Source organism: Scleropages formosus, chromosome 22 (assembly GCF_900964775.1).
Source record: "Scleropages formosus chromosome 22, fSclFor1.1, whole genome shotgun sequence".
Lineage (NCBI taxonomy): Eukaryota > Metazoa > Chordata > Actinopteri > Osteoglossiformes > Osteoglossidae > Scleropages > Scleropages formosus.
In genome coordinates, this window is record NC_041827.1 from 13,309,323 (window position 1) to 13,381,411 (window position 72,089).

General features: G+C 44.5%; 1 protein-coding gene across 3 annotated transcripts; it reads right to left on the bottom strand.

Annotated features, from left to right (window-relative positions):
* Nucleotides 1–4,490: 4,490 nt before the first annotated feature.
* On the bottom strand, nucleotides 4,491–41,122 carry asic1b (acid-sensing (proton-gated) ion channel 1b). 3 transcript variants are annotated; one of them, XM_018746701.2, is made up of 10 exons: nucleotides 40,354–41,122; nucleotides 15,715–15,865; nucleotides 13,857–13,984; nucleotides 12,530–12,680; nucleotides 11,759–11,815; nucleotides 10,813–10,966; nucleotides 9,019–9,110; nucleotides 8,791–8,870; nucleotides 6,867–6,968; nucleotides 4,491–5,321 (listed from the first exon to the last, which is right to left on the bottom strand). In XM_018746701.2, the coding sequence occupies exons 1-10, from the start codon at nucleotides 41,029–41,031 to the stop codon at nucleotides 5,226–5,228; spliced, it is 1,689 nt and encodes a 562-aa protein (XP_018602217.1). In that variant the 5' UTR covers nucleotides 41,032–41,122; the 3' UTR covers nucleotides 4,491–5,225. The 3 variants fall into 3 exon arrangements, with proteins under 3 accessions (XP_018602217.1, XP_029103438.1, XP_029103439.1); XM_029247605.1 differs by lacking the exon at nucleotides 40,354–41,122 and adding an exon at nucleotides 22,371–23,282; XM_029247606.1 differs by lacking the exon at nucleotides 40,354–41,122 and adding an exon at nucleotides 22,371–23,282 and having other exon boundaries at nucleotides 5,247–5,321; nucleotides 6,863–6,968.
* Nucleotides 41,123–72,089: the final 30,967 nt, after the last annotated feature.

Below are 72,089 nucleotides of genomic sequence, written 5' to 3' on the forward strand. Positions count from 1 at the left end.
TCCCCTACCCCTCCGGCCTTACGCCCTGTGTTACCGGGTGTTTGATATAAGCGATTTAAAATGTGCTGTGATTGTTGGTGACAGATGTGATGACTCCACCATCTAAAAAATGCCATAGTCCAGGGATTTTTGTGTATTGTCGTGTCTAGAGCGTACAGAGAATGGTGCAGTAAACACCCAATCAGTGGTACTTCTGTGGTTTAAAACACCTTGTTAATGACAGAGGTCGGAGGAGAATGGCCAGATTTATTAAAGCCGAAATGAGGGCCACGAGTGCAAAAATAACAACTCAAAACAATGGTGTGCAGAAAGGCATCTCTGAAAGCACAATTCATCAGTTCTTCAAGGTGACGGGCTGCAGCAGGAGAAGACCATGCCAGGTTCATCTTCTGGGAGCTCAAAACAAGATGAGAGGTTCTAGAGGACATGCAGTCACCAAAGCTGGATGACTGAACAATGGAAAAATGTTGCCTAGTCTATCAAATCCCAGTTGCTGTTGCAACATGCAGATGGCAAGATTAGAAATTCTCATAAAAATAATTAATTCATAAACCCATCCCAGGGGGTGCGGTGGTGCAGTGGGTTGGACCGGGTCCTGCTCCCCGGTGGGTCTGGGGTTCGAGTCCCGCTTGGGGTGCCTTGCGACGGACTGGCGTCCCGTCCTGGGTGTGTCCCCTCCTCCTCTGGCCTTACGCCCTGTGTTGCTGCGTTAGGCTCCGGCTCCCCGTGACCGCGTATGGGACAAGCAATTAAGACAACGTGAACCCATCCTGCCTAGTGTCAAAGGTACAGACTAGCCTCTCTCAGATGGATAGTTCCAGAGAAGTGATGTGCCATGTCATGTAGCACAGGTCATCTTAGGATGTTTCCACAAACATGAGGCTGTCTTTATTGTCCTCACCACCCAAACCGGAGGTAAAACGTGATGTTAGCAGAAAGTGTATGCCTTCGCAATTTCTGTAGAAACTGTCTGAAGCTCTCAAGTCAGCATGGACCAGGAACCCTATGGAATGTGTCCAGCACATTGCTGGCAAATTCATGCTGTTCTGGAAGCAAACAAGGGTCTCACCAAGTACTCTCTAGGTTTACCTAATAAAGTGGCCAGTGAGTGTATATCAACAGCACAAATCTGGAACTTTTGGATTTTAAATAAAATAATTTAAATATTACATATTTATATATGATCGTCAATTAGTACAGGTCATTGATTTTTTTCCCCCCTTCCTCTTTTTTCAATGCTAATGAAGTTTTAATTCTAAATGTCATTACTAAAATTAGCTGTCCAGTTCACATTGATGAAGAATGTTGACAAAGGTCCTAATCGAATTATTGAGATGAATAGACTCATATTTCCACGTCTCTTGCTGCCAAAATTAAAACTGATAGGAAAAGCTGTAACAGGAAAATAGCTAGGGTTCTGAAGAGTTGCAGGAAACTTGTTAAGAGCATATTAATACATCAAAAAATGAAATACAAGCTATTGCTTTTAGCAATAACTGAAAAATTGGAAAAAAAAATGCGAGACAAGAGAGCTAAGATGTTTTTCCTTTATTTTATCATACCTCATTAGATATGTAGAACAGCCTTGTATCTAAAAAGGCGGAGACTGGACTATCTGGCAATATGCATGTTTTTGTGGTAGAAAAGTATTTAATATGTTTATAGAGATTAATATAATAGTGATAACAACAATGATAAGAGCAATCAGAATGGTAAGTATAGACTTTGTAAATACCACCTTTAAATGCTGGTGGTATAGAAATTGTGCTTTTGTATGAGATAATCACATAATTCTTTTTCCTAAAAAGATTCAAATCAATTAACAGATTCTCAAAGGGTTAGGGCTATTAATTACTGATTAGATTAGACAGTACTCCCTTAAACATTTCTCCCTCCCGAAAATGAATAGGTATAATTTAAAAAATGCATTCAAATCAACTAGAGACAATGATGTGCGCACTCACAAGTGCACTTGCGCACGCACACACACACAATGACAGCAGTTTGAATAGTTTTGTTCTCATTTTTGGCTTAGTTACCACCCTCTGAAAAGGAAATTGCTGAATTTTAGTACTTATTTGCTACCTCTTTTTGAGCATCTTGACAAACCAATAAGAAAGTTTAAACTGCCACTTCCAAGTCTTTATGGGAAGAAAAAAAAAACAATGCAATGCCCTACTATGTGGAAACAACTCTGAGAAATTCACAGATGTGTATATGAAAACCCAAAATTTCATTATAAATCAACTTTCTGGAGGCGTTCACCTACCTGACTAAAAATGGAGTAAACTGTTTTTTTTCCAAAGCCACCTGCCATACAATCACATGCAGATGCTCAAAATGTACTGGGCCAAAGCAGGACTCTGATGTGGGGGAGTAAACTGAAGGACTAAAAACAAACAGGGCAGGACAAACTGAAGCAGCATATAAGGAAGACAAAATTGAACTAACTTCGGAAAGATGCACTGTACAATATACATGCTCATACAGCGAATACTTCTGATCGGCTTATTCACCTTAACAATATGAATTGGAAATTTTAATACAAACTGCAGAAAAAAAGATTTTTTTGTTTAAGTGTTTAATTGTAACAATTTGAATTGTTTAATTTTTATTTTTGGTTAAACTGGTAAAGAAAAAACTGATAAGGAAATGCTCCCAATTTTCAGTTTTTCACATAACAAGATATTATTGTCTAAGTCATATTACAAATGCAGAAGAAAAATGGCACAACAGAAAAAAACCAACACACCTAAACTTAATGAGAGCTTCAGCCAATGGAAAAGTGTAAACACTGGCTATCAACATTAGTGCATGTGAGATATCTGAAAACACTCAAATAGAGGAATTAGTAGTAAAATAAATTCAACAGAAACAACTGAGCAGGTCTGGGTGGGATATATCCAAAAGTTAACTCACGTTTGGAACAGACTGCATGTCACTAAAAAAAATCTCATCTTAGGTACCAAACACAAGCAACATAAGGCAGTGTTATGACTGTTTTGCTATTTGGGATCAGATGGCCTATCATATTACAAGCCATTATGTTTATCTTGCATTTCCTAAAAGGTACTTTGAAACAACAAAGAAATGCCATTTATCACTTAAGAATAAAAGGCAATAGGGGCAATAATCAAAAGATATTTCCCAAAGTAGGATCCTGCTTAATAAAACTTTGACATTTTTGAACATTTCAGAAGTTATAACTCAATTAGACAACATAACATTATATAACCAGGTTTGCAGGAAGCCTCTGATAAAATACTACGTAAGCAGCTCATCATAAAAATAAATTCTTGCTGGGATTACAGAGGGAATCTTCCAATTTAGTCATAACTGGCTTCAGTGTAAGACACAGGGTAACAATAACTACAATCACATCAGACAGGAGGCTCCAGAACAATCCAAACCGATTCAGATCCCTCTCTTGTTTCTTATATAAGCAATTTGGAAAATGACACTTTAGGCAAAAGAGTGTGTTACCTACCACAGCAAACCAAGTGCAGCTGAAAATGGAATCTGGAAAATACTGAAAATATATGGTATTTTTGGAATAAGGTCCAGCTGAATGACAAGTGACAGATGAACAGTTAACCCAAATATACTTGTGATTCTGGCCACGAAAATGTAAAGCAGAGACATTTTATTTGTGGCACAGAGCCCAATGTGAAAAGCTTTCGTCATGGTAGCACAATCTTTTCGGGCAGGACACTTTCCAGACATTAGGCTGGAACATGTGAGTAAAAGACGGAATACCTGCTCGGTGGCGCTACAGTGAAAGGGTCAGCTCACGTCCGTTTTGCTCAACCGACCGCAAAAAGGATACCGAAGCTACAGAAAACAGCAACTAGAGTAGTCCTGTCTCAAGAAATTGTACGGAGAGAGACTTGAAGGCACTTAATCTTATTAGTCTCAGTAAAAGCTGACTGCGAGGGGATCTGATTGAAGTATTTAAAGTCTTTAAAGGAGTTAATGAAGAAAATCTGAGGGTGTTTCACATCACGGGTTCTGAGAATCGAGCCAAGGGACACAGGTGAAAAGTTACTCGATGCAAAGTTTCAGACTGACGTTATAAAACGGCGAAAGAAAAAACACCCAGGCCGACACCGGGAGAGATGCAATCTCGTCTAAGAGGCAAGCGATGAGCCAAGTTGGTCTGAGTAGCACGTTCTTCTCATGATGTGCATTGCACATCATGAGAAGAACGTGCTACTCAGACCAACTTGACTTGCACATGTATATATGTATGTATGTAAATATAAATATATACACACACACACACACACACACACACAATGATGTACGTGCACACAAGATATGTATGTATGTATGTGTATACAGTATATATATATATGTATGTATATATACAGACACACACAGACACCCTGACCGACACAAACGCACAGACACATTCAGAACAAGCTCGAAGCAACATCTCCCTTCCAAAACGTTTTGAGGCAAAAATGGCAGTTAAAAAAAAAAAAGGGGGTAAAGTACACATGCACTAGAGGATGAGAACCAGCATGCACATATGGGAATGAGACCTGAAGAAGTACATCTGTTTAAAGCAAACTTCCGGAAATGGCAGAAGTGGCTCTACTCCCCCCGCCCCCGGCCCACCCTAACCCAGCTGCTCTTTTCCCGCCAAGCCGAACATTTCCTCCTATTTACATCTGCTAATTCATTACACGGATACATTCTCAACTGAAATACACGGAGTCCTGCTGCAGCTGTCCGAGTGACTGCAGTTGTAATAAATGCTGCTACATTTACAGTGGAGTAAACACTATGATCCGCTAACAACCTAATGAGCCAGTTTTCTCTGTACAGTTCAGTGCCGCGGTCAGAAGCATTTAGGCCTCGGTAGGAGTCGCTCGCTATATTGCTTGCTTCAGATCGTACGTTTCCGATTCCCGTGAGTCACTTATATCCGTATTTATATCCATATTTAACAGACCTTAATAACAAATTTGCTGAAGGGTGTTCTCAATCTCTCAAAATGATTTTTTAATGGTTATATTTTATCACTGGTATTTTAAAATATCTCCATTCTCTATAACTCTCTTCTTCCATTTTGGTTAATATAGATTCTTACAAATAATGGTAAATACATTTTTAATATATCGCAATATCCAAGGTAACCTTGTTCCTCTGGTACATGGTGTTAACTTTGGTGGCACTCTGCAAGACTCCGCCTCCTCCCTCCATACTCTTCTGTGATTGGCTCAGCAGGTGAAGTCCTCAAAGTTGCCCTGCACAGGATGATGAGGTAGTATGTTGGCGGGATACGTGGAAGGTGTACGCAGGGCTTCACAGGGAGCCTGTGGAGAGAGCGATAGAGAGATGCCTTTATTTACCTGTAATGTAACAATCAACATCATCATTTTCATTACATTTCTTCGTTTAACAGATGCTTTTCTCCAAACTAACTTACAACGTTAAGCTACTTACAGTTACTCCCCCATTTATAGAGCTGGGTAGTTTTACTGGAGCAATTTAGGGTAAGTACCTTGCTCAAGGGTACAACAGCCAGAGATGGGAATTGAACCTGCAACCTTTGGGTCCAAAAGCAGCAGCTCTATCTATTATACTACCAGCTGTCCTTTCTCCATGAAGTAGGAGGACAGTTGTGAATAAGGTCATAAAACTAGAGGGTTCAACTGAACTCATGCATAATTGAAATAAATGCCCAAAAACAGTAAGAACGGAAAATGTAGAATAATTTAAGATTCGGAATGTCACAGTGAGAGAGGGAGCTAACAGGGGAAAAAAAGAGAATAAAACAGAAGCTCAATACGCTGAAAAAATCTGAATACCACACTTCATTTAGACCTGCCAAGGACTGAACCCACCTCAGGCTGAGAAATTCATTCTAAAAACTGTAACGCAACCATATGTGACCAGACACAAGTCAGCCTACCAAATAAGCACATTTTCAAATAAGGGTGTCCTAGGAAGAACAAAAAATGTCTGACCGTCAAGTAAGAGAAGTTTCTAAAGTTTGCACTCAGAAGGGTGTATAACATGACCAGCTCACAAATCTGTGTTCTTGTAGGGACAGCAGGAGTGGTTTTGTATAAATCAGCATCTTTCACACCCCCTGATGAGAGAATTAAAGCCAATTGCATAATTCCCCTAAGAGTGTGAAATGCACTTAAACAGGATGTTGAAGTATCAGACTGAAAAGTATCTGAAATGCCACATGGGCATTAACAAAAACATAGGCAAATAAGTGCCCGAATGGCTTTCCTTTTGACATTAATCCATGTAAAAATTAATATTTTTAACGGCAGTGAGTATTTCATGCAGAGTGATCACCAGCGTATTTGTGACTCCGCTGAAGAGCATTAGTATATCTGGAATGAGATTATAAAGTAATTATTTTGCCTGCTCCTTCCTTTATCTTTGACACAGTTTGTGTCTAAAAGGGAAATTCTCTGACAAGCAACAAAGACAGATGCAATAAAACGTTATCAAAATAGCCTAAAGTTTTGCAATAAAAAGTTGCTTTTAGACAAATGCCAGCTGTTTTTAATTACTATATGAGCATTTAAATTTTGATGGAATGCTTTCTGGCAGCCCAACTATACTTTATGTGCAAAAGTGTATAATAAATGTTTCCCCAAAAATGCGCTAATAGCTTCTTGATGTCCTAACTAGTGATGAAGGTATTTTCACTGTGCATTTTTACCCACAGAGGCTGTGTGTACATGGCTGTACATGTTCTCCTGGGAAGCTGTCTGGATGTTCTACTCAGCTGATTTCCAAGAGCCCCTCACACCCCCACCCCCACCCCTGCTGATCACGGTCCCGACAGGGCTCATGTTGCTTCCTGACAGCACAGATACTCGGTGATAGTTACTGACGTGACGTTTCACATCGTCCAGGCTGAGCACGGCTCCCCGGTCGTTGTTGGTGTTGCGCTTGCGTTTCTTTGCTGAACACCGACAGAGCTTGTACTTGATAACCTACAAATAAACCAGCATTTCTGAGTGGCGCTTTAATGATTTTAGTGAAACGCTGCAATGGATTCAGCTCCAAGAGACACTGCAATTAGGCATGATTTTAGCAAAACAGATTTCATTGTAATTTTGACATACCATTTTACATGCAATACTACGGCAGACATTCTGGGAGCATTTTGCCATGCTTTTTTGACCTCTTGGTCAAATTTCAATGACTAATTTGAAAATGATTTTAATTTTAAGAAAATAAAAATAAGAAATAATAAAATATTAGTGGAATAATTTTGCTCCAGAAAACAGAGGAAATATGAGCACTATTTAATTAACAAAATGTTAATAAACATGAGACTTAAAACAAAGCATGCATATAGTTAGGATTGCTGAGATATTGAGTTTTAACTAACACAAAGCCAACCCAGCATAGAAATAACTATTTATCAATCAATGCGTTCTTCATACAGTGCTCTTCTCACCAATGTGGCACGGCACATACAGTTAATCGAAACAACTGATCAGAGACTAACACAAATATATTAAAAATATTTCGAACATTTTTTGCTGGGCAGAATCTGAGATGCCCATACAGAATTCTTTCTGGTACGTCTTCATTGTCCTGAAAAACTGTAGCAGTATTTACTCTAGTGCTGAAAGTGGATGAAAAAATGTTGCCTTTGACATTAGTAGATAAGAATGGATCCAAAGGAATACATCTATAAATCAGTAAATGCTGGCATATTTATGGTTCTTGCAATGACAAGCAAGGACCACATTTCACTCAGACATGTTCAGGATAGTAAATCCAAAAGAAAATGCACCTCCCTCCAATATGCAGCGCTTCTCAATTTTGAGAAAAGGACTCTGCTAAATGCAATGGTAAGATAGAGTACGGCAGCAGGCGGGTGTCTTGACAGTTGAGCCAGAGAGAGAGGAGCCTGAAGCCATGCCCAGATTTTCAAATATGCCACTTTCAGTCATACTGACTCAGATGTCCTTCACTTCACATTAACTAATGGGATTAAAAACTGGCTTTTGGCATAGAGTATGAAATGAAATTCTGCTAAAATGAATAATGTAAATAAATAAATCCTTGTCTTTTAAAGTTTATACGTGATGTTCTTCCATATAGTTTGCAGGTATATTGCTTACTTAATATTTTAGTATGATACACGGTCAACCTGTAGACAATGTAACATATGTAGTCAATCTTTAATTAAAATGCTTAATAAAAAATATAAATGTCATATCCATCTGTTTTCAGTGACTGTTTGTTCAATGTATAGTAACAGCGGTTCAGAATCTATCCTGAAAGCATAGGGTGCGAGGCAGGGTACACCCTGGAAAGATGCCAGTCCATCACAAGACAATAACACACAGCTAATCTAATCATTTGCTATGCCGAAGTGCATACGTAATTACAATGAATACAATGAACTCAGCAAAATTCAGTCAAACTGTCCAATTTCCATCCGCTGCCAAATGGCATAATATGCCCATATGCACCAATTTTCTCAATGATGATAAATGGCAACCGACTTCTTAAAAAATAGCTTATGAATACAGTGCTAACCTTTACATGGAATTGTAAAGCCATCCATTTTCCCTTTTGTAACTCTAGCCTGAAAAAGTGAATTATGAAATGCTGACATTTTTGTAAACAGAAGCACAGAAACTACTTTATCATATACCAAGCTGGAGGATATAATGTGTGAACAAAATATGACTTTGACGGAGTAAATACCTGAGTTATCTGAAATCACGGAATGGAAGGCTTTCACAAAACCACATGAATATTCTGTGTTACATGTGGAATAGAAAGGAATCCTACCTCATACAGATAGTCAAACAGTTCCAGAATAGTCAAGATACTGGCTCCAATGAACAGTCCCATCTGGCCACCAATATCGCCTAAAAGAGAAGTATATCGGGAACTCGGCACATGATTTGTGAGTTTCAGCGATACAGTGTCTGTGTGAGAGCGCACATAATTTGAAATGACTCAGTCAGTAAATGGGCCTTCAGAATAATGACAGAAAGAGAATGATCATCGGCTTACCCAACAGCCCCGCCAGCTCGTAGGCTTTCTTCTGCTCTATGGTCTCGTAGTTCAGTGCCTCGAAGAATATATCCAGCACCAGGATGTTTTCCCTGTTAATAGGCGAGGAAAAGATTTTAAATTGTTATAGTACTCTGTGTCGACACACTCGGTGCACATCTCATGACCCCTTGAAGCAGAAACTGGCAGGCTTCCCACTGGCTCCGGTTCTTTCCTCAATCAGCAGATGAAAAAGCAGGCCTTTTACATCGAGGAAATAGCCTGTCTCTTCTAAGCTGAGTGTATCAGCAAGTCAAGCAAATTAGGGCGCATCCTTACTGTTTCACTTCGATCTCACATTTTATTCACTTCCCAAATATGTGGCTGTCAAGCATTATTTTTAATTCACTTTCTTTTTAATTACAGCGGTAAAAAGATTACAGGCAGCAATGAAGTCGTTTCGTATTCACTACCAAAAGTGGTTCGTCTCGAGCAATACCAGCTCCAGAGCTGTGGATTGGCTCGATGACTTCCCATTCTACTACTATACACAAGCATAAAAAAGTGATGTCGTTTTTCCATCAGCGTTCTCTAACCCAGGCTGTTTTTCCATGTTTGTAGTGACCTCTATGAATGGGTATTTATAGAATTCTCACCAACAAAACAACAACAGCAAAAAGAAAGCCTTAATCACCATCTTACTCTGAAAGGATGTTATCGCTTTATGATATGCATTGACATTCTTGGGCATCTTCTTTTATTTGTGCAGCCAGCGCTCGGTCAAGTGTCATACTGTACTGAGCACAACATCTCCAGACAGTGTCCGTCTGTCTCATTACGTTTTCAGTTAAACACTGTGATTCAACCATTTCTTCACATAACAGCTGCCACGCGAGATACCAGACAAGGCCCTTATTGGAACCCGGTGTGCTGCTGCTTCCTTTCACAGTCACACGTTGATGCACACACCAGCATTGCATCCAGAGAGACAGATCGTTATGCAACAAAAAAAAAGAAAAAAAGACATCTAAAACCAAGTACAGCAAATCAGCTGCTGGGTGTACATGCTTATCCAAAGTGAATTACACAGCTTACAGATTTACATTTCAAACATGAAAAAAAAAAAAGATATTTGCTGGAGCACTTGAACTTGCTGGAGTAAAGCTGAATCAGCCCCCAACCCTCCAGGTACTTAAGCCTTAAAGACTCTGACAAATCAATCACTGTTCCCAGTGAACACTACCGGCTTCGCTGATGTTTTCCCTCTTTTCACATCTCACTCGTTTCATTACTTTTCACGTTGCTTCCATGCTATTATTAATGGTTGTTAATATATTCCACAACACGTGTCAGCTAACCCATGTATCCCGAAGAATGAAATAAGACAGTCAATTTGTTCTTCTGCTCCAAGTAGAACCCCTTTAATCAATTACACTTTTAAAGAGATGAGAGTTTCAGACACACAATTATCATCTTTCATTACAGTTCAATTACATGATAATATCTATTATTCATCATCATGTCAATGATATGTTCTGCTGCCATTTAGGGTTTGCATTTGTAGAATACAATAACAGACTATTGAAGGCTTGTTTATATATTATAGTATATAGTTGATTAGCTAACACTTTTATCTAGTGAATATAAGTGACTCTGAACATCTTATACATTTTTAGAGATGGATATTTACTTTGGAACAATTCAGAGTTAGTACTTCGCAACAGTAGTAGCAGGGATTGGACCTTGAATCGAAAACTCTCAGGAAACAAGCTCATGTCCTAAACTGATATGCCACCTGTTCCCAACAGGACTTACGAGATGTATTGCTCAGACTTGTTGAACTTCTTGGCTAGGTACTTAGCAGAGGCCTTGCTGGGAATCTTCACAAAGGACAGCTCCTTTCCATAACGGGTCATGCTGCATGGTGTCTCACACACGCAGTAGTCATTATCTCGCTCTACCAGGAAGTCTGAGGGAAAGAGAAACAAGGAGGCCTTTCCATAAATCACAGCAACTGGGCAGGAGCTAGTAGAAGGAATGGGATGGTCAATGAGTGAAAATGAATTAATGAAAAAGGAGGAGATATGAAATTTAACGTTGAGGAAATGTGAAAGAAAGCAAATAAGTAGTAAGGAGCACTCTGTAAGTCTGAATTCAAAGCTTCTGTAAGTGGCTGATGAAGCCTGAACACAGGTGTGGCTACCACACCTACAGTACCTACCTCCAGCACATACATTGTCCTCAGCAGATGCAGTACCAGTCAAAAGTTACACTTCCAGAAAGCCTAGTTTTTAATATTTTACAATATTTTATACTGAGGCAATTAGTTTGAGTTGTCCTTCACTTTCCCTCTTTGCCTCTTTGTGATTTGGATGATTGTCTTGCTGAAGAATGAAGGACTGTCCAACTAGCTGTAACTCTAATGGAATGGCATTCCTCTGAAGTGTGCTACATCAGCCATGCTGGATGAGATTGTCATGGTTTTGGTATAGCTCACCAACTCTGTGACCAGCAAAGCATCCCCCTGACCATGACACTGCCACCTCCATGCTGGACAGTAGGAACCACATGGACAGAATTCATACGTTCACCCTCTCTAAGGCTTAAAAGTATTTCTAACTAAATATTTCAGTTTTACTCATCTCTCCATAAGAACATTTTCCACACCTTTATTTTCAGTTCTGTGCTTTTTGGCCACACTGAAATTTGGTTTCATACAGGTATACTGAAACTTTTGATAGCACTGTACTAGGGTTCTTACCTAGTGCTGGATCAGCACAGTCCTTGTACTGCTCTGGAGTGCAGTATGGAGCATCACCTGCAGGAACAGAGAGCAAATTGGATGAGAATAAAGGTCGGATAGTCCTCAGCATAAAGAAGTCCAAACTATCCCTGTCAGTAACTGTCCTTCCAGTTTTACTATGTGGTCCAACACTTTGGAAGAAAAAAAAATCCTGGTAAGTAGAATTGCTTGTAGGGCACAGAGAAGGTGATTTTATTCCAAGAGGTACACCTTTAATCAGTTATGGTTTAATGTGATGGAAAAGCTGGACACAGAATATTTTTTTGTTCATTATTATGTCATTACATTCAGCTTTACTAAATATGTTCTTCAGAAATTAATAGCGCGTATAATATTCTAACTGTTCTGTTCAAGTACAGTTATCCCAGAAACGGAGTGATCTTTGCTGTTCATACTGCTCACACCTGGTCCTGGCCACATAAGCCATATGGAAAGAACGACACAGATCACCAAATCAAAATCAACATTTACACACACACTAACCTAAGCACTAAGCTTTCTTAAGGTAAACTGTAATAGTAAAAAGCAATAGGTCTGAAGTTTAGAGAAAAATTTACAATAGAATTTTTTAAGTCACTTCATCTGTGGAAATACCCTCAAAATTGGGTGTGAGAATTCAGTGACCCTCCTCCGCGTCACTTTCGCCCACCTCCGATTTAAGTGGTAACAGTAAAAAGTGTACCTGGGAAGGGGGGTTTGTCGTGGAGGAGCAGAAGTAAGAACTCTTACCTGGCATGTGCACCATACGGCAGTTGCAGTTCTCCACCAGGTAGCGTGTTTCACAGTCTATGCGACATGCTGTGATGCTGTAGGTGCTAAAAAAGTCAGAGTCCATGGGCGTAGCTTTGCAGTCCCCCCAAGGAGGGGGCAGGTATGTCAGCTGGAGGAAATGGAGGCATTACACATAAGTTAACGCATATTGGCCTCACAAAGCAGGGATCTGTCATCTCACTGTATATCTGAATAGTTGAAACATCAGGAGGGAAGTTTCTGGCACTCCTTGTATGTTACCCACCTGTCTTAGGGCTTTACTAGAAACTGAAGACTTCACTTAGCGACTCCCTCTGCATTCAGCCCTTCACCATTCTATGTAATTGTTTGCTCAACCACCTACGCTGCTCTTTCCTCTCACAATCAAGGGCCGGAGCGTACTTCATTGTACGAGGAGCTTGCGTCTGCGTTCTTATGTGTGTCTGTGTCTTTGTACGCAGATGCAGGTGCTAAAAACGCTTAGAAAAGGCGGAAAATCTGTGCTCTTTAAATGAAGATGTGCGGTTTTCAACCGCTGACGCGCTCAAAGTGAAAGGGAGTGAAATGGAAAGAGACCGCTGCATTTACTTGCAGTCTCAGCTTAAACACCCCCCACCCACCGGCCCTTTATTTCCAAAGGTAATGACAACTGCAGGCTCGTGCAACAGCCTTAAGGTGGATAATGTGGCACGTGGCGGCATCTTGGTGCGCCGCTATTTTGCGCCCTGTCTCTCGGCTTGGCTTCAGCGCTTACTCGTTGTACGGGAGAGCGTCGCAAACCAAAGCCTCGATTTGCCCGAGATGGATCGATTCAACGAGGGGCGGGCTGCAGCTGCGAGAGCCAGACTTTGGGAAGGCACCCAAACTCCCGTGACTGTGGCTCAGTGAACACGCAGGAAAAAAAAAGAAAAAAAACAAAAAACATGCACGCGCTTCAGTATGTCTCATTAAACACGTGCGCACATGCTGCACTCATTCGTTTACGCTATTTTTTATGTATAGGAGCTGACTGAATGTCACATGGGGGGATGAATCCATACACAATAACTGAAAATAATACACAGTATTATATAACTGCAGGATACAACGGCGCACCTGCACTGCCTTGCTCATTTCCCGCAGCGATCGGCTCAGCAAGAGCCAGTGATTATGTGTATGACAACTGCTAACTCGTGGTGAGCTGCCAGTTAGACACACGCCGACTAGTACATCAGCAGGGCCGCCTGCCGCAGGCCTGCAACTACATGGATTCGCCGCGTGCGGCACGTTCTGTCGCGTGAGTCTGCATCCCCTCCCACTCACATACCCGCTGCTCCTGGCAGGACACAAAGGTCTGGAACCCAGGCGCTACGCCGAAGCCCAGCTGGTCGATGAACGGAGGCTCATCCTGGTTGTGGATCTGAACTTTGATCCCTGCTTCGAATGACGTTTCATCTGTTGAAGGCCAATCGCAGAAAAAAAAAAGAAAAAAAAAAAAAAAACACACTCACTTACTTCTTTTTGTTTTGTTTCTTTAAACACGTATGGGAAGAATTAAAAAAGAAAAAAGAAAACGGGTCAGCTGTAGTAACTGGCACCAGTTTTTGGATCGGGTTGAATTATTTTAACAGACAACGTGTCATAAAAAGAGACGAAGAACTACAGCGTATTGAAAATCTGTCTATTAATGAATCACTGTGCTGCCTCATTATTTTAAGCAATTTGGCAAAAGAAAGTAACATACTGACGTGCGCTGACGTTATATTTTTTATATGCTCACTCAAAGGCAGCCTTTATTACCTGTTATGAGTGAAAAACAAAGTAAATATGTGTATAGATTAAAATGATGGAGGAGATTAAAAAGTATCAAAAAATTTATTTGAGCAATTTAAGTATACTGCTTGTAGATTAATCATTATCAGAATTGTGACTGAATGGTTTAGTGCAACTGTGAGAAACTTTTTTTTGACTTCGGGCATCCGTGATCATAAGGTTAAGGCTTCAAAACTTATCACTGCAATTACTGAGATGCGTTTCAGCTTTGCCGTGGAAGGAAGAAAGCTGTTAAAGTTTTGTGATCCTGTCTGGTTTTTGGTCTCATGATGTCCCCTTATGCGATGGTCCTCTGAGCCCCGATATTCGACTGTGAGGTCAGCGACGAGGACTACATTTCCTGCGTGCGGCAGTGATGAAGAGCAGGCGAAGACAGCACGAGCACAGCTCTGGGCTGAGGTTTGCCACTTTTGCCTTCCGCTCATCTCACTGCGAGCTCACGGACAGGCAGGTTCGACCGCGGCTCGAGCGTCTGACAGGTCTGCCTTATCCACCAACCCAGACGCACCCCTGTCAGTTTCGCTGATCTCCCCTGGCAAAGACAGCCAGGGAGGGCAGGAGGCATGTCTGGACTGAAACATAAATAAATGTTATCACCCTGAGTACTGTATGCTCCTTTCCATACGCTCGATCTTAACATTCCAGCCTAGAATGTGCTTTCAGAGCTAAAGATGTTGGTCAAATGCTGAACTGGTCCACTCAAACATCTGACAAGATGTACTGTTAATTAAAAGTGCGGCTAGACGGTTAATGACTGTGGAAGCCGCTCCTCAGAAACACAAATGAAAATAATAAAAACACTGAGAAAAGGAGAGATCAGCCATGGGTTCAATATGCGATTACTACACATTACTTATATTTCCTATTTTCTCACTCTAATTGGCTCCGAGACAAAGGGGGATTATACAACTTGTATTTCACCAAGCAGATTCAACAGTTTTTGATTTCGACCTTTTCCAGCATGGTGCGCAGACAGCAGTTTATTCTCCTGCATAAACACACTGTTTTGGTCTCATAAACACATTGTGCTGTAAATACACCAGCCATAAAATTGCAAGTAGAGTTTTGTGGAAATAGCCTTTTTTTTTTTTTTTGCAAACGCTAAGATAGGTATGGACACCCATATTAAGTGTACTCTTTGCCTGGCAGCAGCATCAAAGCAGGAAAATAAAGGATTATAGCACACTGGAAAAAAATGCCTCTCGTGTTGTCTTATTTTGCCAGGAAAATCGCAAAACAGACTGAAGTCAACAATTAGCTTTGATGCGTCTGGTTGGTGATTTGCATGACACAGGAACAACACCGAGAACACACTCTTTGAAATCAACTTGAGCGTGCGCCGCTCTTCTCACCCGTCTCTCCCCAGACGGGCAGGTATTCATCCTGTTGTATGTCCAGCATGATCTCCAGACCGTTTCCCGTCCCGCCCTTCGTGGTGATCAACAGAGGACGTCCATCTTGTCCCGAGTTGAAGGTGTAGCACTTGCCGTAACGTGTGAAGATCTAATAAAGGAGAAATATTTAACAAGTAAATGAACACTGACACGGTGCAGCAACACATTTGTTCATCCATCAGGACAGGAGGCAGGGTACATCCTCGACTGGACGCAAGTCCATCGTAAGGCAATCGCACACAGGCCCTCACTCACACATACACACGCTGCTGGCAACTTAGAGCTACCAGTTAACCTGGAACATGTCTTTGGACCGTGGGAGGAAACCAGAGCATCCACTGGTACCGTATGCGAACACGAGGAGGACATGCAAAGTCCACACAGATTGAGCCAGATTCAAACCCATATCACAACCAACAGACCAAGGGCTATTAGGCACCAGTGCTACCTGCTGTGCCAATGTACCTTCCTGCAGCAAAACAGAAAGTATAAATTCTGTACAATCTCTAGCTTGATCTAGGACTATATTGTTTTTATTAGGCTGCAAATAGACACTAACACAATTTCTCCAGGTATATAGTGTACATTTGTCCAATTCACACTGATTCACATCAAACAGAAACCACAGTAGTCACTTGTTGCTGGAACTCGATTTCAGCATTATATTATTATGATAATGCATGCAAAATTCAGTTTTACAAAGGTATCGTGATTCTGCCCAGCATCTGGTATTGTTTGTCAACGACGTCGGAAATTTAAGGTGGGCTGCACGGGTTTGACTGCCCACTCGAGTGCAGCCTGCAAGCGAATGGATCAATTAGGAGAGACCTTACAAGGCCTACCAACAAGGGAGATTCCTAATGAGCAAGAAAGAACAGATTGTACAGAAGAGGAACGGGACCCAGATGGATGAAAATGTAACTGTTTCTATTCAAAAAGAGCCATCTCACTAATTTAACAAAATTTTGCATTTAATAGCTCATTAAAATGCTTTGTTGTCACTACAGGGGGTTAATAATCAGTCAGTAGGATGAGTTGAAATCTGACCTTTTCAAAGCATTACTGGTGGAAACAGAAATGACAATCTGCCACAACAGCTCACCGACAATGACTTCAGACTAGAAAAAAACATTGTATGGGAAAAAGCCAAGTCCTCAGATTCACGTCTCGGAGTACCGGGTTGTTATCTGAATCATGCTTTTCATTGTTTAGCAAAAAAAAAAACACTTGCATCCATTTTGAAACAATACAAAACACTTTGGTTTACAAAGAACAGGAAGAAAAGAGATGTTAGAAAAGGTCGCCATTCTCATTCTTCAGCCACACACGTGTAGCACACGTTGATTACAAAAGGTCGTCACGCTTACAGGTAGGGACCCTGAGGGCAGACCAGGTTGTACCCTAGCACTCCCATGGGCTGTATTTGGGTTACTTTGCAGTTGTCATATTGGATGACCAGCAACTGGATGGATGGATTCAGCTGCAATGAGGATGGACCCACCCCTCTTAAGCCTTAAGACACAAGTCAGGGCACAACATTCTGAACGTGGCCAACAGTTGATATCAACTCAACAACAACATACAGCACATGTTGAATCTTTTGATTGCTCGCAGTATGAACTGTTAGTCCAATCATCATTCGGGGCGTGGACCTACACACACATTTAAATTTGTTCATTTAGTAGATGCTTTCGTGCAATAAGAAGCAAAATGGTTATTAACAAATATTTCTTTGACACCTTCATCCAACAAAACCTACATTGCTAAATACACAACATTAAACTCTACTCACTTCCCCACACACGCACATACACGCTAAGGACACTTCACAGTCTCCAGTTCACCGGAAAAAAAAGGTCTTTGGACTGTGTGAGAAAACCAGATCACCCACCTCAACATCAGTAGAACTTGGCAGCTGTACAGTAATCAAACCTACGTTCAATCACACAGGAAATCGATGTGAGGTACTACCTCCCTGGCCACCATGCCACCACACAAATGAGACGGACAAAAAACAGTTGGCCACATCAGGGATATCGATTATCGACGTTGGCTATGAATCATTCCTCCTACTTCCATAAAGAAGGGAGTAAAGCAAAGTGAAGTTGTGATTATTTTGAAGACATCTACATTTTGGAAATTCAAATATGTTTTGCTATGTATACTCACATTATTGACTAGGAACCTCTATACATGCTCTCCATCACCTCTAAAGCAATCTCAGTAATTTAAGACACTCTTAAGTCATACTTTGATGCAAAACAGTGAAATTCATTAAATTAAAATATTAAATCAGTCAAAACATTTGTTCATAATTTGTCAATGGATGTGCTTAATGTGAAAGAAAAATTGGCAAAACAGTAATGATTTGAAAATGTCAGGACAAGATGGAGATACAGTAAGAGAAAAACGGGTTAGTGAGAGGTGGGTGATGCTAGAGAGAGTTGCTGTGGTAACGGGGGGGTGTTAGTGGCCTTGGAACAAGGGACTATGAATGTGCTGCAGCAACTGGTACACTCTCACAGTGCGCTTCTTCATCCTCGTACCTCCTCACATCCCAGCTTTGAGAATGGTGCACAGGAGTCCTTCGGCCAGACTTCTTCTGCATTCAAGGCATGGTCTATGACCGTGAAATTCTGAAAAAGTGGTTCTGCATTTTTTGAGACAAGCTGCTGATTGTACTGGGGTAACTTCAGGATGTGTGTACAGCAATCGCATTCAGAAGGTGCCTTTCACATTTATTTCTTATCACAGCGCCAGACAACGTATATGTTGAGTCAAGTTACAAACAAGGCAGAGATGATGCCGCACTGCTGTTAACTGAGGTGTCAGACTTAGATCACGACTAATTCAATTAAATCGGAATCAAACCTCTGCATCATCCTTCTGATAATGTATACTGGCACATATACAACAAGCACTTTATGTTCAAAATCACACTGCTGCACAAAGAAAGGCAAAATTTGTTCTTTACACATCTTCGCTGTAGTGTGAGTTGGACTTGATATTTCAGATTTTCTTGAATCACGTAAAGATGAGCCTCAGAATCAAAATGCATATATTATGTAGAACTGCTGTGATTACAATTTTTAAACCTCACTGTATGCCCCAAATACCTACACCAGCTGTATAATTTTTACACAATAAGAAAAAGTGTTCTTCCCAGGTCCTGGTTTGGAAATTCCATTTAAGGCTCACATCTGGAACGACACATAAAGGCGATAGCAATTTTTTGGGCAATTTCAAAAGTTGACAGGACCTTGCGAAATATCAATTTGAACTTTTAAATCTAAGTTTTCAGAAAAACCTACATACCCATTTTATCTATCAAGTGTGGCCATACCACAGTAGCTGAATCATTTAGAAGGAAGGCAGAATGTCTTCTGTGAGCTTGCCTGAGGCTGGCCTGGGCAACCAAGTGAGCTCCAAGGAAGGCCAAGCTGTTCACCAGAGCTGCCAAAGTTCTACTGCAAAATCTGGGTCCCATTTGCCTTTGTGAACGTACACAAGTTCAGCGAAAAGCAATCAAAAAGGTGGCAAAAGAATTTTGACAAAATAATTAAAAAGTGCTTTCAGAACAAAGTGTATGTCTGTTACTTTCTCGATTAGTCTCACAATCCTGTCAATGTAAATAGCTCTGACCACATTTCTGTTTAGCACTGGAGGTCTTCTGGCCTGAGTCTTTTCCGTTCAGCCGTGCGAAGATGGGGAAGTAGAGTAGAGCGGATCAATACAGGCTACAATGATGCCCGGGAGGGTTGTTTTGCTCAAAGATGGCCTGCTCACAGAAATCTATGAGGGGAGGCTTTGGAAAATGGAAAGGGCTGGCGATTTAGGGATGTCCATTGAATCCAGGACAGTGGGGCACACGTGAGATGATCATATTTCATTTGAGAGCGCTTGCTGGCAGAGGTAAGCTGCTGTTCATCAATCAATTCCCCTGACCCTAGGTTCTAATCACTGCTTTATCCACCTTCCTCAAACCGTGCCTCTCAGAACAGTGCTCCTGCAAACAAGATGTACAAGATCTCCCTAGGGCACTGAAAAGCCTCATCGATTCTTAATGTTGCCACACTTTCCACACACCAGGCTCTTCAAAATACTTTATACAGGGCTGTCAAACATGATAAAGCCGTCTTTAGCGAAAGTTTAAAGACATCTTACCAAAGCTTCACTGACAAGTATTAACCCGCGTAGTTAAACGGTTTCCCCAAAAGACGCTGAAACGTACATTCTGTAATCCGTCTAAACAACCCCCCAGTTATACAAGATTTACGCAGGGAAGGCCGCGCAAAATTTGTGGTTAAAGAATGGGACGACACATACTGTGTTAATAAGTGTGTAATCAAAAACATGACAACACTGCTTATGGCAATAAATAAATGAGATTCAGATTTGACTCCTTATGATGAACGACTTCATAAATCCCATCCCCATCACGAGGGAACTCAGTTCTGTATCTCGGAAATCTGCCTCATGGATAAACAACCCTAAAGCTAATATGGTAAGACATCTCCAAGGGCCCCATTTCTTTAACGACATGTCAGAAACACGCTATCCAGCCGTGCCAGATTCATATGCATAAGTCCTCTACTAAGACCACATCAGAAGTCTTGAGCTGCCAGTAGCTAAAAACTCAGCAAGCCTCACTTTCAGCCAAATTGAAGTAAACCCCAAGGGCTCCATATTATGTTACTGCGAAATGTATTTCTCTGCAAAATGTGTGTCTAAGAGGAACTGATACATAAAAAAGAACATATATATGTGCATAATGTGCATCAGCATTGTATATGAGATATTGTTAGTTCTGTGATTTGCTCCAGATAACAGCTTCAGTGGAAGCAGTGTATGCAAATACACATTTACAAATTATACAAATAATATTGTTATGTAGTTCTTCCACAGTATGTAGCCCTCTGTGACTCAAGGATAAATACACTGCTTTCCAGACCATAATCACAATTCTTGAGGAGACTGAAACTGTTTAAATGTTTGATACTGTGGAGCACTGTGCACTGCACCTTCATGAATCATGTATGACCAAATTCAGAATGACAACCTTCCCCAAAAACCAAGACTAAAACTGAAACCAAGACTAAACCATTTCTGAGTTTCTGGAAAGCACGGCTTTCTCTTTTATGGAACAGGAATATGACACCAAATTGCATTAATAACTCAGTTTTAAATACAATCATTTTAATTAAAACAATATTTCAAAATATCAGCTTTGCTTCTGTAATGGACAAAAGGGCATGTGAAGCTCATAAACAGATTAAGTTTCCTAAATAATTCAAGTCAAGAGCTGAAAATGACATGCCAAGGTCACCTAAAAATTGCCAGAATACAATAATGCTGCATCCCTTTTCCCTGAAAGGTTATATTTAGGATGATTAAGTACTTGTAATGGAGTATGAAAGGTTCAGCAAAATCAGCCAATATGTATATCCCTGATAAATAAGCTTTGTAGGTTGACAAGGCCTCTAAATTAACTGGAGCAATCCTCTATCCTTCCAGTCTACTAAATGACATCAGTGCACTCCACATCGTGGTGCAAAAGCCAGAAAGCAAGTAACAATTCCTGGAACTAGCCCAGGAACAATTAGATGATCCAATTTGCAATTTAAATTATCTCTGTCAGATGCTAACGGTCAGCAAAGTTTAGAAGCCGAAAACACTGCAAAAGCAAATGTGGAAAAGATGTAATGACAAATAAATGCATAGAACGTGGTCCAATGTGCTACAAGCAATTAAGTACTATTTAATAGGGGACAATAAAATTATTCCATTATAGCAGCGACGTTGAAGGACACGATGCGAACAGGCTGATTCAAAGATTTCAAAGCAGACTTCTTTATGAACCTTTTACTTGGATGACACCCGAGTCCAGCGCAGACTGCAGAGAACAGACGGACAGTCGGGTTCACTGACCGGTGTCAGAGGAACATCTGCAGAAGTCCAGGAAGGGCGCTCACTAAGACCGGAAGACCACCTTATGAAAGCTTCCGGAGGAAAAAGGAGAAGGACTCCTCAGTCGGTGTGACCGGCAGTCTTGGAGAAACCCAGACTGAAAGAAATGGCCCATCCAGGGATTTACCCCACACCCATGTCTAGTGCAGACGGCAGTGTCGGACAAACAAGTGCGCAATGATTCACCTGTTTGTACAGCAAAGTATTAATTAAAATGAATTAGGGGCACTAGGCACCTTGTAGTTGTTAGAGCTTCCCCCTTGGACTTGGGGGCTGCAGGTTCAAATCCCATCTCCTGCTACAGTGCCCTTGAATAAAAAGCCACTAGCAAAAGTTCCTGGTGAAATGACCCAGCTGTATACACAGGTCAATCTCACTCACTGTCAGAGCTGCTTTGGAGAAAAGCCTCAGCCAAAGGAACGAATGGGACTATTATATTGCAGCAGGAGCGGGATGAGAAGCATCGACCTTCAGATCACAAGGTGAGAACCCAAGCGGTACCCAACCTCCTAGCAGCTCCACCCTTCCGCGACACGGTGGGCAAACATCCCGCCCCACAGCGGTTTGCGTGGCAACTTGTTGCAGCAGTAGCAGGGGACCCATGATTCTGGCCCGGCATTGCATTGGGTCCGGACCCCGGTACTCACGGTGCTGAAGTTGCGCGGCCCGCACTGCTCCCCCTGGAAACGGCAGAAGAGCAGCATCTCCTCGAGCTGGTGGCCCAGCCGGTCCAGCAGCTGCTTCATGGTGGGCTGCGACTCGCGGGGGGGCGGCAGAAAGTGGTTAAAGTCCAAGATGCGCGACAGGGGAGACCAGGGCGGCTCGCTGCCGACTCCGCCGCGGCCGTCGTCGCTGTGGGACGCGAGCGCCTCTTTGGCCCCCGGGGCCACCTGCCAGTTCTTGCCCAGGAGCCCGAGCCACCTCCCCGCGCTGAAGATGTCGGGCTTCTTCATGCGCCGGGGCAGCAGCAGGTTCTGGTTGCAGATGGTGACGGCGGGGAAGACGAGGCGCTTCGCGTACACCATGTGCGCCTTGGTGTGCACGGGCGACGAGAGCAGGTAGCGCACGCGGTTCGAGGACCAGGTGAAGAGGAGCGCGAGCGCCGCCAGGAACGCCAGCAGCCACGCGAGCCGGCGCGGGTACGAGCCCGACAGGAAGACGTGCCTGAGCCCGTGGAACGTGGTGTGCCTCAGGAAGAGCTTGCCGGCTTCTGCGAGGGAGCCCGCCGTTCTTCCCCTCGGATCACACTGGCACATCTTTGTTTGTCAGCGGAGGGTGTGCGCGGTGTGTGTGTGTGTGTGTGTGCGTGCGCGTGTGTGGGGACGGGGACAGTCAGCGCGCGACTGAGCGCCCGAGAGCCGCGCGGGGAGCGCGCAGGACGCCGCTCCACATGTCAGCGCGTCCGCGTCCGTCGGCGAGCAGCGCGCAGCGAGCATCCAGGTCCAGGAGGAGGACGGCGCGCTTCACACACCGACACACTCCAGCGGGACCATCTCTCCGACTTTTTTTTCCTTTCTTTCTTTTTAAAAACCCTAATAATTAAGTGTTAATTAATGCCGCACAGCCCACTTACTTCTTCTTGTGTTACCGTACAGATTAGACTGAGTGACCGCGAGCTCCGCTAAATACCCGCCGCTTCTCGGACTCCACGAACACGCAGGGCAGCTGCTCCTTCTACACACGCCCCGTGTGGCATACATTAAAAAAGAGGAGGTATACATCAGGAGAAAAAAATCATACTCATATTCATATTTAATATCATGCAGTCATCAACAGATTAACTTTATTATGTAGTTTACAAAATTTCCCTTTGTATCGATTTAAAATACTATACCTCACAATGGGATAGTTCTTAGGTATTAATAAAGTAAAACACTTATTTGCAATCGAAACGGAGAAGTAGAAATGCTTGTTAAATAATAATAATAATAATAATAATAATAATGGTTATGAGATATAGTACGTCTTCAATCGTAAAAAGTTCTCACCAACCACACAGACACTGGAGTCGATCCCGCTTCAAATGGTTAAAACATCGATCATCTAAATATTTCCCCCCCAGGAAGCTGAAATAAAAATGCTAATTGTGTTAGCAGAAGAACCATCGGGAAGGTTCTCGGAAGAGACTTTAACAACGATGTGCATCTAATGTCTCCTGTTAGAAATTCATTAATATTTCCTGTCACTTCCACGCTACAGACAGTCACTCCCACACTACAGACAATCACTTCCACACTACAGTTACTCCCACACTACAGACAGTCACTCCCACACTACTGACTCTCTGTTTCACACTATGAATAGCCACTCCTCCACTACAGACTGTCTCTTCTGCACTACGGACAGTCACTCTCACACCACAGACAATCTTTCCCACATTACCGACAGTCACTTCCCCAATAGCCACTCATACAATACAGACTGTCTGTTCTGCACTACAGACAGTCACTGCCAGTCTATGGAAAGTCACTTCCACACTGCAGACTTTCTGTTCCACTTCCACAAGGACTTTGTGTTTTGTACCCGTCAAAGAAAGCCCATTAATACATCTGCCGTCTCGTTCACCCTCATTTCTGCATTCCTCTTGTTGTTTGAAAAATGTCTGTGAGCTCTGGCTGGTTCTCCCTCAGAGCCAGTCTCGCCCTCCTCCTTCTCCTCCTCCTCCTCCTCTCACCATACCCTGTGGACACACTCTTCACTGCCACCCTGCCTCTCCTCCCCGTCTTCCCTTTCTTCTCATGCTGCTCATGTCCCGGTAGTGTCCTCTTTAGACCTGCTGCTTTGGAATGTGAAGGAACTTTGTTCAAATTCCAGTCCTGTTGTAGTACTCTTGATCAAGGTACTTACCTTCAATTGCTACAGCAAGAATACCTTGCTGTATAAAGGGGTAAATCATTGTGTAGTTGATTATATAACATTGCAAGTCACCTTGGCCAAAGAAATCAGCTAAATGAAGGATGATAATGTTACCGTCCTACAAATGTTGTTTTCCCTGAAAGCTTTGCTCTTTGCTGTTCCTTCGCCTCTCACTCCGCTTGGCCTCCAGCTTTCCTTCACAGTATTAGTTTTTTTGTTAGTCTTTTTTCTCCCATCCAACTCTCAGCCCCATTTTTCCGCATAACCTTTAACTGCTGTGCATGTTTGATTCTGTAGTGTCTGCTGGGCCTCCATCCCAGAAGCAGACCCTTTAACATGCACCTCTGACTCTCAAGCATTGTAAATTATACCATAGATACTTGCAATCTGCAGAATTTAAGGTCACATCTTAGGTTGCAATGATAAACAAAAGGACATAACAGACAAAAGATATTGTGTTTTTTTTTTTTTTTCCCCTGCAGAAATGATTGCTATATAGAAAATGACAAAAAAATTAATAAAAAACACTATGGGTAATCTAATAATAACACTTTTTTGCATTACTATACTGAAAGCAGACAAACTTTTTTTTTTTTTAATGCAGTCCAGTTTATTTTGCCACTGGGAGAAAATGAGCTTAAAAGCACATTAGAATGAACGCATCCCAAATGGGTTTCTGCCAGGCCATCAAGAGAGCAGAATGGTGCTCAACCAGCACGGAAAAACCAAATACAGTCCAGCATCTTACCTTGGGAAAGCTCACTGAAGGAAGACTGAAATGGACATGAAGAGCTCAGCCTGCATTTAAATGCACGCTCACTGGAGACGTGCAGAACACTGATGTCTAGGTTCCTTGCACCTTCCTACGAGTGTTCCTATGGAATACACACTTTAACTGTTAGATTTAATAAGCCGTAAAGTTCAAAGTATGACTGCTGTAATTAATTATACACACACACACACACACATTTTCAGAACCGCTTGTCCCATACGGGGTTGCGGGGAACCGGAGCCTACCCGGCAACACAGGGCATAAGGCCGGAGGGGGAGGGGACACACCCAGGACGGGACGCCAGTCCGTTGCAAGGCACCCCAAGCGGGACTCGAACCCCAGACCCACTGGAGAGCAGGACCCAGTCCAACCCACTGCGCCCCCCCCCCCCTTATAATTAATTATATTTATAAGAAATATAAATATTTCTTAATTTAGAAAAATTTAGCTGACTAAATATGTAATTAGCTGGCTCAGCACCAACATTTGTCTTGATTTATAGACAACAGCATGTGAAACAATTTCACCATCCCTTGAAAGGGTTAAGTAGGTGTAACTTAAAGCTCCACTGGTTTTAGGTCACATATAGGGATTCCTCACACAGCTCATGTGTTTCTCAGGCTTTACGGCCTAGAAGAGGCTAATAATGACTGAAACAAATGAACTATACCGTTTGGCTCCCACCCATTTACAGCCCGGACCAGTACATTATGATGTATAGTAATGCCAGTTCGGTGTAAAGTACCATCATGGTCCCTATCTTCCAGACAGTTCAACGAATGCTGTTCGACTGAGGTCCGGTGACCAAGAGTCCCGTGAAGAATGGGTAATTTATCTCCGAAAACAAAAGGCCGCTTCACTTGATACAGATGACAGCTCAGGAAGACATTTTAACAGAGCACGCCAACTCCATCTCAGCACTGAATGGGGAGAACAAGCAACCACAGAGAAAGCTGGGAGAAATCACAGCGCAGTGCTGCAAAATCAGCAGATTGTACTTTTCAGCTTATGGGATTTGCTTCCTGGGAAAAGCAGCATTTCTTGGGCCCTTGCCCTATCCCCAAACCTAATTTTGTTTTTAATGTCATGATGACAGATGACCTGTGAAGTCTTAACATAGTGCTCGCTTGATACACTTCATTTTCTTGAGGGCAAGGTGCGGTAGGTGAGCCAATTTTTTAAAAAAAAAAATCACTGTTAGTCACAACCTGCAATAAACGATCTCACAATGAAGTCACTTAATTTGGTTTTTAGGACATCACTTTCACAACTAGGATTATGGAAAATAAGCCACACACTTTGTACCGGCACCGATATTTTGCAGATTTACTTAATATTTCAATTTATTACATAACAAGGCGCAAATATTAAACAATGTTTTTTTTTTTTTTTTTTTTTTACATCTAGGCTCTTTTACCGATTGTTTGATTCAGGACGAAAACAGTATTTCAGGCTAAATGCAGAATGCAAAGTGCATAGCATCTTGTTTCCAAAAGCAAACAAATATGTGACAAAGTACAAAAAAATGAGATGTTACAAAAATATGTTGCTAACAAGTTTTAGAAAAATTTGAACATCCAACCTTGAAACCTTCGCAGTCATTATGGTTTGCAGGCCAGACATATTTGAGTTGAAATTAACCTTGTGTAACAATAACTAAAGCATTATGCACAATAATTCCTGTTCACTATAAGGGAATAAAAAAGGTAATTTCAAAAAGGTCGTTACCTCAATATGTGCATTTAAACGCACATGCTGCTGTTTCCCTTTTCTCAGCTCTGGGCTCTCTATCAAATTATAAAGTTTACAAACAGCTTCCACCAGGACTCCAGTCTATGTAATCTACTGTATTCTCGACTTTACTGCGTTTATCCTACCGGGGAGAAAATGACCCACGTTACAGGGAAGCATGATCTCAGGGTGCAGCTGAATTAACATTCCCTGGCGTTTCTATTACAGCCATCATTATGATTAATTATTAGGAGAGAGAAAGCTGCGCTGCCCCTCAATGTGACTGTATGAAAGACAAGAGGAAGCAATGACCAACACTGTCAGTGTCCTCTAAGGACAGTGAGGAGTTGGACTATTTTATCATGTCTAACCAGCATCCACTATGCATAGAATTTAGTCTCTACAAAAGAAATCATGATGTATTTAAATAAAAAAAAATCTTAAAGTACTCCTAGGCTTTAAATGTTATTGAAATATTGTATTTACTGGACATCCAGACCTCTATATGTGATCCTAGGTCATAAAATAATGAAATAACATAAAAAAAAATCTTTTCATCACATTGGAAGAACCACTTTGTATTAACTGCAAAGTAATGTGAGACAGCAGGCTGTCAAGACAATTTTAATATAAGTAGCTGTTTGCACCTTCCATGTAGAATCATAGAATGTTCTGCCACAGACAATTTTACCTCCTGGAGTCCATGCAGGGAACTAAATGTTTGTTTGCGTATTAGGCCAGTTAAAGTGTATTAATAATAAACGGCTTCGTAATTCCACAGAAGACACAGAAAAAAATGAATAAAACAACTGTTTAAATTCCAAAATTAAACAAGCTGAAGCACATTCACTTCTTACTGTAGTAAACACTATATTTGTTCTAATAGAAGAGCCCTGCTTAACATGCCACCAACCTTAAGTTCACCGGAATGTGGGTTCTGACGTTCGGATTGATTCATTCGAATTTTTAAGAACAAGGGAAATGTACTGAACAATGTACTGCATTAACAGGTTAAAAAACAACTTGCAATTATTTGTGTCATTAGGTAAAAACACAGTATGCGACAGTGATTAAGAAACCGGCTGAAGTCCTGGTGTGCTTGAGAGTTCTGCAGACAACTGCTGAATGACCATGTGTTTCCAGTGAATTGATCACTCTAAAATTGCCCATTGTGTATGTATGTGTCAGGGGGGCATGGTAGTGCAGTCGGGTCCTGCTCTGTGGTGGGTCTGGGGTTCGAGTCCCACTTGGAGTGCCTTGCGACAGACTGGTGTCCTGGGTGTGTCCCGTCCCCCTCCAGCCCCTTGCCCTGTGTTGCCGGGTTAGGCTCTGGCTCCCTGCAACCCCATATGGGACAAGCGGTTTCAGATGATGTGATGTTATAGTGCGTGTACTTTTTTTTTTTGAGGCAGAGTGTAAAAGAGCGTGTTACAATGCACTGGTATGACTGACTGACTGTAGGAAGTGTACCACAGTGTACACTGCAAGTCACTTTGGATGAAAACGTCTTAAGGAAATAGTGCACTGTACTCAGCGAAAGTTGGTTTGGAGAATAAGAATTGCTGAATGAACAAATATATGAATATAAATGTAAACTGAATACAAATGAGGGGGTGCGGTGGTGCAGTGGGTTGGACTGCAGTCCTACTCTCCGGTGGGTCTGGGGTTCGAGTCCCGCTTGGGGTGCCTTGTGACGGACTGGCGTCCCGTCCTGGGTGCGTCCCCTTCCCCCTCCGGCCTTACGCCCTGTGTTGCCGGGTAGGCTCTGGTTCCCCGTGACCCCGTAAGGGATGAGCGGTTCTGAAAATGTGTGTGTGTGTGAATACAAATGAATATAAATATAAATAACTACTGGGTCACATATTTACTTAATACACTTGTTGTCATTGTTACTGGCATGAATTATGAGAGTCAGTAATAACAGCTCAACGAGAGCACAGGACAATCACTTCTTCCACTGCCATCTCACACAAGTCGGTGGGAAAACCTTGTCTCAGACTTAGAGAAAACTGCTCCCACTTCCCCGCAGACACACAGCAGGCTCACGGAAGAGACGCGCGGCTTTGGCTGCGGAGAAGTGTGGAGCTCAGAGGATTTCCAGCTCTGCTATAAGAGGTGTGCAGCCGCCTGATTAGCGCACCCGGCCAGCGCCGGGAAACAGGCTCAAACAAGGGCGGCAGAGTCGAGCTGTCACTCGTGCCCGTGCGCACGGCGCACACGCGCTGCTCCGGAGCAGTCAGCCAACAGAGCGCATCATCTCACCCTGCCCTGCGAACCCTGGGAACCCTGGCCTGGCCCGCCTCTTCAGGTGAGGAGGATCTCTGAAGTTCGTTCCCGTTTTTGGGATTTATTCCCCATGCCGGGCATGCCACGGCCACGCGCGAAGGGGCTCGTGGTGAGTTTGCCCCGATTTGCCACTCGCGACACAGAAAAAGTCGCTGTGTCGCAGCACGAGGCGAGGGCAGCCTGCCCACTGCGGGAGCGGCGCAGCGGGGAGAAGGCGCGCCGCCGCCAGCGCTACCGTACCGGTGCTGTTGCTGCTCGCGCGCGTCCTCGCCACGCCGGCCCCTCCCTCCTTCCCTCCCTGGAGCGCCTCGTACCTGAGTCCGATGGAGGGAAGCGGGCGCCGCTCGCGCCTCGCGCTCATTAATCCTGACAGATAGAGAGTCGGACAGCGGAGAGTTCTGATTAATCCCTTTCAAAGGGCCGCGCCAGTAAACAGGCTTTTTCTCTCGCGCTCCCCCCTCCCCCTCCCCCTCCGCCTACTCCAGACCAAACAAGACAAAATGCCTTCTGGATGACAATAAACTTTATAAAGAAAAGAAAAAGAGAATATCACTCTCTGTGATGTTTACACATGATTTAATGCCTCCTCGCTCCGCCGCGCGCACACATGGCGCACCGCATGTACAGATCCTTGTTTGTACACACGCGGCTGTATCTTCCGTGTGTGTGTCAACAGGACAGCGCTGTGGATCTAGTGAAAAGAAGGCAGGAAGCGCTGAGAAAGTATTCCCTTGGGTGTGAACCGCTGCGGAAAGGGCCAGAACTCATTTATTATAACGTGGGCCAGCAGGTGGCGTAGCGGTTAGAGCTGCCGCCTGTGTCGATGAAGGGCCTGGGTTCAAATCTCATCCCCTGCTGCGGTACCCTTGAGCAAGGTACTTACCCTATTGATGCAGTAAAAAATTGCCCCGCTGTAAAAACGAGCCAGTCACTCTAAGTTGCTGCGGAGAAAAGTGTCAGTTAAATGAATATATGTGAAAGTGCAGGCAAAGAAAGGTCATACATCAATAGTTCAGGCTCCTTTGAGTGCGGTACTTATGAAAGCTGTGGCCCAGGGTGATGCACAGTCCTGCAGTTTACTCTGCTTTAACCCTGCTGCTCGAAGGCGCTTCGCAGCCATTCCAAATGTTGACTGCGGTGCTCCGAAGGTGCCGTTTCGTACCGCGGATAATCATCCGGAGTGACATTTCCGAAGGCCTTCAGCAGCTATGACTCTGATGAGCAATGGCAAAAAAAGACATGAATCACGTATCAATTAATGTGACACATCCCAGTGTAATTCCACTTCACCGCACACTGGAGAGTTATGGAGGAACTTCGGATCTCCGACTTTTTCCCTTTCATTTCTCCCCTTTCACTGCGTCTCCCTGCACCTGCCTCCCCAGCTGAGTGATCCTATTAAACTGTTGGCGAGTAGAGATGGAAGAGAGCTAAAGGCCGCCCAGGATGGGTGGGGGGGGGGATCCTCCACATGTCGAGAGGCTGTCAGACATGAATAAGGAGCGGGGCTAATGAGGCAGACTCAGTCTACCGGGACCCAGAAGCAGAAGCATGCCTTCACCCAGTAAAAGGGAGAGCAGCCGGAGATCAACACACACACACACACGCACACGCACACGCACACACACACACACACGCACAAATACACCCTCCCAGGCCTTGCTGAATTACTGCAGATTACACCCCAGCATTTCATTTCAATTTCACTTCATTGCAGAGCTTAATGGCTTTTGAAGATACATTAGCAGACGGCAAGAATACCCCCACCCCCTGCAGCAGACACCCTGCCCCGCACCGCGGTACACCGACTATGAACAATGAGGAAAGTGACACTTCGGGGGGGATTAAGTGCACTGGAGTTCCCCACAGTTGTGCTTCCTGCGCTGTGAGTATGAATAATGTTATCGCTTCTTTTAATCACCCAAGCTGTGTGACACGGGTCTGAGCGCAAGAAGCCTGTGAACCAGCAGACTACAGCAAAAAATTACACACACACACGTACTGCATCCATCCATCCCTTTTCATTAACCCCTTGTCCTGGTCAGGGTTGCTGGGGGCTGGAGCCTATCCCGGGGTCACTGGGTGCGAGGCTGGCATGACTATACGTATGTAAACCCACTGTATCACAGGATCAAACACAAACCACTTGTACATAGCACACTGGGGCGGCAAAGAAAGCCTCTGAGCAGCAGAATCCCTTCATTCATTGAACTTGAACCATACAAATTAAACACACCAATCCACCCGTCACTCCAACTAGAGCTGCGTGCAGAGGAACATTCTCAGTTCACACCATGATTTACTTTTCTGCTACTGGAGCCGATAGAGTCAGTAATAAAAAGGGTAAAACAGTGAAATATAAACGCAATTTTTTCCTGCAGTTTACCCGATGTCAGTACGAAGCGGTCCGACAGGCCGAGAGCACAGCGATGCAACACTGCCCCCTAGCGGTGAGAACGGGACTCCGCGCGTGTGTTCCGTGGAGAGCGACACGAGGTACTGCTGTCATACATAGTACTGTGACACATGGTACTGCGCTAAATGATGCTATGGTGCCTGATACAGTGACACAGCACCGTGATCAGTGGTGTTATGGTACGTGGTATTGTACCATACGACACTGCATTAAATAGTATCATGAGACAAGTTACTGGGACACCTGCCTGCTAGTGTGGTGGTTCCAGCTGCTGCCTTTGGATCCAAAGATGACAGATTCGATCCCCACCTCCAGCTGTAGTACCCATGAGCAAGGTACTTACTCTAAAAATGGCTCCAGTAAAAATGACCCAGCTGTATAAATAGGTAGATAACTGTAAGCTTGTAATAACTGTAACCTTAACATTGTAAGTTGCTTTGGAGAAAAGCATCAGCTAATGGATTAATGTAAATGTACTGTAGTACATGTCACAAATATAGATGATACTGTGACGCATGGAATATGATACAAGGTATTGTGATAAATGGTACTATGATACCTTGTACTGTACTACACGTTATTACTAGACATGGTACTGTGACACATGGCATAGAATAAATGGTACTGTACTGAAAGATACTGTGATATATGATACTATGCTACATCAAATGGTATTATGATACAAGTTACTGCACTTTGAGGTAGAGAGACAAATGGTACTGTGATAAATGGTACTAAGACACATGGTACTGAATTATAAGGTATAGCGACAGATGGTGCTGTGACAGTGGACTATGAAACATGGTACTGTGATCAACTGTGCTATGAAACATGGTGACACATGATGCTGTGATACATGCTACAGAGACACACAATCAAGCTGCTTCCAAAAGGCTGCTGACAAGGCACCCGAAAGAGCCGGCGCAGTCGATGAGACGTCTTTCCGTGTTCCGTGTTAATTTCTCAGCCATGTCGACAGGCATTAATGTCACTACCTTTGAACTGAGCTTTAAAGCGACTGTCTAAAAGCCATCAGTCATTGTTACACGCTGTGATTATTCAGGAACAACCTGTCGCTGCGCACAGAAACGAAGGTGTGACAAATTAATTGTTCTATTTATGGAAAAAGCTTTTCGGAAACGTTGAAGTTAACCATTCAAAATGTCTCTGAAACATCAGAGTTAAGGCCCCTCAAAGGACAGTCCTGGCTGCCTTGCTGTTTACCCTGTTCACCACAGACCTGAGGTACAATACCAAGTCGTGTCAACGGCACAAGTCCCCAGACGGCACAGCGATTGTTGTGGTGGAGTGGTGTCCCGCCCAGGCTGTATCTGCCCTGTGCTTCCAGGAAAGGCTGAAGACCTACGCTGGACAAGTGCTTGATCAATCAATCAATCAATAAGGGATCAATCAACGGACAGGGCTATTTCAGATTTAAAAAAAAAAGCAAATTATTAGAGTTTTATCTGAGCTGATGACAATAACCCTCTGATCCAATGAACCTAATAAGGAAAGGGACATCAGCATTATGCAGCTTTACTGGTTAACACTCAGTAGTAAAGTATCTTAGTACATTTACCTGATGCTTTTCTCCAAAGCAACTTAATGCTTACAATCATTTACACAGGTGGGTATTTTTTTTTTTCTTTTTAAATTTATTTTTGTTTTTTTCACACTGGAGCAATTTCAGGGTGAGTACCTTGCTCAAGGGTACTACAGTCAGAGGTGGGGACTCAAACCCACAACCTTTGGGTCTAAATGCAGTAGCACTAACCACTACACTACCAGCTACTCACAGCTTACTGGGCCAGCAGGTGGCATAGTGGTTAGGACTGTTAAGACCATCTTACCGCCAGAATGTTCTGGTTCGGATGCCACTCTTGCAGTAATTACGTGGTGAACTGGTGGGGTATGAATACTCTGCTGGATGAATGAACAGGCTGTATTTCACTTTTCCACTGTCACGCAACCTGCGGTGCTGTCTGTCTGTCCACATACCTGTCTGTTACTGGAACAACCAAATGTTAAGAGACCACAGAAACAAAGGGTCTGATCCACAGGCTTCATGCGGCACAGTGACATCAGAGGGCCGACAGTTTCATAGAGACTCTGGATGGGTTCCTCAATGAGCAGACGGGAAATTTCGGGAAACCTCTTCTGCAGGCCCAGACTGTGTGTAATCATCTTGACAGAATGACCTCTTTGCCAACATCTCGGGATCACAGCTGGAGTCGATGGGGAACCGAGGGAAGGTGGATCAATACCAGGGCAATTAACACCATCGATAACAGAAATCAGTGCTTTGGATTCGATGTCCAGCGAAAGTGTCAGTCCCCGTTAGTATTAATCCTAAAATCTTATCCAGTGTCAAGTCACTTTTCCTCCAAGACCACCTGTGAAATGTTTCGAAGAACATGAAACGTTCACCATTCCTGTAATTTGATTGTAGCCGACATAGAGCAGAGTGACGTCAGTCGCATCTCCTCAGTAACACAGCGGCTGCAGCCCTTGTTTCTCTTATCTGCGACGCATTGTGTTCTAGAATTCGTCTTCCCTCCCATCCATCATCAACAGCACCTTGCGGTAATGCAGCGTTGCAGTGCTCCGCACGCTACTTACATTTACATTTATTCCTTTACCAGATGCTTTTCTCCAAAGCAATCTGTAGTGAATATTAACTAGAATAAACACATTTATCAAAGGTGACTTACAGTGTTAGACGCACTGCGCTGAACTCCCTACAGCCATTCACCCATCTATAGAGCAGAGCAACATAACGCAAGCACGCACGCACGCACGCACACACACACACACATGCAATTTAGAGTCACAATTTCACCGGAACCGCATGTCTCTGGGCTGTGCGAGGAAACCACAACACCTTGGGAAACCCACATGGACACGGGGGGAACACGCAAGCTCCGCACACATCGAACTGGATTCCATCCCATGTCTAACCCTACAGCCGTACTCCCGTGACGCACTTCCAGCATTGTGAAAAAACTACTACTAATTAGCATCAAGATCAGTATATTATCATGGGAATACGGTGTCATTTGATATTACAAGTATTACGAGTATTATATTGAAGGTAGAAAGTGGTGTCGCCCATCTGACTGAAAACCCGGCGAACTCGCTGGGGGGGGAAACGTGGCGGCCGTATGTCAGAGTTAGAGGAGAGCGGAGCCGTGGACGGGGTGGGCGATGGGGTGAAGCGGGCCGAAGGACCAATAACCACTTTGCAGGCTTGTTAATGTTTAATGGCGTGCTGATGTCAGCTCCCGGTGCAGCAATGCGGAGCGGCATCAGCTTACAGCACAAGGGCAGAGCCCACGGTGCGCCTCCAAAACCCACCTCCTCGAGCACCCCCCTCACTGCCGGAGGGTCGCGAACACACTCGGAAGAAGAGCAAGCAATACACACCACAGGCTCCATCCAATCCGTTAAGGATGACTGTTGGAAGCGCATCGCGGGCACATGGACGCAAACGTTTGCCGTATGGGTAACAAGGCTACTGTAGGTGGTGATATCATGTCCTACATTCAATCACAAAGAGCTGGGAGTCAAGTTTCAAACGCTTATTTTTCTTAACTTAAAAAGAAATGCCTGATAAGTTGCTTTGAAGTTTCACATCCTTCTTTCAGACTTGTCCGTGCAGTACTTAGTACTTAAGACTGATACCGCCTCGATGCTCCGAGCAAATATTCCAGACAAGGCTGTTAGATGGAGGAGAGAGAGCAAAGCGCTGTCGATGGGGCCGTGGCAGGGGGAGACAGCGAATACATTAGCAGAATATTTCTACTGCAAACGCACTAACGGGCCCAGGAGCCGTCTATGCATCGCAACGTCGAAAGGTTTTCCGAAATTGCATTTACATAATTGTCTTGCGAAACAGACTTTTTCGCCCCTTTCGCATCGATCCGAGCTTTTGGCGTTTTTAAAACAAAACAAAATAAAGAGGGCATGGGTCATTGCTGTCACCCTCTGATCCAATGGATATAATAGGCTCCGGAACCATTTACCATGTTCTTGACCACAATTTTCCCAAGACTACCCTTAGTTAACAATGTCAGCCTGTGAACGGCGTTCACAGCAATTATAGCCCAGAGTCACCCGATGTTTCTATATTTTCACTGAGCTGTTGATCAGTTTAAATTAAGTTGCAATGCATAATTGTTTACATTTTGTATACAATTTTCCCTCATTAACTGTTAAATGAGTAATAAATTATGATTTAAAAAATGTGAGAAAATACTTTAGCTGAAGCACAAGTAGGAATGGCACAGTGCTTAAGAAACTTGGTCTATTATAGGTTTATACAATACTCTAGATTCAAGTAAATTAATTCTAAAATTTTGCCAAATAATGCAAATATATAATATAGTTTTAAAAACACACATTTCATATTTGCAGGTCAAAAAAATATATAGTTTAATATCTAACTAATTTAATGAACAACATACCAACGGGTGATAATCTTTGAAGGTAACTGAAAATAACTGTCCGTCATTAATTTTTGATGCCGTAATAAATTTCAAATTTAATTTCAAATAAAATTAAATAAGTTAATTTGAGTTAATTTAAATTCAAATTAAATTTAAAATTTTGTTTCAGCTGCTACTACGGAAATCCAAATATGGCTGTTAACTTTGCCATTTCAGGAAAAAAAAACACAAATGCTTGAATAAAAGTAACTACCCAGTCCCAAATGACTGCAACCGACAAGATTATTATCATAACAGCACTTTTAAGGAATTTTTATACCTGCAAATAATGTGAGCTTTTAGTGAAATTTAGCGCAATAAATATTTAATCTTTTCCCAAATGATTTCTGTAGGAAAAATAACAGAAAAGAGCATACGGAGGACATGTACGGTATAACTTCTAAGATATATCCACACACACAAAAGAGGCCAGGGTCTACAATGGCAGACAGGACCCAAGGGGCAGGCTGTGCAAAGATGCCCCTGAAAGAGTCCAGCCCATAGTGGCAGGGTGTAAGATCCAAGCTGGGACAGCGTACGCTGAGAGGCATAACCAAGCGGCTGGGATAGGAGCATCCGTGCAGAAAACGGACTGGAAGTCTCCAAGTCCAAAAGGGAGACACCACCGAGGTGTTGAAAACAGCAGAGCGAAAGTCCTGCGGGACTTCAAGTTCCAGACTGACAAGCAGTTGCTGACCGACCGACCAACCAGACGTAGTGGTGGTCGACAAGGAGGAGAAGAGGGTAATTGTGATTGATGTAGCAATCCCAAGTGATGGCAATATCAGAAAGGAGGAGCATGAGAAGATCGAGAAGTACCAAGGGCTGAAGGAAGAATTGGAACGGATGTGGAAGGTAAAGTCCAGAGTGGTCCCTGTGGTAATAGGAGCACTGGGGACTGTGACCCCCAGACTGGAAGAGTGGCTCCAGCAGATTCCCGGAACAACATCTGAAGTCTCTGTCCAGAAGAGCGCAGACCTATGAACAGCTAAGATGCTGCTCGGAACCCTCAAATGCCAAGGCCTATGGTAGAGGACCCGAGCTTGAGGAGGACGGACACACCGCCCCATGTGGGGGTGAGAGGGAGATTATTTTATATTTATATATATTTGCACAAGGAGAACGATGAAGGATTGCACTGATATTAAACGCATCCATTAGATGTTCCCGCTGACTGCTAATCGATTTGCGCTAGGGTTATCCATCTCGTTACCTATAAATATGTGGATGGTCTTAATATGGGCACGACCGCGCGTTATTGTGTGTGCAGCACGTGGGAACAACGCTCAAGCGCTCAGCCTTCATTTAATAAAACAATGAGTTGAATCAATAAGTAATATCACCTACCGTTTAAACCCGGCACTTGAATCTATCACTGTCACAGAACTGTTCTCACACCGGACAACAAAACCAAAATACATTGATGTGTTAGTAAAAACTAATTAGGGTGTATCGGAAGAAGCCAAAAGTGGAATTATTAATGAGATGATGAAAATGCAACGAACGACGTCTGTAGCTATATGTGCTGTGAAAAAGTACAGTCGGCAATGATTTGAAGGCGGCGCTGCTCTCGGCCCGTCTCAGGTTTTCGCCGCATCCCCTTTGTTCCCCTGAAAACTCTCACCTCCTCGAAGGGCACCATAAATAAATAAATAAATAAAATAATCTCCACCCCGATAGAGGCTCGTGTTTCCTAAACCAACTTTGGCTTTAATGGACGGCGACTCGGAAGCGGGGGCTCCGAGTGAGGAGCTCATATTCTGCCCCTGGACGGAAAGCTGAGCCCCTCGGCTGCCAGTTGCCATCTTAGCTGTCATTGATCCGGACAAAGTGTTTCTTGGAGCCATCGGTGATTTTCACGACATATCTCCGCACTGAGCTTTCCCCGCCATGAGCTACTTGTGTGTATTAACAGAAGACATGCAGTGTGTATAAGTAAGTGTCCTGCTGGGACTGATTTTATTATCCCATATTTCTGTATTCAGCTGATGCTTTTTCCAAGGGCACTTACAACTTCTGCGTCAAGAGGCTATTAGAACAGCGCAGTGTGTGTTATGCAGCGAAATATTGCAATGACCAGCAGTCAGGACAATGTCTCCACTCCTTGAGAAGAATGACCTAAGATCACCTAAGAACCCTTAAGTGCTTCACTTTGACCAAAAGAACAGCACTGATTCAGCATAAGCGTCATTAGAATACATACTATACAACACATGTAAGCATTGCAGCGCAGCAACAGCACAATATTATGGTATTGACCATCTGTTTTAGAGGTGTATAAATGGTGTTATCCAAAGTATACTTTATTTTGGTGGTCGTTAATATCATTAGTTTATTCCAATGTCCTAGGTGCCTTTGGTTTTAGAGGCAATCTCCTGTTAACCATGTACAAATTACTTTTTACTCCTTGGATGGACTAATGGGTGCACAAGTGTAGACGACAGAGTACGTTCAGCCTTCCAACCCATCTGTAACGCAGGAGTGGTTCTTAGTGTAAACAGAGGTGTTCGTCTTGGTCTGAGCTGTTTGCTGCTCACGGCAATAATTCCTAATCTCAGCGCTCAATTACGAGATTAAAACTGGGCACGCAATTCTATGAAGTGGTGCGGACTGGAAGAGAAAATATTTCAGTCTCACACTGTAACCCACCACAAACGCCCTCAACATGCAGCGACTTTAAATAGACAAACATCCTTCTTTAGGAGGATAATGATCCAGTGAAGGGCATATTATGTACACGGCTCCCTTGGCTGCTGAACCCTCCAGAAGATTTGCCTGCAAGGTGATTTTCAATTAAACGAAAAAACCATTTCCATTATTTCTGAAAGGAATTTCTCCACCCCCAAAAGTCAAATTTTACTTAATAATGAGAAATTAATACAAAGTAAATAATAATAATAATAATAATAATACAGTAATAAGGACTGTAACACATTGCTATATAACAACAAATTGCGCAATATATTCTAATACACTCTGCAATCCACACAAAAACGATAATAATATTAAGCAGCCGAAGATGGGGCTATTTGTCATCATTATCATCCTTCCCGTTATCATAAGAACAAAGAAATTCAGCTTAGAATAAAACCTGACCACTATCCCACTGTACTTTGTACCCTGTGTTTACTTTGTTAGGGAGTGTCCTGCTACCCGGAGAAATAAAAGACATTTTGATGGAGAAGCTCTCACGTAAATAAGAAATAGGTAAAAATTGTCTTGGTCCCCTGTAACAAATTTCTACAAAATTACCGTCTGCTAACAGGGGGATTAGTGTATTTTATGTTTGCCGCATTAACTAAATTTAACATTTCATCGTTTTAAATCTGACATTTCCCAAGTTCATTTGAATTCAAGTACACTATAACTGTAGAATCCCACACAAAATATCATTTATTAAAAGCAGAAGAAATTTTGTCTCTGTATCCTCTATATTTATAGTTTCAGGAGGCCAACTTCCCGTTGACTCCTTTTATATTTATGTCCTCATATAGGACATTAATTCTGTATTTTCGTACACTGGCAACATCTTGGTTGTCTGGTTAATTAGTGCAGCTGTTGTCTGGCTCGCTCCGTGTTTTACTTGGCTCAGAAATCTTGGCAGGGCAAATACTTTCACATATAAACTACATGGAATGGGTCTCAGAGGTGACGCTCGGAATGGTAATGAAGGGAAGTGGCACTCTGGGGGGTTGGAAGCATTTAAAATAATGTCAAACAAAGGCCACGAAATAGATTTCCAAACAAGTGATCTGGAATTCAGGAACACTGATATACTTTATGGTAAGGAACGGAAAGGCGCAGAAGGTGCTATTACGCTTGCTTGCTCTTGCTTTTCCGAAGGAGAAGACGCAATGTGCAGACACAAACACTGCGCTCTGCGGCTGCTAACGTCATATTGTAAAAAAAAAAAAAGAAAAGAAAGAAAGAAAGCATTAAAAACAAAGGGCGACGTCTAAAATAATCATTTTTACAAGTTCCTTAAATATGCAGTGGGAAGCAAATGGTTTTTAATAAACGTGTGGGAGAGCTGGGCTAGTAATAACGTTGAAATTGATACACACATCGCTTGTTCATTTTCTCACCTCTCTGAAATACTCGGGACCGCATTCGCGACCGCGAAATTTGCAGTCCAGCAGCATGTCTTCAATGCGGTGCCGGGTGCGGTTAAAGAACTCGGCCAAGCTGAAGCGGCCCCCCTGACGGTCCGGCTCGGGAGCCAGCGGGATCCCAGGGGCCATGCTCTCCTCGTAGCCCAGGAGCTGCCCCATGAACAGCAGGTCGCTGTAGCTGATCTGGGAGCGCCGGAAGGTGTTGTAGTTGCAGAAGGTGATCGCCGGGAAGACCATTTCCTTGGCCTCCCGCTCATCAAGCATGGTGATGTGGTCATACTGCAGGTAGTAGATGACGCGATCCACAACCTGGACCACAAACATGGAGACCGCCAACAAAAAGACCACTGCCCACAGCCCCTGCCGTACCCCAAACTTCTTGCCTTCCACAAAAATGTGGTTGGGTCCATGGAGGGAACAACCTCCGAAAAATTCGGCAAGATCCATGAGAGGTTCGCCCTCGGCTTCCTCATCCTCACGTGCGTTGAAGTCATCGTACCGTTCGCCGTACGTCGCCACTTTGCTATCGCCCACGCTTCCCACCCTCACCACCCGCTTATAGCGATCATCGAAGGGGTCCAAATATGCCCCACCGCTGGCGGGTTCGTCATCGGTAGAGAAGGAGATCGTGCAGGTGATGCGGACGGGCATGGTGGCTCCACGGCTGTTAGAGGAACCCAACGCTTGGGGAGAACTTCTCCAGGTCCCAAGGCTGCGCAAGGTCAACTTTCCGATATGCGCTTCTTTCCTGCCCGCTGATGAGTACTCTGTAGCTGATCAGCCTTACCTATAAATCTCCATCCATACCATTGAGACAGTTAATGGCTAGAAGTAAAAGTAACTCAGGAAATTGCTGTCCACAGTTATGTTCAGCGGAAAGGCGACGAAAAGCAGTTAAAAAAAAAAAGGAGACTTTCCCTCGTGACGGATCTTCTAGCCTCGCGTTGTTTCCTCAGGCTTGTAGTATCTCAGAGTGCAGTCCTCTGATGAAGGGTGCTGGAAGACGTTTTACTGTGGTAAAGGCCAAAGATAAGAGCAAAAGCAGCAGCGAGGACAGCTGGGGAAGGGGACGGTGTGAACGCCTTGCGCAGGAGGAGGTTACGTGTTGTGTTCCGCTCTGAAGGCAGCGTCAACGGTGCTGTGACGGGTTTCTGAGCCCAAGCGCAGTGCTGTCCTTCCCCTGGCGATAGCACGGCACGCTCACTGTCAGAGAGGAAGAGATCAGTTCGGCCCGGTAAGTTATACCCCCTGTGGGCCCAGCCCTGGCCCACTCATTAAAAGCCTGAATTTAACTGTTTACAGGCACCGTTCTTGGCTTTTTAGGCTTGTGCTGCGTTTGGAATGGCACTCTAGTCCCTTCAGATCAAATTACACGCAGTCATCTCTTGGTTGCACCCTGCTTAGGGATGCAACCAAGAGATTCGCAACTTCAGGGCAGCACCCAGATCAGTCGATAAGAGCATGGAATATACAAACATACGGCTGGTGGTTCAACTCCTGGGACCTTTTGCGGTACCTTTCGGAAAGGCAGTTCCAAAAATCCAAAGGCTGAAAGATCTTGGTTCTGGCTCCAGTGTGGTGGAACGAACTCCCTCTGTCCCTCAGAACTGCTGAATCCCTCTCGACATTCAAGAAGGGTCTCAAAACCCATCTGCTCCAGACTCACTTCTCTCCTGACCTCCTATTATATCTTCTGCATAAACTTTCACTACATTATCTGCTAAACAACACTTCTGCATTCCCCATCAGTTCAACATGCAGCAACCCGCCTGATGTATGGTGCCAAAGACAGTGACATTATACTAAGTGACTGCACTTTGCGTCTGCATCTATATCTCTTTGCCTCTTTGTGAAACGCACTTTTGTTTTTTTCTGTTTTACGTCACTTTCGAGAAAAGCATCCGCCAAATGAATAAATGTAAATGCAAATGCATGAGGGTAAGTCAAAAAGTATCCACAGTAATCTGTATCACTTTGAAACCGAATTCCAAGAAATGCAGATTATTGCGGATGCTTTTTGACCCGCCCTAGTAGTAAAACTGCTTTGCTTCGGTAAGCAGACAGATGTGTTGCAGGGGAAGTAAAGAGTTACTTTGGTTAAAAGGATCAGCCACCCAAAAAACATAACGTGATTGTAACGGACCCTTCCCAGCGTGGTTACCAGCTATAGCCGACAGTATGACCAACTAGAAATGACACTGAAATGACTGTATTTCATAGTCATGCCTGGCAAATCAAAGCTAATAAAATTAAATTATATGAAAAAGGAAATGGATGGGATTAGATAAAAAAAGGAAGTGGTTGGGATTTGCACATTAGCACATGGCTGAGTAATTTATGAGTCTCTGTTGTATTTAGAGAGGATCATTCCACATGCAGTAGATTAGGATGGTTGAAAAGAAGGTTTAAATTTGTTCAGCCTTTACAGGGCTGCTCGGTGAGCCAACACTGATATGACCTCCTTATTGCGTAAGTGTTTAGCTGGACTCATTAAAGACGGTGACATGTACTTTATTCCTTTGGTAAGTTAACCGGAAAAGAGTCCGTAATTTTATGCATTGCAATTTATTTCTTTATTGCTGGAACATGAAGTCTGGTAGCGCAGGATCATCAACAACAATTCAATAGAGGGTTGCGTGCGTGAAATGGAACTTCAATCTCAGTTTTGGATTTTAATCAACTATCTGCTCATTTGTGTAATGACTTTCCATCTAACCACAAGCCCTGAGTTTTAAGCAATCTGAAATTTGATTAATAGAAAACAAATACAAATTAAGACAGTACTCAACGCGCACCAAATTGGATGTCAGTGTAATTTAAAAAAGTGCCTCCCAATTCATCATCGGCTGGTTCGAACAGCTGTGTTTTCAGTTTTCTTTGAAGGTTCATGGCACACTGACCAAGGACCGTGTAAGGAATTTTCACCATAACCAAAAGAACAAATATTAACTCTGTTATTAAGTCTAGTTTCCCTAACGCTTTCGTCCAAGGCGACTTGCATTGCGAAACAGGAAAATTTACAATGATGTACCCATTGATGCAGCAGGGTGTTCTTACTGTATCAATTCAGGATAAGTACCTCGATCGAAGGTACTTCAGCGGGAGTGGGATTCGAACTAGCAACCTCCAGACTGTAAAGCGAAAGGCTTAAGGCAAAAAAGTGTTACGTTATGTTACTAAGGGATTAGAAATTATGGTATTAGTTAAATTAGACCTGACTGGTGTTTTTTTTTTAAATCTCTGCTCTCAACGATTGGTTTTGTCTTAGTTCAGACTTTGCTTTGGCTGTTCTGCGCACCCCGTCCTGGGTGTGTCCCCTTCTCCTCCAGCCTTACGCCCTGTGTTGCTGGATTAGGCTCTGGCTCACCGCGACCCCGCTTGGGACAAGCAGTTTCAGACTCCATGTGTGTGTGTGTGTGTTCTGTGCACTGAGCTTCACGTGAATCGTACTGGTAAGAGCGCCAAGTAGGTCGAGGAAGCCACAAAACCCGAATCCACTCACAGACGCCTCGGGCACCAGCGGTGGCAACACGCCAGCGTGTCACCAGGTAGATGCCAAACACGCCAAGGCAAGATAAACACCACTGTATGGCTGTCCCTTCTGCCAGAAGGAGTGTTCCCGACTCTTCTGCTCTCCTCATTCCAAGCCCCGAAGTAAAAAAGCTAAATTTACACGCGTGTAAAGTCGGCCAATTAAAATTGTTTTTATCTCATTCTATTGGAAGCGTAATTTTAGATAATACATAATCATTCTATTGTTTAAATATTTTCTTTTTAATTTAAATCTCTGGAACATGCTAAATAATTACGGCAGAAAGCATTTGCGTGCCGATTGCTGTGCTGCTAAAGCCGCACGCAGCACCAAAGTCTCCTTTGTTTGCGCTATGAGCTTTTCTCCGTGTGCCGTGTCCAGAACAGACTCCCTACATCCCACGCCATCAGGGATGTGTACTTGGGGTGAGGGAGTTAGCGACACTAAGGACATCCTGGCCACGCTCCGCTCGGCACCCCCCTTGTCCCCCCCCGCCGCCTACTCGCTCGTCCCCCCGAGGCACAGTGACAGCGCTGTCCTGTTGGAATGGCCTTGTCCTCGGCCCGCCGTCCCTCACTTAGTCAGGCTCCCTGAAAAGGTCACGCTGGCCATTAAAAATAAGGCAAGCAGTGTGAGACCACGGCGACAACTGCAGCGGAAAAGGCTAATTCGGTCCACAGCGGAGGACAGCTGCTGCACCGCGGAGAGCCGCAGAATATTGCTCCCTAAAAGGAGCCTTTCATCCCTTCAGTGGCAAAGTACAGCGATTAAAAAATAATGCATTGAATGAGTGTTTACAGCAGCCGTCCACTGGGTGGCAACACCGAGCCACGGGTGGCGCGCCAAGTGTGAAGTTCGAGGGGAACCAGCAGTGAGCGGAGGGACAATGGAGGGACAGTGCAGCAACAGTGGAAGGACAATGGAGGGACAGTGGAGGGACAGTGCAGCGACAGTGCAGGGACAGTGGAGGGACAGTGGAGGAACAGTGCAGTGACAGTGCAGGGACAGTGGAGGGATAGTGGAAGGACCGTGGCGGATGTGTCCTGTGTGTAGAGCCAGTATATCTGGGCAACACTGCAGAGACTTTGTACTCATTGTTATGAGAATTTGTACCTTTACTGACGGCACACGCCTTCAGGGACAGGCAGCACCGCTACCACACAATTACTGACTAACTCGCTGACAATGAATGAATGAATTAATTATTAACTGATAATCAATTAATCACTGATTGACTGACAATGAATTAATTCATGATGAGTGACCCATTGTAAGTAGTGTGTCTAGCAGTGTAAGTCACCGCGGTGATAAGGTGTGTGGGCTGGTAACACTACATAGAGTTCATTGGAAGTCGCTTTGGACAAAGCATCTGCTAAGTGAATAAATGTAAATATAATTAATTACTGAATGATACTGAAGCAACGCATGACCGACTGACTGACTGACTACTGAATGAATGAATTACTGACTGAACAAATGAATGTATGAACAACTGATTGAATAACAATGAATGAATGAATGAATGAAAACTTCATTAACCCCCAGAGGGGGACTGCTACGGAAACATACAAACAGCAAAACACACACACACTTTCAGAACCGCTTGTCCCATACGGGGTCACGGGGAACCAGAGCCTACCCGGCAACACAGGGCGTAAGGGGAATGGGACACACCCAGGACGGGACGCCAGTCCGCCGCAAGGCACCCCAAGCGGGACTCGAACCCCAGACCCACCAGAGAGCAGGACTGTGGTCCAACCCACTGCGCCACTGCACCACCAGCAAAACACTATGAAGACATTTAAACATAAGAGCAGGGGTGGGGCTGGAATAAGGGAGTCAAGAGGAAGCTCAGTGTCACTCAGTCAGTATGAGGTCACCACCCTGACTGGTATCTCACGGTAAACCTTGAGCTCTGGGGCAAGAGCAATTAGAGCACGAGTTACAGTGGGAGACACGCGCATGTCCACTGAAACTGCCGGGAGAAACATGTACGGTGTACAGTCAGAAGTTTGAGTACACTTGCTGGAAACCCGCTGCCCCACAGGGTGTTCGGCTAACGGCGTTCGGCAGGAATTGACTCCGCATGTCATCCCGGCTCTTCCGCAAAGATTCCCAGAGACACTCGTGCGTTGCTTTGCTGTCACTCTTCTGTCCCGGTCACACCGTGCAAACATTACTCCGGGGGCCCAAGTGCACACTCTGTGCTGGAACTGTATATTCAAAGAGGGGACACGTGGCACAGCAGGTGCAGCCAGTGCCTCACAGCCCTTAAGCTCCTCGCTGGGTGTGTGGCGTTTACCTGTTTCTCCCTGCGTTTACACCCCCCCAGACATGCAAGGAAGAAGGCACTGGAAAACCACCCTTGCTTTGGACACCACGCGAGTGGTCGCTGTGAGCTGGACAAGACGGCACTTCCATCCATCCGTCCATATATAAAAATATCATTTTCTCATCATAATGCTGTCTGTTTAAAAAGCGAATCATCTGACAGGTACAGGTCGCCTTTTTCCTCCGGTCGAGTGGCCTTTTGAAACCCGTCGCCCTTTATTTGCTTTTATGCATTTAGTCACGTCTTTCGTGCGGAGTAACACTTGAGATGAACACTTGCGCTAGCTGTCTCTGCACGCGGCGGAGGGACGCGTGGAGACACACGGTTACAGCGCTCCGCTGCACAGCACTCGTGCCCAGCGCTTTTTCCTACGCCGGGCGGGTTTGCTGCGCTTGCGGAACACTGAATCAAAGCTGCAGAGAAGGATATAAATTTAGCCTCAACAGTTCAATAACCGTGCATCACGTGGTGTGACGGAAAGCACGGACGCTTATTAACTGGACACAGTCAAGGCAAGACTCCACTTCATTAGCTAGGCATCATGGAGAAGAAGGGCAATAATGGGATAAATGGCATTAACCGCAGAGCTGATATCGTGCACCTGGGTTCAGATAAGCTAAATTACCTCTGCATATTTAATAGCACAGGTTGTTTAAACTTTACAAGGGGGTTTGGACGTGTTTTGTTGTCCCAACGCCACTGGCGGCCACTAGGGGGCGTTGTTAGCATTTCTGGGCAGTGCCCAGAGTTGGCGCTTCAGCGGAGAGTAAAGGAGACTGTAAAAGAGAGGGATTCAACATTTCCTTTCAAGCTCCTCTGACGACAGGCTCATGACAATTATGACAGACCTGCGGTTGCCATGGAAACAGAGCATCCTGGGAGAAACATGCAGGGAACAATTCAGACGCACAGTAGCACAGCTTGTGTCCAACAGGGCTGCATTTCCAGGGAAATATGAATTTGAACTTGAGTTTATTGGCAGTCTTGTGGGATTAGGCGAGGCAGGGCGCGCAGGGGGGGGGGGGACTTTTCGGTTATTGCACGGCTGCCGTCGCCGGGAAGCTCGGGTATTATTTCATGTGGGTTAAAGAACCAGACGGAAGAATACAGAGCGGTTTAATAACCATTTCTTAAAGAGGAGTGCTGGAGGCGGGTTGGAAGGTGGGGGTGGTGGCTAATTGAGTTGTTTTGGCAGAGGAACACGCTCCCCTCTGGAACACACACAGAGGAGTCCAAGTTGCGTCTGACCTTTCCGACCCACCTAACAACGGCGCCAATAAACTCTCCCGTTTTCCACGGGAATTATCAGCTGGCGACTGTAATCAGCCTCATCGATTCTGAAAAATGCTCACTTGCTCTTTGTCGCCCCCGCTTTCCTGCTGGGGGTCTCGGCTGAGATAATAATGACATAATTAGCGATTTCGCAGTCGCTCCTGAAGAGACCCGGTGTCTAGTCTTTGCTGGACGATGGTTTTATGTGTGTGTGTGTGTGTGTGTGTCAAGTGACCTTGTACAAGCAGCAGCGACTTATGAAAAACTTTAAAGCGCCCCCTTGATGTACCTGTGCGGAGGGGGGGGCGGCGCGAAGGACACGCCGATTTCTGCGCAGGGAGGGACTGCAGGAGCGCTGCTCTTCCAGCAAAACGCGCTAATAAAAGCGATTAACGGAAAACGTCACTGCTCGCATTTTCAAAGCGGAGCAGGTCAGGCGGTACTCGTGTAGTTAGAGGAAAGTTTCGCGTAAACTGTGTAAAAGTTACCTTAACACACAGTCAACAAGATTATGTAAATAAGCAACGACCGCCGTGTTAATTCTTGTTGAAGTTCCCAAACAGTGAAAAAAGCATCTTGAAAAGACCGAAGATGTTAAATGCGATGACAACATCTGGCTTTCAACTGCTCAACATCTGTTCTGTTAAAGAGGTAGGTGTCAAGAACACGCACTAACAGCGGCTTTAATAAGCCGTAAGTATTTGCCGGAGAGCATTTTTTTGAATATGGAAGTGATCGTTGAGGGGCTTGACGCGAGACTGAATCGCACACGGCAGGTGGACGAAATGAATCATCTCTCACGTCTCGTTGGAGCAATATGGGACGGAGGTCAGAAAACACGGGTCTGGGGATAGTTTGGACGTCTTGTCATGATTGCACACGACTCATAAATCAGCCTGATTATCCGATCCATCCATCCATCCATCCATCCATCCCCAATTGTCTAATAGAGTCACGATGATCCGGAGCCTATCCTGCTAGCAAAAGGTGTAAGGCAGGGTACACACTGGATAGGAAACCTGTCTACCGCAGGACACACACTAACGGCAAGAGCAAGCTCACACCGAAACGGCGAGAACGCATAAACCCCATACGGACTGAGCTGGATTTGAGTTCACATCCAAACCTACATCCCAGGAGAGCGGCGCACCGGCACCGCCCGCTGCACCGCCGTGCCTCCCCAGTCCGACCGCCGGCAGCTCGGACTGGGATCGTCCTCGCGTTTTGCCCCCCCCGTGCTCCGCCGCAGCTGTCCGCCGTGATGCGCATTCAGCTCAGACATCGGGAAAGAGGAGAGGGCCTCTGCTCTGTTAAGGATGACTGGAGCTCGACATCAGATCCTGCTGCTGCCTGACATCATCGGCGACTTTCAGAAAAACAATACATTTACCCGCAACACCGCGAAATCCCTGCCAGTGGGGCTGCGTCTCGGTCTAAACGTTACGTCTGATACACACCGCTGAGGACGCGCTCGCAGTGCTGCAGGTACATTTCTAATTTCCCTCTTTGTCTCATCTCTCTCACACACACACACACACACACACACACACGCGTGCGCGCGGCCTTGCGTCTGCTGCTATTATTATATCGCTTTGGACGAGTATCTGCTCTTTTGCGTCGCTCCTTAGCGACTCTTCTAGCAGAGCTGCCCGCATCGCACACGGTGACCACTGACTCAGCGGCGCAGCTACGAGGTATTTTTAGAAATACGCAGTGACAAGGTTGGTGACCACATCCGGCACGCAGCCACAGACAAACTTGTTGACAATCCCGGCCCCCTCAGGCGACCCCCCCCCCCACCCCACCCCACTTCCCCAGCCCTGTCCACTCCTGTCTTGACCAGAGACACCGTGAGGGCTGATATTTACTCCTCCTCGTCTCCCGCAGGTCGAAGGTGCAACGGCCGCAGATGGTAGCCGAACACCATATAGGCGCAGAATCCGATCCAGGTTTCTGGGTCTGAGTCGACGCACCTGGTACTCTGTTCGGTAACTCGGCGGCGTGTTCTTCGGAGGTCCCCAGGGTGCAAATGGAAGCGCTCGAGAACTAATCTATTTGTCACACCATATAAAATAACACGTGTTTCATGCGAGAGTCTGCAGCTGGATTAATGAGAGCATCCATATTTCTTAACATTAAACAGAGGTATTGGGAATCAATTGTCTCATCAGTGCTAAATATAGCTTCTTACCATGCGCTACCCTGTTTTCCCAGCAATGCTGCCAGGCAGAAAGTCTCTGCAGTCCAATTACATTTATTCATTTAGCTCATGCTTTTCTCCTTACTGTGACTTACAGTGATTTACCCGTTTATACAATAGGGTATTTTTTTCCATAGCGATTCAGGGTAAGTACCGTGTTCAAGGATCCTAGGGCTGTAGGTGGGATTCAACCCAGCAACCTTCGGATCTGAAGGCAGTAGCTCCAACCATCGTGCAAACTGGCTGTCCTAAAAGGAGCTGGTGTTAGAACCTGGGTTTTTCAGCGGTAAGGCGACACTTTTAACAGCTACACTACCCACTACCCGTCGTTTTAAAACGAGGCTTCTGGACACAAATTAAAACTAGTCTCGGACTAAAAGGGATTTTCAGTGAAGAATCGCTATTAAGAGTGTAGTTTCATCCGCAGCAGGTAAACCTCCACGAAATAGCACTGATACAGGCCTCCCTGAAAAACCAAAATAAACAATAACTTGGCTGTAGAATTCACACACACACACACATTTTCCAAACCGCTTGTCCCATACGGGGTTGCGGGGAACCGGAGCCTACCCGGCAACACAGGGCGTAAGGCCGGAGAATTCCCAAAATTTAATTTCTAATTATTATTTTGGCGACCCCCCCCACGTGGACGTAAATATTTATTTCTTTTATTTGGTCTTATCTGTGACAAAATCAAGTTATATGAGCAGGATATCTAAGAGTTTTGAATTGTAATTAAAGTCTGGGAAAGAGCAACCTCTGACAAGCTCACAAAAATTTTATTCATTTCTCCTGTCTTAGTGCCATTAATTGCTCCACTTGCTGTGGGTGTAATTGCTCCAAGATTAGCTACTGTAATAATCTTCTGTTTTATTTTCCCCCCTTCACGCCGCTCAGAAAAGCTAAGGAACCGAGTCTTTTCTTTTCCTTCCTACCATCAAAGATTTCTCCTCTTATTCACCGCTCACACAATTTCTACAGTAAGAATAGGCAAGTCGATTTGCTATTGAAACTTTTCAACGCTGGTTGTCCTTTTGTGGCCAATGAAATGGGTAACAATAAGAGAACCTGAGTCCATCCTAGTCTGGGGTTCGAGTCCTGCTTGGGGTGCCTTGCGACGGACTGATGTCCCATCCTGGGTGTACCCCCTACCCCTTCGGCCTTGCGCTCTGTGTTGCCGGGATAGGCTCCGGCGTGCCGTGACCCGTTCCTGACAATGGACGGATGGATGGACGGATGGATGGAGTTCTTTCTACACAGTGCTTCATTCCCACTTCATTCTCACCATCAAAGACTTTGTTCTGGAACGCATTTAATAGATAAGGACTAATGACTGTCCAGTCCTCAGATGGTCACATTCTCTTCACTGCTCCTTGTAAATAAGACTCATAAAAACCCAGTTGCTGCCAAAGTCTGTTAAGTAAGTAATTTAATTGATGCTCACGCTAGAGACCAACCGTCAAGAATCCGAGAGCCATTACAACATTCCTTAAAAAACTATTGAAAAATACAGGTTGTCACCCTGTGGTCACACACACACCACCCCCCCCAAAATGCTTTGATTACAAATTTACCAGACGCATCGGAATGTAAACAATACTGAAGAAGCATATTGGGATAATGCCCATTTATATGCACAGTGTGCAGTGTGACACTCATTTCAAAGTATGAAAGACTAATCTTGTGTTGTGAAATTTACACCGCTATTGTTTTCCCCACAGTATAATTAAATTCAGAAAAGCATTGTTTGTTCATTTTAGAAATCACAAAATAAGCTTCTATGCATGTAGATTTATACATACACTCCGACTGAAATCATTCATTACGAAGTAATATTTGCGCAGTTCTACCCAGATGTACCGCGCACCCTTTGCTGGTGGTGTGTGCAGATTATTTGGACAGATGACTCGTTTCTTCATGTTCGACTGTGCATTAAGTTACCATATGGAGTGCTGCGTTTAATCATAATCATGTTTTTCAAAACGTCAATATAATTTACTGTTATATGGCCATGTTTTAGCATGATGTACTGCGAAAAACTTTTTTTAAACATAGCTGCATACCCCAGTTGCATTTTAAAGAAGTTGTTATTCACGTCGATGATGCAATACATACACACACACACACACACACACACACACAGTCTGAAGCTGCTTGTCCCAAGCAGGGTCGTGGCGAACCGGAGCCTAACCCGGCAAAACAGGGCGTAAGGCTGGGGGGGGGAAACCCAGGACGGGGCGCAAGTCAACTACAAGGCACCCCAAGCAGGACTCGAACCCCTGACCCGCCAGAGAGTGGGATCCAGCCAAATCTCTGCACCACCACACCCCCGTAGCTCACACAGGGCCTACTAAACAGCAGACACAGGGATTAGAAAACTCCAGAGGCTTCATTTATAAAATTTGCTTAGATTTCATTCCAAACGTAAGCATATGAGCACATCCTAAAATGCAGCCATAGGCCAAATATTTTCCCACACTTGTGTGTGAAAACATCAGAGTTTTGAGTATGCGTTTCAGAAAGAAATAGCTGGTGTTCATGTGTGAAAGTTGCATAAGCACAGTTTGATGTCACTTTCACATTCTATATATATATATATATATATATATATATATATATCACAAGGTTGTCTAAAAGTTCTGCGTCAGATCAACCCAAGCAGGACTCGAACCCCAGACCCACCGGAGAGCAGGACCCGGTCAAACCCAGTGCACCACTGCGCCCCCCGGGGTGTAATATATTTTAATGTCTTATGTTTTATGTTTCATGGGGGGTGCGGTGGCGCAGTGGGTTGGACCGCAGTCCTGCTCTCTGGTGGGTCTGGGGTTTGAGTCCCACTTGGGGTGCCTTGCGATGGACTGGCGTCCCGTCCTGGGTGTGTCCCCTCCCCCTCCGGCCGTACGCCCTGTGTTACCGGGTAGGCTCCGGTTCCCCGAGACCCCGTATGGGACGAGCGGTTCTGAAAGTGTGTGTGTGTGTGTGTGTGTGTGTGTTTTATGTTTCTTACCACTGTTTTCAGTAATGACATCACGTGCCTCTCTCCATCAGTCTCTCTTCACAGAGATGGATTTCGATTCTCATATATCGGGACTTGAAAGCCACTGCGGCTTCGCGTTGTTTCCGCATCTATCTTAGCACCTGCCAGACTGCGCGGATCACCCGTTCGAATGCAAACGCGCCGCTCCTACTGTAGCCCCACCGTATCCCACGAGCCCGATGGATGAACGCAGGATCGCGGCGAGCGGCCGGTTCCGAGCAGCACTCCTGTTGCGTTTGCTGCCGTTGTCGCAGATCCAAAAGTCATCATTCAGCCAATTTACTCACAATCCCATAAACGTACGCATCGCCTTTATCGGCCGTGACAGTGACAGAAGGGTTTTCAAAACGGTCAACATTTATCATTCAAAATGCAGCCTCATTAAACAGGAGTGTCATGCGCCATGCTTATCTCTCCCGGTACTTGGTTTCTTGGTGTTCATCGCACCATCATTATCCCTCCGTCCTTTGTTGCTGTTCCCTGGGAGGGGTGTCACATATGCTAGGAGTAGAATGAAGGCAGACAGCCTGCTGTCTCTTCAGCACCCGCTGCAACCGGGAGTAAGAACTTCATCAACACGGATAGCAAATTAGGAGAAAATAATTCAGCACCGTGGGCTCGCAATCATATCTTGCGCCAGCGGCGTGTCCTCGACCACGTGCGGGCAGCACCGCGTGCGGAGCGCTACTCTAATGCGAGCAAAGGAATCAATCGGGTGTACGTGAGCGTTACTTGTTTCCGGACAAATAACAGGCAATTCCTCCTCGTCTTCTACTTCTCCGTAGGTTACTGTTATTTTCGAGTCATGTTTAGCTGAAGCCTTAGTGCCAGGCAAACTGCCTGTGTTAGATACACCGCATTAAGCTACAATTATCTTACAATCATCTACAATTATTGTTTGACCCTGTTTGTCGTCTTGCCCGTATGTTATAACGTTTATTTTGTACGGCGCAATAAAATGAGACGGATGGCTTATGCCTAAAACGATCGAAATGTTTGGACTACATATGTCACGCTTTGGACTTCTGAAGTTTAAAACAGCTTCATAAAAGGTAAGTTTAAAAGGCTGAACATAAAAGGTATGCAAATTTTTAAAAAAAGAATCAAATGTTTCTGTGTTCAGTGATATTTTTTCCATATTTATTTTTACAATCAGTGAAACAAATCCTGAAGGTCTGGCAGAGTGCAGATCCGTGATGGACCTTGGGATCTTGCTGATGGACAGCTCTCCTTCCAGCAAAGTGTCACCCCCCCCCTTTCGACAGTGTGCTCCTGTCACGCAACGACACCATGCGAGTGGATGTCTAATACTCTGATTTCATCATGTGTCCCACGGTGCTTCAAAAGTGAGCGGTGCAACTTCTCATCCGCAATCGGTGTGCAATGTAGGCCAGTTCTGACCAGACGTTAGTTAACAGCAGAATGGCGACTATAATAAAGCTTATTATGCTGATTTGGCCGCTGGATGCTGGCTCTGGAGTGTGGCCAGCATCCTGTGAATTTGCTAAAAGCGCTGGGGCATCACTGGAGGTCAGAGCCTGGATTTAAAGCCCTTTCTGCAGGGCAGCACTACAGCCTGTGTGTTGCCCCTGCAGGGCATCTGGGCTCATTTGGTCTCCTCAACCCCGCCTCTAAAAACCCCATCCACCCTAGCCAGGCAACTAATTCCTTCATATACACACTTGAGCATGTGTAACCCTGACTGCTTGCAGAGAAGGCGTTGCTCGGTGGATGCCGTCACTGTGAGCATCTAACATTCAACGCATTTGTATGGTGCGCTGCACCACAAATAAATAAATAAATAAATTAAAAAGCAGGCTGGCTCTGAACCAGAAATGACTACAGCTTTGAAACGTCTTTCCATAAACTTGAGGGAAATTGTGATTAAAAGCGGGAACCTGCTAACTGATATTCCTGCAAGAGTCGCAGGCACCTCCGCCACGGGGAGAATATAATGGATTACTCAACGTCAGTAATGGCCATAAACATATAAATCATGAAGAACGCAAGGTCTTGTGGGGAAAATGAACCCGCCACCGCTATGGGGGAAACTGAACGTAGTATCCAACTGCCACACTGCAGGAGAGAGCGTGGAATCGTACTTCGGTATTAGCATCGATAAGTCACACTAAATTATCCCAGAGCTGCAGTGTTGTGAGTATTGACCGGATATCCTTTGTACCTGACCGAATATCCTTTGTATCCTTTGAGTGTGGTCAGCCTATCTTGGTACGGTGAGAAAACATCCATCCATTGACAATCATCGCTGGTCCAATGTAGGGAACCCAAAAAAAAAAAACCGCACTGAGCAACGTGAGCTTCGTTGAAGGTTCTGCTGTCCATATTTACTACTTCTAACTAACTTGGCTGGGTCTTGGTGTCCGTAGGCCTTGGGTGCTTTTACTTTGCAATGTGCAAAAAGAGGGGTAAAAGCCAGTAGAACTATGCTACACTTAAAACTAATCTATTGCTAAACCATGTAATTGATGGAGAAGTTGGAGAAAGAACTTTTCTTTGGAAATGAATGGAAATTCTGGAATTATGATTTTGAAATATAATTTTGAAGTTGTAGATGCATTAAATTTCTGTGTCACAATCTCCCCCCCCCCCCTCCTAATTTTCTGCTTTTTAAGTTTTTCCTTCCTTTGCAGACCCTACAAATTTCATAGGTCTAGACAGTGTGCATGCAGTGCCTAATGGGAAATCTGGCACTGCTAACTACTGTATTGCGTATCATTTCCCTGCAAGGAAATACAGACCAGCATGCGTCTTGCCTCACACAGAAGACCTGCCTTCTTGATCACCACGGGATTAATCGAAATCATGTCTGATAAGGGTCACAGATGGACTAATGACTGCTGCTTTACTGGAGACCACCAACGCTGCCTGTCCGTGCCCATCTATTTATAGTGAGCTTTTTGCGTAGCTCCTGAAAGCATTCAGATCCTTGGGGAAATACATATAGCTGACGGAGTGTGGTCAGACTAATTAATCCTAACGGTAGTCAATGAGACCCGGGAGCTTAATTGCTGCAAATCACAGCACCTGATGAGGTTCAAGGAGCGCTTGATACTTAGGGACTTCCAATATTCTCTTGTCAAACAATTGCAAAGGTCTGGTGGTGACGGTTTTTGTTAATGAATTCAGCATTAAAAGTGGGGGGAAAAAAAAAAAAAAAAAAAAAGAGTGCTATAATTATCATTGTGATCATGTCGATTGCTCTGAAGGACCGCTGCCGGGCTGCCGTTGATGTGATGATCTTTCTCTCGCCACCCTTCAACCTGCTTTGCGCGAACATATGGCGGGTGGGGAACAACTGACCATAAACACACTGTTGAACAGATGTTAAGAGGAATGTATTAAGAATACAAATAGGGCACTGTCACTGGGGAGCTGCAGTATTTTTGATATAGAAGAAAAGAGATATTCAGCCACACAAAGCAATATGACCAGTGTGAGAAACAACACATCCTGTCCCCTTCTCATGATCAACAACCACCTTTCCAAAGAATGATCACGATGGTTCGAAGGTTATCCTGGAAACGCAGGGTGGGAGGCGGGATACACCTTGGATGATATGACAGCTTATTGCAGAATGACCATGCACACTCATTCACTGAAACATATAGACACTAAGGGCAATTCAGGCTCGCTATTCCGGCGCAGTGGGTTTGACCGGGTCCTGTTCTCCGGTGGGTCTGGGGTTTGAGTCCCGCTTGGGGTGGCTTGTGATGGACTGGCATCCTGTCCTGGGTGTGTCCCCTCCCCCTCCAGCCTTATGCCCTGTGCTGCCTGGTTAGGCTCCGGCTCCCTGCGACCCTGCATGGGACTATTGGTTTCAGATGATAATGATGTGTGTAATCCACTTGAAATGTCTCAGGAGTGTGGGAGGAAACCACAGCACCCTGAGCAAAACCATAGGAAGAACATGGAAATTCTGCATGAGTGAGGTGGATTTGAAACTATAATGTACAGGAATGAGTGTTTTATGTCTTTGTGCGCTTCTGGAGACTCGTCTCCATGTGCCCAGCTTATGGGATGTGGCCATTCCTGGTGACTGGGAGGTGAACGTAATCTGCTGTCTGAGTAGGAGAACCTCAGATGAGAGCTTTGTTTATCACCATCGGCAGTTATTGTTTTTAACAAAAGGACCCCCGTGGTTAAAGCGGCTCATTAGTCGGCGCAAGAAACAGAGAGCGATTACACCTGCCTTGGCACACCTCCATTCTCCGTAGTCCGATGAACAGCTTTGTGGCTGTGCTCTAATCACTTTTACACTCCAGCACACACACATATACGTGTGCACAAAGACACAAACACACACACACAGCAAGCGCCGACACATAAACGCTCATCTCAGATGCACACACGGACATATGCAAGTACACAGACAGGCACGCGTACACACACGTGCAGTGACACACACACACACACACACACAACGTGCACGAATCTGCACTTAAACATAGAGACACATGCACAGAATCACAATAATATAATACATACAGGTCACACGCACACAAAAGTGCACAGCTTTCATACACACACACACACACACACACACACACACACACACACACACATTTTCAGAACCGCTTGTCCCATACAGGGTCACGGGGAACCGGAGCCTACCCGGCAACACAGGGCGTCAGGCCGGAGGGGGAGGGGACACACCCAGGATAGGACACCAGTCCATCACAAGGCACCCCAAGCTGGGCTCGAACCCCAGACTCACCAGAGAGCAGGACTGTGGTCCAACCCACTGCGCCACCGCACCCCCAGCTTTCATACATTCATGCAGAAACACACAGACACAACGACACACACACAGAACTCGCGTAGCGCCGATTTGGCTCATTAAAGAAGGACATTTCATCTAAAGAGATCACTGGAAACGATCAGCGGTCTGGTTGGTCTCTTGTACTCGGAACAGCAGGGAGTGACATCTGAGAAGTATTTAACATCCTAAAAGGTGTAAATTATTAGTGTCAAACTTAACGCCAGCAGTTGCCATGCAACACTGCTTACTGACGGCCCGAGGTGGTGGCAGGGGCCTTTTGAATAGAGTAAACTCTAAATATCTACTGCCTCATAATGGGCTATTACCTGCATACTATTTAGTGGGAGAGTTACGCTGAACGCTTTCATTAGACTGTCTGGGGGTGCGCTGTCTTTCGCATGCGAATGGTATTCATTACGTCCATTACATCTTATCAATTAGACTTTGAAGAAAGGAATTCCTTGCTTGTAGCCTGCTGAGCCTCATAGCGAGTGAGTGCACTGCAGAGCATCTGGAGGAATTACTGGAGTGAACGGGCAGCACTTGCCTTCTAACGGCTCATCGGCACCTTACTGCGTGCTTTCTGCAGGCTACCATGGAAATCAGGTGAAGGGCATCTTCTGGCCCAACTCTAGTTTATGACTCTAAGAAAAATACTACAGTCCTTTTTCCTGTTGAAGTCTCATCGCTTAATACCTGCAATTTGTCTCGTTTAAAAAAAAAAAAAAAAAAAAAAAATGTTTTGAAACATTTGCCGACATAGCACTAGCAAATGGGCTTATTTGCATATTTATATGTTATTTGCATATTTATATGTTTGCTGACTTAGCAATAGCAAATACGCTTATATATATAAAATAATATTTACATTACAGTGGTAAAAACATTTTTCGCTCAAAGTGCAACTGGAATTGATATACATACTTTCCAATAGTGTGACTGAAAATAAATGTGTCAACTCATTTGAAGGACAGCAAGATGAGATAGTAGTTGATATGCTATTAGGCCAAAGAGCTGTTGATGTTTTCATGTTTTGACAAGATACATATTTATATAGTGACATCACTGTCCTAAAAGCTTCTTAAAACTGAGAACTGGCATGGGGTAGGATGACCCCAGATGGACAGCTCCTCAGTCTCTATCTTAAGCAAAATTTACAAAATGACATCCGGCTGCTGGAAATTAGGACGACGGTCAAGCCCAGTATTTAGAGCAGCTGGCCAGAAGAGGAGAGGGACACTTGTGGAAAACAGACAACTCTCATGGGACACAGGGAATCAACTATAGTCAAATAAGATGTATGATTCATAATTGTTATTGTCTTGGTCTTGCCCTTTTCAGTTTAGTTCTGGTTTTAGTTCTAAAAGAGGCTTCCTTCTTGGCCTATCATTTATCATTTTCAATAAAGGCCCTATTGTATTTGGAAACCCTGTCCAAAACCTTTATTATCCTATATGGCCACCTGAACTGGCCAGACTAAAGCAGTTTGAAAGTGGTACAAGAAAACAAAATATCTAAATACTTGTATCAATAAATGTTTTTCATTATGTCCTATTTACGTAAATCTATATTTAATTTTTTTTTCTGGTATTTAAAAACTTTTTAAAAACCTCTCATTTTTCATTATTTTAAGCTTTTTCTTTCTTTTTTTTTTTTAATCTATGGCTTTATTTACAAAAGCTTTGCTTCAATGGATTTCATCAGAAATTGTACAAATTTGATCTGACACAAATCTCAACCTCATGATATACACACACACACACACACACATTTTCAGAACCGCTTGTCCCTTACGGGGTCACGGGGAACCGGAGCCTACCCGGCAACACAGGGCGTAAGGCCGGAGGGGGAGGGGACACAGCCAGGACGGGACGCCAGTCCGTCACAAGGCACCCCCAGCGGGACTCGAACCCCAGACCCATGGGAAAGCAGGACTGTGGGCCAACCCACTGCGCCACCGCACCCCCGAGTCCTCATGATATACTGCATATAAAATTTGAAAGTGACATCAAACTGTGCTTATGCAACTTTCACACACGAACACCAGCTATTTCTTTCTGAAACGCATACTCAAAACTCTGATGTTTTCACACACAAGTGTGGGAAAATATTTGGCCTATGGCTGCATTTTAGGATGTGCTCATATGCTTACGTTTGGAATGAAATCTAAGCAAATTTTATAAATGAAGCCTCTGGAGTTTTCTAATCCCTGTGTCTGCTGTTTAGTAGGCCCTGTGTGAGCTACGGGGGTGTGGTGGTGCAGAGATTTGGCTGGATCCCACTCTCTGGCGGGTCGAGGGTTCGAGTCCTGCTTGGGGTGCCTTGTAGTTGACTTGCGCCCCGTCCTCGGTTTCCCCCCCCAGCCTTACACCCTGTTTTGCCAGGTTAGACTCCGGTTTGCCATGTGGTTTCAGACTGTGTGTGTGTGAGTGTGAGAGCTATTTACTAGTCCCAGTATGAGCTATTTACTAATTCCTGTGTGAGCTATTCACTAGTCTCTCATGGCAGAGCGGTCAGGGGTCTACATTGCAGCTGGGCAACATGCCAGGTGCTCAGCAGGCAAAGCTATCAATTATTAATCTTTCTCACCCTCTCTGCTTTAAGGTTTATCCCATCTCAAGGGACAGACCAATACACTGGAATAGAGCACCATTCCTAAGCATCACCAGCTTTGATCCGAATAATACTCCGCAGTACACAGGACTGATTAGACAAACGTATTTAGCAAAGGGAAGACTTAAAACACCGAAAAATTCACTTAGCAAAATATTTTACATCACGATGGACAGATAATCAATGGGGCCTAAAGCCTTTTATAATGATGACACTATGTGGACTGTGCTGGTCTTTGAAGAAGTGTACTTATACTTTGCTTCTGATCTAATGGTCATCATCAGTATAAATGTATTAATTTTTGTGAACAGTGTACACATTTGCTGAAAAAGTGAAATCGATGAAATTTCACTATCGGGAAAAGCAGACTGTTCCGGCCGATTGAAACAATTGTCAGGTACGAGGTACACCTGCTCTTGACTCCTATATAGAGCATAATGAAAATAACAAAGCTTGATTGTTTATGGACAGGCAGAGCCTATGAAATTACAGGCAGATGTTTTGTGGCTTGGCAGGTACACCAGCTGGCCAAAGGGCACATCTTGGGAGCGGGAAGTGGGCGGGGGGGGGGGGGTTGGTGGTACGTGCTCGTCCCTTAGAAAGCGAAGGAGTGACATTTCATAACACTCCCCCCTGTGTCTTCCTGGGCTGCCTTTCTATTTCACTTTCTCTGAAAGGACAGTCTTACCCCTCCACACTGCCGCCGCCGCCCCCCCCCCACTCTTATAGCAGTCGATCCAGGATGTGCCCTTGGTAACACTACCCTTTTGATAATATCATGGGGCTGCAGAGAGAAGAGTGTGTGTCTGTGTGCGGCTAAGAAAGGGAGAGTCTATGAAAGAAAGAAAGGGTTTAAAGTTAAGCATGAATAGCAAAGAGAAAATTAATTAAGGCTCCTTCCGCGTTCAGTATAAATGCAGATAATGCAATATTTAAGAATTTAACAGTTACAGTTCTCTATGTTGCGAGAAGAATGTGCCACATAATGGAACATCTTGCTCTTACAACTTCTGCAGTTTCATAATGTGACATGCAACAAGTTTGCTTGAAAGTGGTCACTTTAGCCTGACTGTTGGCGTATTTCAGGATCCGCGGAAAATATTGCTCAGTCATTGTTTACTCATTATCGTCGAATGGATCAGCGGCAAAAAAGACAGATCACGCTCCCCCGTCCGCAATATATACAACATTACACAGGTTGTGTAACACCGGGCAGGGGGGTGCGGTGGCGCAGCGGGTTCGATCGGGTCCTGCTCTCTGGGGGGTCTGGGGTTCGAGTCCTGCTTGGGGTGCCTTGCGATGGACTGGCATCACGTCCTGGGTGTGTCCCTTCCCCCTCCAGTCCTCCGCCCTGTGTTGCTGGGTTAGGCTCCTGCTCATAGCGCTTTCAGTCAATGTGTGTGTGTTACACTGGTGCTTTTTATCATACTGAGAACACTTACTTAAGTGTACTGTTTTCTTAAAATACTTATTTCACTATTATTAGACAGTAGATTAAAAATATTAACACTTGCACACTATCATTACCCACTTGTTTTCTGCAAGGATATGGCAGTCTGGAGAATGCCCCAAATACATGGGGCACTAATGCAGGCAGGATACACCCTGGATGGAACCCACTCCATCGCAGCGCAGCAACAAAGACACACATTCACTCACAAATACACAAAATACAGCAATTTAGTCACCAGCTGACCGGACACACTTACCTTTGGTTTGTTGCCGGAAACCAGAATATCTGGAAGAAGCCCATTTAAGAAGACAGAGAACATGCAAATCCCACAGACTGAACAGGGATAAAACCAATCACATGGCATAGCTACTATGAAGCGCTGGTGCTACCCACTGCTCCACCACATCATCAAAAGTTACTAATATTTAAATTTTTGTAACACCTGCAATAAGTCATTTGAGGTGTGCAGGCAAGCATCAGTATTTATAAATTATGTCCGTCATTACTTTTTACAGTCCTAAACAGCTTTTGGAATTACAATGTAAAAAGAGCAAGTCAGCAGAAACAAGAGCTGCGGAAACTCTTTTCAAACTAGAGGAAGTATGATAATTATGCAAGAGCAGAACTCCCTTTTCATCCATCCATGGCGGGTTTTCTACTGGGAGATCATCAAAGCTGGTGGACTGACAGGGTCTCCATTGTGAGGAAAGCTGGATTCCAGTTGCCACATCTGTTTATCCTCTTTCTCTGTGTGCGGGAGACAGACAATAGGCAGAGGGGCTCACGGAAAGACCCACGCTGGATTACTGGGAAGATCAACACTGTCTTACTAGAGGGGCTTACATGGCCTCGTTGAAGAAGTCCGCACCGGCACAACGAAGAGACCAATGCCGTTTTGCTGGCGAGATCAGTGCTGACCTGTCTGAGATGCCCACACTGAGCTCAGATTTTCTCAATGAAGAGGCCTGCTCTTGATCAGTAGAAACACACTGATTACAATGAATAGGTGTAAACTGGTTCAATGTATTGGCTCACATTGGCTCAGCGGACAGGTCCACATTGGCTCAAAGGAGCTCGCCGCAAGTGCTCAGTCTCCGTAGACGGTATCAACAAATCATGGAAACGCGCTCCTTGATTTTCATTAGGATCTGATATGTAAACCTGAGGACTGCTTACCCCTCTGAGTATGTTTTATGATGCTTCCCTTGCTCCACCTGTGTCTTCTTTTGACCAGGCCGTTACTCTGGGAGAAGGGGGGGCAGCAGGAATTGGTATGGACCATGCAGCCTTCTATCCAGATGGCGGACCACTTTTGCCACTGAAGTCTTTGATATAGGCCAAGTCCCAGTGTGCGTGTGTGTGTGTGTGTGTGTGTAAATGCATGAAAGAGAGAAAGCCAAGTCAGTACTCCAGAGAAGGCTTTGCATCCAACAGACCTGACACAGGTGCAGGTGGGGACCTTCTGTAAGCTCACAGATGTGACCAGATGAAACTCCTTTGCAACGCTGCATTTTCTTTTCAAACACCCCAAAGAAATGGGCTTTTTACAAGAGTCACACATCACTGAATAAGTGAGTGTCTGAGATTAGTATTACCACATGTACGGTGAGCACTTCAGACGGTAAGAGAACTAATGCTCAAGGACACGAAACTGCAACTCAAGGGTTCAAGTCACAGGTAGAGATCCTGAAGTGGTAACACTGATCAGTGCACTACATCGGTGCAGTAAAATATACACAGATAATAAATGCAGAACTGTGCATTTCTTTGCATTAAGGTCTTAACTACGCAAAGTGATAATAAATAGTAGTAGACACAATACTTATTTAATTCTGGATTTGCTTTTCTGACATGTTGCTTTTTAGCGCAGCACGGTGGTGTAGCATGTAACGCCAGTGCTCTCGATTCAAATCTGGTTCAGTTTCTCTGGAGTTTGCATGTTCTCCATGCGCTGGTGTGGGTTTCCTCCAGGTGCACCAGTTTCCTCCCTCAGTCCAAAAGCTTGTGTTTCAGGTCAGCTGGTGAATCTTAACTGCTCATAGTGTGTGTGTGTGTGTGTGGTTTCCCTGCGGTGGACAGGTTTCCTGTCCAGGGTGTACCCTACTTCACAACCTATACTCCTGAGATAGGCTTCCAGTTAGCCAAGTGGTTAACGAAAAAGGATGGATGGATATCACTCATCAGTCAAAAAAAAAGAAATCACTGTGTACAACCAGTAAGAAGGAAAGTTACCACAGCAGCATGTCCCATCTCAGTGCACAAATCTCTTTTATTAAACCTCCCCGCTCCTGCCCTCGGAGAAGTCGACAGCAGGATGAGCCCTACTATTCCTGTGTGGCGCACATACTCAGAGGGGCTGAGATGGAGAGCTGTGCTGTCACAGAGATGTGAACAACGGCAGAACGGATTGCACGCAGACACATAAAAGATGAGTTCCCAGCGGTGGCACCTTGGGACCTTCCTACACCTTTCTGGCCCGGGTCCCACGCTTACGTTATGGGCCGCATCGCTCGGAGGCCACGAATGGAACAGAAGGTGACAGGCCTGCTGCGAAAGACCGTCCCCCCCTTCATCTGATTGCATCTTATTTAAAGGCTGCGATCAACATGCACACTTGCGTGCTTCTGCAAATACGCGAGTTAAAAAATGAACTGCGTGAAGTGAGCAATCGTTGACATTTTACCAAAAGATATGGCTTTCGCCCGTCTGGGTTTTTTCAACCCCCGTGAGACATTACTGTGCAGCTGCCTCAGCCTGTTATGTAGATCTCCTGAATCATACTCATTTTCATTGTATAGTGAAAAATGCGCATGGGACAAGTGGCGGCGACAGCAGGGAAGCCGTCGTGTGCCGTAAGGTGGAGGGACCCTCCAGCTTCCTAAATGCACCCAACCTGCTCATAAGTCATCATCGGAGAGACACTTTGCTTAAACAGGAGGACAAACCTCCAGACACTCTGCAGAGCGCATCTCATCAATCTTTGCATTACCTTGCACTTCGAAGACATAAAGTTAATACAAAAGGCCACGTGACTTGTGAATCGTTAAAAACTGGGAAATTCATGCACTTTTTTGTTCTTGAAAATTGCATGACCCAAATATATAAATATATATTTATTTAAATGCTTTTTTCGCAGAATATTTCTTGCAGAATATTAAGCAATATAAATGCTCAGGAGTTTGTTTATTTATTTATTTAAGCCACAAAGTACTGCAGCCCAATTTGTTCCATCTGGGAACAAACCCAGTTTTGTATAGCCGAAACCATGCGAAATACACACTGAGCAACAATCCAACCGATGACCGAGAGGTCATTTTGGTTTCGGGTGAATTGCGAAACTCTGAATATTAATTCTTATTTAAAATATGCGATACCGTACAAAACAGAAAAAGAGAAGGAAATGCGCCCAGCAAAACAGAACATTTTCTTCAGTTCAGTAGACTGTCCTGCTTTTCAGAACAGGACGCCTTCTCGAAGCACCGCTGACCCACAACCACACATAGGGCCTGTTTTTCTAGCCCTTTGCACAACCTCGCACCACATTATGAATGCACAAGTATTTCTTTCACTCAAAGCCACTCACGGTTTTGCCCATTTCATAGAACTGTAATTGTCCTGAATCAATTCAACTCAAGATTTTTCCTCAAAGAAAAACCCAAAAGAGCACAGCATGGAACTCAAACCAACAACCTTCTGGTGAGACGTCTGCATCTATTTCACTACTTTCCCCAACAGCAGGAGGAAAATATACATCGCTGGTGTGCGACATCATCCCAGGGAGACGAGCAGGGGAGAAAAAACTCAGAAACAAATGGTAAGATTGCTCCTGGCCAGTCCTGGGCTGCAAGCCAAACAGATGAAGCTCATTAAAAGCTGACTGACTTTAGCAAGTTGGAAGATAATGGGAGCAGAAAGGCCCCCAGCGGCTGCAACCTGGCCAAAGGGAGGCGCCAGCAAGGGCGCCGGGACGGGACGACGCGACACGGGGGACAGCAGGTGAAAGCGATGGAACTGGTTACCTCTGCCTTTGTTCCCGCGGTAATGAGGGTATCGCACGGTTGGACACGGACGGTGGGGCTGATGGATCTGCCGCAAAACTCCTCAGTGCCGTGCGAGACAGAAGACTCACTCGCACGTGTGTAATCTCCAAAGGTAAAACCACTTAAAGAAATGCGCAGCGCGCGGTTTTTCGGCAGCGCAATACGAAAATGTAGACATGGAAATGGTTTTGCTTCGGAACAAATGTCTTTGTTGTGCAGCGAGTTTCCCTTGCAGTGTGTTTATTTGTCTCTCCAGATCTGGCGAGATAGGGAATGGAATTGGTGGTGGTTGGGGGAGGGGAGGTGGGGGGGGCGTTCACTGAAGCAGCAGCCCCTTGCAGCGTGACAGGTAGAGGCCCCCAGCTCAGGGGGTGGGTGAAGGTTAGGTTTGTCATTATGGCCAGATGATGGTCTCTTGCCCTTTGTTTCCCCCTCGCTATCGATCCTCACATTGATTCAGCACCAATTACTGAAAAGAGCATTCACTGCCCGCTCCCGGACAGACCTGCCCCGCCATCTCTGCATTATCATGTCTCCGTCCTTTATTGCAGACAGACTGGGCAACACTGTTGAATAACTGTAAATATGCATGTTAATAAACACAAAGAACGCAGCACTAATGACAATAAGCGTCATGACGGTTATAATGATGTGTTTATGCTGCTCTAATGATTGATAATGATTGCTATTGTCAGACCTGAGCTCCTGAGGCATCGTCGATCTGTTTCCTCGAAGTATTGTAGGTGGAAGCAGCTTTGGACGAACGCTCAATAATTAAACTGTAGGGGAAAAAAAAATAAAAAATCTACCAAAAAAATTGATGTAAATGTGTTGTAGAAGGATCGGGGAACAAAAAGACAAATGTACAATTACAGAAACTGTCATACATAAGGTCACTTTATATCGCACTATAATTATACAGTGCTGTAGCCCACCGTAAGAATTAGATACTAGTTATTTTCAGTTACAACTTTGAACATCTCAACAGCATTACTGTCGTTTTTCCGGCGAACGCAAGGATGAACGCGAGGTTTTGCATATACGGCAGAAATGCTCGCACTGTATGCGAGATACGTTAAGTAATTTGTGCAAATCGTGTAAATACGTGAGAAATCCACAGGTCTTTTTTGCTGTCATGTGGTGCACAAGATGGAACACATCCTGCTCGTCGTGTCTCTTAATTCCCCATTTTAGCCTTGAAAAAGCAACAGAGCCAGTTGTAAACACTTCTCAAATTGCTTCCCCGTCAGCAGCAAAGAGAAAGGGGAGACGCTCTTGCTCTTATCCACATGTCACATTCGCATCTGTTTGCTGGATGGCGCAGCTCTGTCACGCAGCGGGCAGCGGTGATGGGCTGCCCTCTTCTAATCAGGCCCTTCTGCACTGTTAGAGGGGAACAGGGGCTTAAGGCAATGCTTTAAAGAAAGAACACGGAACTCCGAATGAGATTCCTACCCTCTGCAGACATCCAAAAAAAAAAAAAAAAACCCACAGATACTGATCCTGCACGCTGGCACACACTTTTTATTTAGGATCAGTACCACATTAAAAATGACTGACACTGCTTACCATTCAGTTGCATGTATTTTTTCTAAATATGCAACAGGAGATCAGCATGTTTTCCTTGTTTATTTGTTTAAAGGATGCTAATTGCTTAAAGGATGCTCTTTATGCCCCTCATTGATTTGATTAAAGCCAAGAATAAACCTGCAATTATTCTAATGCATTTTAAATGCGTCGTGTGTTTTCTAGCATCTGTTTTGTTTATTTTTCCATTAAATATTGAAAATGTTTATTATACAGACACGTATATCCATATAACCCTGTTGTACTGCAATATTCAGGAGAAGAGCCATTCCAAATCTGATTTTAGAAAAATAATCCATAGTTAGGTCCTGAACAATATTTGTGACAAGTTTACATGAAACATGAGTCAGAACAACATAGAGGTGTTAATGTTACTTTTTACATTGTTTTAATGTTACTCTAACTGTAACGTTAGCGTTACTTAAACACACACGTCTTTCTACATTCATTCATTTAGCAGATGCATTTCTCCAAAGCGTGCTACAATATTTATCGATCAACATTAACTGACGTTTTCGTCAAAAACAACTTACAACGCAAGATGAACCCTCCCTACCCTCAAGCCTCCCTGCAGGCTTTCAACCAATTTAAAGAGCTGAGCAGTGCAACACACTCAGTCACTGAGACACACACACACACACACACACACACACACACACTACAGGCAATTAGGAGTCAATAGTTCACCGGAAATGTGCGTGCTCGGACTGTACGAAACCAATGAAGATGAGAGTCGACTGCCCAGACAACAAAGGATGTCTGATCTCACAGCAACACAAAGCGCAGCACGGACTGCAAGCCGTCTTTGACTGTGTCGCACCTTTGCTCTCTGCGCTGCAGGGTCCGAGTAATCAATATGATTCATTTCCCCTTTGAGAAGGGGGTAAACATACATCTTAGCTTTGCTGATCTTGTGCAGAGACGGATAGCACCCGCAGGAGCAGCAACACTTGCGCTGTTTACATTTCAAGGAATCCCAATTATCATTTTACATTCCAGAAAACGACACACGTCTTCGCTCGATGGTGAGTGTTTCAGGGTTGCACGCTATTTTAATGACTTACTATACAATCAGATGACATACAGCAAGGAGGCCATTAGTATGAAATGTAGACCTCATACCTGGGGCAGGAGGTAAAGGCTAAGCAGACAGATTTATAACATGGTTCCAGTCCCAAGAGGGGTGTTACCGCAATAACCTCAAGCCAAGTATATTTAACCTGAATGACTTCAACAAAAACATCCACCTCTACAAATGGGTGAAAGAGTCAAGTGGACATTACTTAAAGAAAGTCCTATTAACACAGAAAATGATAGAAGAATATTAACTGTTATACATTTATTAATATAATGTGGCGTGCAGCGCTGTAGGCTTGGATGGGACGAAGAAGGATGGGGAGGCAGCGTTCATGACGAACAATTTATTTAAACGCCAGCACGAAAGAAACGATGCTCTCGGCCCGAGGACCCCGTTTCCTCTAGGACCTGCGCTTACAAGCAGCTTTCCCAGCCTGCCTAGCACCCCCAAGCTCTCTCTAACACAATGACAGGCACAGCCACCCCATTATTTTCTCCGTAAGTGCCCCCAGTGGTTACAGACATTATTTACAGATTTCCCAGAATGCAACTATTTACACAAAAACCAGTAACGTGGGTCGTTACAATAATGCAGTTAATATAACAAAAATAATATTTATAGTATGATTCAGACAAACCACATGGGACAGCTGGAAGTGTAGCGGTCAGAGCTGCTGGACTGGGCCCCAAAGGTTACAGCTTTGAATCTCACTTCCGACTGTAGCGCCCTTGAGCAAGGTACTTATCTTAAATTGCCTGGCTGTATAAAAGGGTAAATAGCTGTAGGTAGATTAACATTGCAAGTCGCTTTGGAGAAACGTGTCAGTTACGCGAGTAAATGTAAAGAAGCTGCACTGCTTTTGCATTAAAAGATACCACTTTGGTTTGCGCCGAGCGCTGTGTCCAGCCCTACACGTAGGTCGCACGCCCTGCCGCCTGTAGTCCCTGTTCACAAATAAAAGGTTGCGGAGCTGCGTGTGTGAGGCTGCCGAGTTGCTGTTAACACCGCCCATGCCCCGAATGCCTGCTGAACCATAGCCGAGCCACATTTGTCAGCGCCGCAGAAAACCTCATGGGTTACAGGGCGAAGGAGCGCAATCCTCCCGTTCTGAGGTGCGGGCTGAAAAAAGGGTCGTGATCCCGGGCGTCGTCGGCGTCCGTTTACCACAAAACAACCTGACGTGAGATCTAAAACACCACCTTCCTCGAAACACTTCAACGGCTCTCCTCATCACCCTTTTCCAAGTCAAAGCAGTAGAACATCAATTTTAACCCCCAAAAGCCTTCAGATGCGTATGAAGGCACCGGAGTTCCGAATCGCCCAAAGAGGACCTCGAAACCTGCAACCGCGATCTATGCTGAATCTGTGCCGGGTCTAGAAATGGAGCTGAGGGAAGCTGAGGTGTGTACGTGCGCTGTTTAACAAACCTGAAGTGGACTCAGTTGTCACAGTGTGTCAGGCTTTACAGCTTCTTCCATGTGCCCAACATTTCATAACAACCGAAGCGCAGCCTGTGAACTAATGAGCTCCTCTACAACTTTATTATCATCACGGGCTTTTGTTTTTATGACTTCCTCAGACCCCCTCCCCTGACCGTGCCCCTCCTCTGTGCCCCCATGATGCGGAGACAAACTTCCCACATTTACATGCGAGCCGCGCGAACGGGGAAATCATCAGCTGGCATTTCCATCCTCGACGCAAATGCCATCGGAGTGCAGCGCGGCAACAGAAGTGTGTGTTATATCTTTTGCCAGTTGTCTGCCCAGATATTCATGCGCACGTGTGCACGCACACACACGCACACACACACACACACACACACACACACACACACACACACAGGCCCTAATGGAGAAAATGCGGCATCCAGGCCGCTCGCTCCACCTATGCCAACACCGAGGGAGTTTACCCATCTGTCCATTTGTTACTGTATTGATTGGAAGGGGAACTGGCCTTGTGGATTTTACGGGCTCACCTGGCTGTCCCTGTAGCTACGCACCGTTGACCTGCTGCGAGCTGGCACACCGAGGGCTGGGGGGGGGGCACGCACCGCGGTCAGTAGAGCGTACGGTAAGACCGGATAAACACCGGTGAGTAAGCAACCCAGGCACAGGGCTGGGAGATGGAGGGGAATCAGCGGGACGGCCACCATTTCTCTACCAATGAAGTCTGAGCCCGGCAGTGCTGCGGTGTCTCGAGGGAAGTCTTGTGGAGCGCTCCGCAGTCAAGGGCTACGCTCTGCCGCAGCCATGTCTGGGGGCTCCTCGCTAATAATTAAGCTCAGCATTTCTGAGTACTCTTTGATTGCCTTCCCCAGCTCCATGCCGAAGTGAAGTCAGGCAGTCAAGTACCGCTATCTATGCCGATCATCCGGCAGCAGCCCAATATGCATCCGGGTGTGCGTGTACGTCCACGTGTGTGTCTTTCTTTGAGTGTGCTGGTTTGGCGGGGCGTGCCACAGAGTACGAGAACGTGAATGCATATGTATGCAGAGTATGAATACCAGACTAGGCATAACATTGACTGTGCTTTTCTTCCCTATAATTATTTTGTTGTGTAGCCCATGCGTTTATCTAAAGCAACATACATTTTTATCTGGTGCATTGCTGAATATTGTCACAGCCACTGCTCGAGAAAAGAATACCCTGCTCTGTGGTATTATAACAGTATGCACTCATGGCCTCGAATATAAGTTCATGTCGATGTCACTGACACGTGTGTGACCTGCTGCCCTTTTGCAGAGAACTGGCTTATGAAGAGCCAAAAAATGTGAAAAACACAAAACAGAACATAATCATGATATCTATTAAATCCCCAATACCACTGACAGTGTTACTACCAGTCATTTTTGGACTAAGATAACTCTTTGTGCCTAGTCTCTGAAAAAATGCAGGCCCAGTCAAAGGCAGACATGTAAAAATATTTTATTGAGCTACTAGTCTGTTCTAAAACCTAGTCAGAGTGTTAGATATTTAGCCTCTTTATAGCCTACATTATACTGCTCCTCTTGTTATCAAACTCAGTTATGTTAAATGGTAGCAACAGCCTGCTATTAATGAGGCTGTAAAAGCACTGTCCCATATGAGACCCTTTCAGACAAAAACTGCCATTACGGTTTTGTTGCCATTAGAAAAACACATTATTCTGAATAAGCATGAAATGCTTCCAGCCAGAATAGTGCAATACACAGAAAATATGTACAGTACAATATACGGAAAATTTTGAACTATAGAAACACAATGAAAGAGCTCTTGTGGTTCAAATTTAGCATTCTTCATCATACAGAATAATATGACTCTACAAAACGAATCCTTGTAGTGTTTTTTTTTTAATGACACTTTAGTGCCAGTTCCAAAAAACAGTTCAGAGATTATGAACCGCAAATGAGAGATGAGTACAAGTTCAGACAAAAGGCCAGGCATTTCTGTAGAAATAGATGCACAGTTAGTCTATATTGTGCAGTTCCTTTCTCCACAGTGAAAGATGAATGTACAGTTTTAGTACTGAGAGGACATTTTAATATCTCCAATGGTGGTACTGCCAATGCTCAAAACCACAGACTAACTAAACTGGCTGTGCCCAAAAGCCGAAATTGGACACGTTTTAAGAGTTAGTGGGCTAGGATAATGACTCCAGTCTGCAATATAATATTTACAACTTCATCTGAATTCAGCGAAAGAATCTTGTGGACTGAATAAACACAAGAACCCCCCTGACATAGGGAGCATCTTCTTTTAAATCTCAACAAAGCATTCTTCATTCCTGTCCGTTTTGCAAAACCCGAG

Excerpts from the sequence above, each read along its gene's own strand:
- asic1b (XM_018746701.2), bottom strand. The coding sequence starts at position 41,031 with ATGCCCGTCCGCATCACCTGCACGATCTCCTTCTCTACCGATGACGAA. Across the intron at positions 8,871-9,018 it reads CGAGCTGGCGGGGCTGTTGG|GCGATATTGGTGGCCAGATG; the intron begins GTAAGCCGATGA and ends CTTCTCTTTTAG. Across the intron at positions 5,322-6,866 it reads TGGACGATGTGAAACGTCAC|GCTCCCTGTGAAGCCCTGCG; the intron begins GTCAGTAACTAT and ends CTCTCTCCACAG.